We start from the raw sequence: 70,867 nt of genomic DNA on the forward strand, positions 1-70,867 counted from the left end.
CCAGCCATCCTCCCAGTGTTTGGGTGGTGGAGAGCTTAATACGCTCTGCTCTGACAATCAAAACACCGTTATTTCAAATAGACCTTTTTTCTCCTTGTGAAATACTTTTTGTTAATTGAAGGAAGAGGCGTTGTCTGGGGTTGGAAGGTGCAGCCCGGGCTGTGGGATGTGATGAGGCAGTCAGAGGGGAGCTGGCAGGGAGCTGCTTTGCAGGGTGTTGTCATGGGAACGCAGCAAGTAGGGCATCCGCCGCGCCGGGTCCTCTGCACAAACTCTGGCAATGTGGTGGCATAAAATCGATGCCGTTCAGCAGCACCAGGAGAGACAGCTATTAGGTTGTCTCTAGTAGAGATTTAATCTGAATGAAATGCAAAGGCCAGAACCTCCCTTTGTGTGAAAGTGGCATCACTCCCACTGATCTGAATGGAGGAAGACTTTACACCAACGGAGTGAGCATGGCATGCAGGCACAGACATCAGAGGGAAAGGACTGAGATTAAAAATATCTGGTGGAACCACAATTTCTTCTAAGAAACCTCTGAACATGACCCTTATGGTCATGTTAGAAAGCAGTTACTGAAGGCTTTGTTTACTTAGATAGCTTCACTTGATTTTCACTGTTTGTGTGCATTTTAACAGCCTATGAATTTGGCATCCATAATGATTAATGGCAGAAGACAAAGGGTTGAGCCTGATGTGTACACCACCACAGCATACAAGTTAAGAATAAAAAATAATGCCATAGTGTCAATATTTGTGGTCATCTGAGGAATCTGACTCCCTTTGCACAATGCTGTATTTGAACGCAACTTATCTCCTCTGTGCAGGTCTACATATGTGGAATTATTAGAGTTTTCTTTATGTTTATAAGAAATATCTTCTGTGATACTGTGGTTGCTAGGGATAAACAATGGTTAAGAATGGTTTCCTGGATAAAGAAGAATACAGAGATTCCTGCTTTTGTAGTTATAATGGATGATGTATCTAAAAAAAAGAATATTGTTAATCTTATACCCCAGAGACCAGTGAAAGTAGAATCAAATGCAATAGGTAAGCCAAGATCTGAGAAAAGTTGAAAGTGTTAACTGGAAAAAGGTTAAAAGAGCAAATCTCAATTCGTCGCTTCCAAGCTTTCATTTTATCTTGCCCAGGTCTGCTGACAAAGAAAAGATCTCCTAATTAAAGCAGGCATCTGCAGTGTAACCGCATTGCTGCCACTGACCCAGGCCAGCGAGATGCTGAGTGTATGCTCCTCATTTCCTATCGACACTGAAGTGTGAATGAAGGGGGCACATCCATCCAGGGCTCGCTTGATGTGTACTTTGGAAAAGTGACCAAAATAGCAAGCAAGGGAAGAAAATGGAGCCAACGCATGGAGGGGTTCCCAGTCTATTTATTGAGGTTATTGATTAAAGCCCCTCTGCTTAGCAACAAGTTTGAGAAAACTAATGATAAACTTTATCGCAAAAAGGCCTGTAATTGTATCATAATCATAGTCTTGCCTTGCCTTTAATATATCTCTCACTGGCTATGGTGTTTCCATGCAGGTTGCAGCAAAGACTGGAACGAAATGGCTGGCACTGGGTAAAGCATCTTCCAGATTCATGGTGACTTTACCTTTAGAGCTGATCCCTTTGAATACAAAACAGGGACCATGGATTTATTAGAGATTAATCCCAGTGGATAACTCTGTATGGGGAAGAAACTGTGAGTCCTTTTTGGTCATAGTTGCCTCCATGCAAACATGCCTCTGGCAAAAACTCCTCCAGGAAGAAGAGGGAGTACAAGACAAAGCATGTGGAGCAGCACCGACCTTTTCTCTCCCATGGGCAATGAACACAGGATGCCCGAGGTCCTGCCGGGTCAGGCCTGGTGGAAGCTGTTAATAAATTTTGGATTAAACAAACAAATGCAGAAGCTGTTCCTCGTGTTGCAGTGCATGAAGTCAGAGTTTTGGACTTAAAAATCATGGTTAACCAGCTAAAGCCCCCTTCTCATCTACAAGCTGCTTCTCCTTGTGTTTGCAGCACCTCTCCTTTGCTGAAGGCAGGGACATGCACCAGGAATTGCATTGATAAGAGCATGATGTATGTCACTAATTGAAACCATATGCAGAACACTGCATGCTCCCCATGCATGCGATATGGGAAGCCAGCTGGTACTAGCAAAATGCTGCAGCGTGCAAGAGTACTGACTGACCTTGCATTAACAGAGGGGGACCTTGAACTCTTACAGCCCGCAGAAAATTCAAGAGTGGATTCACTGAGACAGAAAGATAAAATAGATGCAGAGCTCTTTCAGCACTTCCCTCCATTTGCTTCATATCATAAATATCAATACAGATATAGAAATACAGAGGTAAACAGTTTGTCTAGCTTGTCCTTTCCATATGAATGTATTTCTGTTGTGAAAGGCTTTACGTAACTTGTAACAGCAGATTGCAAAATAATGCCTCGGTTATGGAAGGAAGCCACCAGCCATTACATTGCATTACTGTAATGTAATGGGTCTCTGAGATGGACTATGTTTGGAAAGCTTGCTTTTATTGTAAACCTCCACTCCCCCGGTGTCAATTTCTCTTTGCGTTCTCCAGAGACCAAAGACCACGAGGCCAGAATACCAGCTAGACCTGAACACAGCCACTGGGGGTTTGGCCCAAACAGAAACTCATGAGACAAAACTGCGCTGTTTATTTTAAGGGATGCAGTACCAGTGACAGAATGTATTCAAATGGATGCTGATGACCGATCTGCTGAAAGGTGAATTTCTTATTAGCCTAGAGCAATTGACATTGTAATTAATTGCTTCCCACACTTCTTCGCTAAATAAAGGCTGCTGCAATAACAACTGCTGCCATAATTTTAATTTTTTAACTGAACATAGGGAATAGACAAAAGAGAATCTGTATTTACTTTGTTTTTCTTTCTGTGCAAATGTCACATTGCTTTCATGTTGGCAATGATTGCAGAAGTGCTGATTCAATTACTTATTTACATAATCCCTTCAGATTTTTCTCTTATGTCATTGTTGATAATGAAAAGATTTTCTCAGCTGAGAAAAGGAAGGGAAGCAAGCAAGTTCAGAATGTGAATAGGCTGAACTGACATAAAAAGATGGTAATTTGCATTAGTAAAAAATAATCATATTGCAGATGATTAAAATTATGGTAAATACTCTCTACCCTACCTGCCCTGAGGAACAGCCACCATGTGACAGTGAATGCCCGTTCAGCTGCAGAGTGCGAAGCAACCCTGCACAAATTGCTTGACACAGCGCAGCGGAGTCCAATGTTATTACCATTTAGTTCATAAAGTTATTTTACAGGGAAAAAGGTTTTAAAATACTCTTATTCGCATGTGCATCAGTGCAGCACAGTAAGGAAGAGCAGAGACACAGCTTAGTGCACCGTTTGGCTCCAGGGATGATGTGACTTTGGGAAGGCTTCTGCGACAGGAAAGGAAACGCAGAAGCCCACTCTGCACGTACAGCACCTGGAAATATAAAGCTCTTTATAAGCTATTTTTATAAGATGACTGAGCAGAAAAGATATGCCCCTGGAGCAGCTTCCCCCCCCCCCCCCCCCATGCCAACACCTAGGGATGTACCACTTGTGCCGTGTCCTTCATTGCACAGTCTTGCCTTTTGTTCCCAAAAGCCCTGCTCAGGCCCTGCCCCAATGGCCACGGGGGTTTGCTGCGCCCCACAGCTCACTCTCTCTGTGGGATGGGACCAGGATTTTGCTCTCCCTAGAGCCTCAGAAGCAGAGCCTTGGAATGATCAAAGAGACTGCCAGCAGCTCTTGGGGGGGGAGATTAGTTGTGTGAGTCTTGATGATGGAGACAACTATGACAGAAGCTACAAAATTATAGAAAGCTCACTTGTAATTCAACACAGTGCACTAATAGCAAAGCACAAGGTTCAGCTTAAAGATGTCAGTGTGTGGTTACAAGTCTCAAAACAAATCTTGCTATTGAAGCACCTTTGATATTATTTTAAAAAAGCATATTAGATATGAGAGCTCAGCTCCATTAACTTGAAGAGGGTTGTTCCGGTAAGGACTGAGCTGCATGCCAATAAAGCTCGGACTCCACAGATAAACCTTCCAGAGCTCTTTTGAAGATGGAACCCATCTTCAGCCCATCTGGAAGATCAAATAACTGAAGAGCAGCTGTAAATAGGGTTGTTATAATCAGGGCAATCATTTAATACTTTTTTTTTCCTTAAAATCATCCTTCTTTTGCATTTTTAAATTTTTTTCCTTGTTTTGATTGGTTTATTTTTTCCTGTGGTTTAACAGTATTGCTTCTAATAGTAGTGTGCTGTCAAATAAATAAAAAAATAACCTCTAAAAAAATCTAAATGTTAGGAAAAAACTTCCAGTACTTTTTTTTTTTAATAATTCATCCAGAAGTTTTGCTTAGTAAATCACTGCTTACTGTTTTCTAGGGGAAGAATGGACACATCTTCTCGATGAAATAATCTTTATCTCCCACAGCACCAGAAGCCTGCGGCTCACAAGCCCCTGTTTCTTTTTTGGAGTCCCTGGATTTGAGGAAGCTCCAAGACTGGGCTTGAAGGTCCCAAAGACCATTCCAGCCACGTAAAAGAAAGTGTATTTATTACCTGTGTATTAGAACTCTTTGAATGTGAAAGAAAATGAGTCTTTCAGACTATCTATTAGAAATATTTTCCTAAACTCAGCTGTTCCAAATGCAGTGATGCCTCTGAAACTGCACGTTATTTACTTCAGCTCAAAACTCAATCCATGTTTTTCTAAAGATTCAGCATGTTTTTCAACTCAGCAGTCGATTTGCCCATCGCAGACTATAAGCGTGGGTGGTGAGGAAGACACAGAGCCACCTTCACGCTTCAAAACACTTTCATTGCAGATACAGTCATTAAACAGACAAATTGTTTGGATAAGGCTGAAACCTGATGTATGCTCATTATACTCTGCTGGCAATTTTCCCTGAATTTTAAATAAAGGTGTTTTCTGTTTCCATAGTAACTCAAGCTCCTTTACTGAGATGCCTGATGCACTGGTGGTATTACACAACTCACCGTATTAAAACAAAAAGTGTAACAGCACAACTGAAAATTATGCTGTATCTGAAGGATTGCTAAAGGGTATCTAAAGGGTTCCTATGATATTACAGGTACTAACTAGGGAAGGACAGAGGAAATAAAGCAGCTTTTGATGATGTACAGTGTCACTACTTAGCGGTTTAGGTCAGAAAATGGATGTGAGAAAGATACAAGGTATAAAACAGAGGAGAGGGAATAAATGGGCTGAGTCACGCAGCCTGCCGTTCCTCTGTGAAGCGTGTCACAGGGGCCGCAAGAAGTCCGAGCGGTTTCCCCGTCTGGGCTCGAGCATTCGCTCGGCACCGGCTCCTGAGCACAGGCCAGGCTGGGTCCGGCCCTCGCACCCTCCGGCGGGTTTGGGGGCTCCTACCCCAGCAGGGAAAACTTGGAAACCGCTTGATCTGCCGGGTCCCAAGGGACAGTGGCTGGAAATGCTGCTTCTCACCAAGGCCGGCTGCCCTCTGAAAGGTGAACGCTGCTCTCGGGTTGCGGCGATTAACAACCACACCACAAACAGGGAACACGGCTGGATTTTAGGGATGCTTTCTCAGAGAAAGATCTGCCTGCCTATAAAACATATTAAGATTTATATAAAACTGGACTACCTGCGACCTGAACGTCTCATCTGGAGCACTCCTTATTACCGCTTTTAACCAATTTCAATACTTTTTGTGTTTTTCTTCTGAAAAACCACCCTGCGGTGAGCAAGCACTATGGCAAAGGCTATTCCATTTGTGGCTCCTTCGTTTACTCTTCTACGTTACATTGAGGGGATCACGCCGGCTCGGGATGCCGCCACCAGCCCTCAAGAGCTGCGGGGACAGGCGGGTGCCGGTCACACCGGGCCCGCCGCCGCTGGCCGCTCGCCCCCCTCGGAGCAGCAGGCCCTGCGCCCCCCACCGCAGGCTTTCGCCCGAAATCCCGGTCCGGCCTCGGCGCAGGCCTGTCGGAGCTCGCCCTGCGCGCACGCCGTGCCCGCGGATCCCGCCTAGGGCCGGCCGGTGCGCACCGACACGTCGCCTGCAAGCCGGAACCACCGGGCGGCGGCGGCGGCGGCGCCGTTCCCGCGGGGGCCGCCATTGCGGCCGGACGCCGGCTCACGTGAGGCGGGCGGAAGGCGGAAGTGATGGCGGCGGGCGCTGGGGGGTCGGCGGCGGCGGCGGCGCGGCGGCGGCGATAAGCTGTCGGGGCCCGACATGGCGGCCTGCTGCGGGGGCTGGGTGCGCCTGTGCTCGCTGCTGGCGCTGGCTGCTCTGGCGGGACTGGGCGCTGAGGCCAAGGTGAGCGAGGGGGGCGGGCGGGCGGAACGGATCACGGTGGTGCTCCCCACCTCCCGGTAGCGAGGCCCTCCCCTCCTCCGTCCCGCCGGTGGTTCAGTGTCCCCCTGCCGCCGCCTCGGCCTGCTTTAGGTGGAGGTCGGAGCGGGTGGTTTGGGCCGGGTGCTGCCCTGTAGCGCTGCCCGCTCGCGGGCTGCAGGAGCGGCCGGCGGTTCCCGGGGGGCAGCCGGGAGGAGCGGGGCCCGTCTGGCTGGCGTCGGTACGGACGTTTGTAGCAATTTATGTCGTTTTGACGTGGTGTCTGGGGACGCCGTTACGCGAAGGTACAAATAACAGTCACGTATTCACTGAAAGGGCCTTGCTGGGATGGAGTTGCTGTTCTTGGGGCAATCCCAAGCACACATCTAGGCTGGGTGGAGAATGGACGGAGAGCGGCCCTGAGGAGAAGAGGTTGGGGGTATTGGTGGGTGAGAAGCTCAACACAAGCCGGCAATTTGTGCTCGCAGCCCAGAAAGCCAACTGTGTCCTGGGCTGCATCCAAAGAAGGGTGGCCAGCAGGGTGAGGGAGGTGATTCTTCCCCTCTGTTCCACTCTCTTGAGACCCCACTTGGAGTACTGCATCCAGGTCTGGAGTCCCCAGCACAAGAAGGATGTGGACCTGTTGAAATACAGAGGAGGGCCACGAAGATGATCCGAGGGCTGTAGCACCTCTCCTATGAAGACAGGCTGAGAGAGTTGGGGTTGTTCAGTCTGGAGAAGAGAAGGGCCCCAGGGAGACCTTATAGCAGCCTTCCAGTACTTATAGGGGAGGGACTTTTCCTAGAGGAAAGACGGGGAGGGACTCTTTATCAGGGAACCTAGTGGTAGGATGAGGGGTGATGGTTTTAAACTGAAAGAGGGTAGATGTAGATTAAATATCAGGAAGAAATTCTTTACTGTGAGGGTGGTGAGACACTGGAATAGGTTGCCCAGAGAAGTTGTGGATGCCCTATCCCTGGAAGCGTTCAAGAGGAGGTTGGATGGGGCTTTGAGCAACCTGGTCTTGTTGGAGTTGTCCCTGCCCATGGCAGGGGCATTGGAACCAGGTAATCTTTAAGGTCCCTTTGAACTCTAGCCATTCTATGATTCTTGTGGCTGCCTGGGCTGGGATCGGGGTCTGCCCTGTGTCTGACCTCATCTTGGGCACTGTGCTCCGCTTGCTGGGTGAGCTCTGCTTGCTGGCCCTGTGGTGGCTCTACCGGCTCCTGCTGCCTTACCTGGGTCGCATGTTTGCAGGCACTCTGCTGTTGGTCCTTCTGGGCTAATAGTTGGGACTATAAGCTTAGTGTCTCTGTGACTGGCTGAGAACATCGTGTCTCCTAATACTAAAAGTCCTTCCTATTGTCAAAGTACCTGTGTGTCTGAATTTTCTCCTTCTTAATGATGATTATGTATTTGACTTTTTTATTGTGAGACCAGAAGTGACTTGGTATATAAGTGCAGTGAAGGTTTTCCAACTGACCTATACCCACTTAGCATTACTGTGACCTGATTGTTCAGTGTAGTTTATCACCAATACTATTTAAAACATTCTTTTGTAATGCCATTAGAAATTGCCTTGAACTTTAGATAAGCCATGTTTATCTCTTATCATTTGCTCAAAAAAGTTACTCTGACTTGGGTTTGAAAATGCTTTCATCTATAACCCCTTGCAGACCATCTCCATTCTCTCTGTTTTCAGTTCCTGTGCAGTTTGTAAAAGGAAGGAATTATCCTTATACTACACAAAGTGATCTTCTGAAATGCCATTTTTCCCAGTAGTGGTCTAAATATTAATTTTAGATGCTACTTCTTTCTCAATATCTATAACAGTTGTTTCTCCTCACTTCTTTCTGCAATGCTTCTTGTTGCTTATGCAAATTTTAATTAATTTCTCTAAAACTTGCTTTTAGAACTTTCCATCATTTTTCACATGTGTTGCCTTTGTTTTGGATTCCAATTTTGTATGTTTTTCTCTACCTCACAATATCTTGCTCCTGTTTAAGACAAGAGGACTGTAGGTTTTACTAGTCCCCCTAATAGTTTTCCTTACAAAGCTTTTTCTGTTATGGCCAGGGAGGACAGGATTATCCACAGAGGTTTCTTTGCCAGCTTCCATTTGGGGTTAATATTCTTCCATTTGTTTTAAGCTCATCACTATGTCTGTTATACAGTTGTTCTCATGAATTGAATAGTTGAATATACCAACATCAGTAACTTCTGAATGTGTGTTATTTCTTAAAAGGAAGAGTGAGCTCAAACTCCAGATTTTTCTCATGAAGAATGTGTTTGCTATCTAAAACAATAGCCTTACTTGACAGATTGCTCTGCCTGCTTAGTAATTTTGAAGGGTTGTTCTTAAACTTGAAGGAAATCCTGAGTAAGGCTATATAAAGATAGTTGCAAGTAGTTTCTGTTAAATATTACATGCATTATGTGAAGACTGCTTTCTGTATCCTGTTATGGTTACTGATGATAATTTGTTCTAAGCATGTTGTTTACTTTACAGAATTCTGAGGATGTCCGATGTAAATGCATCTGCCCTCCTTACAAAGACCATTCGGGCCATATTTACAACAAAAATGTTTCACAGAAAGACTGGTGAGTGTCTGTGACATTAAAAAATTATAATGAGTCTTACTGGTTAAAGATTTGTTCCCTGGTGACTAAATATGAGTCTCCTGTGGTGGTATCAGAAGAAGTCGCATCTCTTGCATAACTTACTGGAACTTTTCTTTTCAAAGTACTCCAGAATTCAGCTCTATCAAGGGACAAAGCTTGAAATCTATAGTTTTTGCCCTTTCTTCTGTTTTGGTTTGCTCGTTCGCGTATTTAGTTATTTATTTGGACTTGGAAGTAGTAGAAGAGAAGAGGGTGTTGTAATTTGAATTCAATGATTTGAAATGGTATTAAGGCAAGGGAGCATGGCTATGGAACTAGGACTCAAGTATTGTCTTGTCTTTCTCTACTCTTCACACCTATCCTATCATTTAGAGACTATTGTTTCTGGAGACTTCTGTTCCCCAGAATTGCAGCCAGAGAGTGCACTTATGAGATGGCCTGAGCTGTCTAACGTGTTTTTCCAGAGGGAGGTTTTGCATCTCTGTGCCCCGGCAGTGTGGTATCGTATTGCTCAGGCCGGCTGTGGCATTTGTCAGACTCCTCTCTAAGCTGAGGACTGATGTGCGTGACCAGAGATTAGGGTTTGGGGAAGAAAGGGAGACAACAGTGATACATTGGCGTATTTCTCTTGTGTAAGTTCACCTTGAGTATCATTGTCTATGTGAATCGTACAAATGAAACACCATGTTTTAGAGTTGTGTTGATGTCGGAAGTGCTCAGAGGTTCTTGGGTCAGCCTATAAAACGTGACATACTTCTTGATTTATTGACTGTTCTTCAGTTACATTAAGAATTTATAAAAGGCTCTTCAGTCTGTTGAGTAGCAGCAGGTTGGTATCTTGGTTATGAAAATTTTATACCCCTGAGTAGGCCCATGAAAATAATTACAGGAATGAAATTAGTGATACAGATATGTGTAGAGCTGTGCCTTGACTTATTAAATTACTTATAGGAGAACTGTGAGAAACAACACTGTAAATTTCAACCTGAACTAATAAACATAAAATGTACTGTCCAATCGAAATTACTATTTTTGTCTCACATGATTAACTTAACATTAGTCCTCCTATGACAAATTAGGTTGCAGTGATGAAACATACTGGGAGAATTCCAGCTGCAGCAGGAATTTCAGAGTAGTAGTGTTACTGGTTTTATTGTTCATTACTGCTCTGCAAATGAAAATGGATTTTTTTTTTTCAGCTGTTGTTGCTTAGTGTGTGTCTTACTAGCAGAAGAGACCCCGTTTCCCTTTAAATCAATATTGGTGCTGATTGAAGGAAAAATTGGCTTTGCAGGCTTGACTGATTTTTATGGTGGCAGATACTGATGCATACAGAATCTCAAAACCCTATTTTGCTATCTTAAATCTCATTTTGTTAAGATCTTTTCTCAAGTGACCACCTGGGAACGTTTTATGGCTTTTTTCTTCTGTTTGAGATGTCATCTTGAGACTTCTAAAAGGCTTGATTGCTAGTTCATGTGCAATAAAATCGACAAATTTAGTGCTATCATTTGGCTTCTGCATCAGTGCAAGTGACTTGCTGAGTAGAACTGGGTGATGTACACCATCCTTTAGGTATTTAGATCAGTCACTTATGAGAGAAGAGCCAGATCAATTTTTAGTGTCTTTATGAATTACGTACAGTCTAATGACCACTAACTGCTGGCTTGTCCAGACATAAAATGAAAATTTAATTTTTAATGTTGAACCTATAATGTGCTTCATGATATTCTCATCTGAATGTTTCAGTTCTTTCACTTGGAGTGGTCTGTTCTTCAGCTTCAGACTGGCAAACAGCGTGTTATGTTAACATCAGCATGGGCTGGGGTGCTTTGACACCAATACAAGCGTTCACCCTTCTGGGCTCAGGCTTGGAACTATTGCAGGCAATCCCATCCTGATGGACAACATGCCAGGCAAGCATGGCCATGCCTAGACACCTACAGGGTTAAATAGCCTTCCTGGAAAGTGTTGGTGCTTGTATTTTGTACTTTGGAAGTATCGGTGTTTCATGTACAGAGGCTGACTGCAGTGGTAGTCATGGACATGGAGGGAGGGAGGGAGGACACTCTGTCTACAAGCTGAATGAACTGGAAATCTGTGCAGAAGGCGGCCCTTCTGACTAGCCCAGCTTGCCTTGAAAGAACTGCTTACTTGGTACTGTTACTGTGAGTACAAGGGAGAAGGTGGTAATGCAGAGGCAGTTGAGTGGGAAAATTGTTTAGAAAAGGATCAGCCTTTTCTACACTTTCCTCTAAATTTGTGGAATTGCAGTCCAAAGAAACGCATCATCAAAATTCTAAGGTTCTGATAGATTTTACACTTCCTAGCAACTTGAAACACTGAACTGGAGAAAAAAAATTGCTGGTATTAATATTTGATACGTTCACAGTAACAGACTTGCTACTGTACTTAAGCTACATACAAGCTTTCTTCTATACTTGTGCAGCATGTTGATGTGAGCTTTCAATTATATGAACAGAAATTGCTTACATTATAACTTGCATGTATTCTTGATTTTGTTGCTTGAATGCTGCACTCCTCCACAGAGGAGAATGTAATTCTACTTTCGAAGAAATGTGAAAAATAGGGCTCCCACTCCCCTCCAGAGGATGGGACTTGACGCTCAATAGTTTTAGTTGTGAAGAAGAAATATGAAGAAAACAGAAGAGAGGAGTTGGTGTCTGGCCATGTGTTTGCAACGTTGTAATCTGGCCCAGCAGAGTGTTGAATCCTAGGCTGCTGCTGTCACATCTGGTGTTTTATTTTATTACCTGCTGCTGACTGACATTGAGTTAACCAGGATAAAAGCAAAACGTGATTTTTGTTCCATCGTTGCTCTGCAGGGACTGTGGATGTGAACCCTGAACAAGCAACCTTAGGCAGCAAAAAGACCAAAATTACCTAAGTTACTAGTTACAGCTAGATTTTAGTGCTGTGGTATGGAGTGCCCGTAAGATTGTCAGCCATGCTTTTTGGCATGGGACTGACCTATATTTTATAATCTTTTAAGTCAAATTATGCTTTTGCATCCTGATCCGGTTCTGAAAACTGAATGCTATTCATTATCCTGTTGCTTAGAGAAACAACCCATCTGACTTTTCTTTTTTTTTTTAATGCTTGTAACTTGTGATGGCAAGAAAAAAAGAACTTCTGTTCATGAACACCAAAGAGAGGTTAATCTCCCTTCAGACAGTGGAAGGATAGAATAAGGCTCTTTTGAGTATGATAAAGAAAAGTATATAGCTGGAATTTACTTTCATCCATGATGTCAGCGTCAAGTGATGCATTCGTGCTGGGATTCAAATCCTTGGAATTGTTATGCTAACAGCTTTAATACTTTCACCGAAAACCGAAAACATTGTATTGAGTTAGAAAGGTTTTGAAACTTGTTTAGAAGCTTGTCAATAGCTAAATTTCTTGTTTAAGTAAAAAAATAAATAAATCACCACTCCACAATTATTTTAAAGTCTTGGATGCCTATAATTTAGAACAGCTGAACTTAAGCAAAGGTGCCTTCTCAGCGCATGCAGCTGTGATCTGCGTGCATAGTGGAATAGGTAAGCTAAGACCAGCTCAAAACTCACGGAGCAGTTTCTGTATTTCCTCAGTGATTGTCTTCATGTGGTTGAGCCTATGCCTGTCCCTGGACCTGATGTAGAAGCATACTGTTTACGTTGTGAATGCAAATATGAAGAGAGAAGCTCTGTGACAATTAAGGTAAACAATATAATTCTGTTGGCATATATTAAATAGTTCAACTGATTTGTAAATATGTCTGTCTTTTAGAGAAACATTCTTTTTAAAGGGAAAATTTTTCTAAAGCAGCCTAAGACTTAACTTTTTTTTTCATTGTAGTTGCTCACCATTTATCTTGAGTAGTAACAATAGCATCAAGCTAAAGCTGAAGGAGCGTGATTGAGATCCTTTTTTGAAGGTCTCCACTTTTGAGATTAAGGTTTACACCTTGATGAAATTCTGAGTGTTTTAGGGCAGTTTGTCAAGCTTTAGACTTCATGGTTTTGTTATTATTTTAGATGGTTTCTCATTATTCGTCTGTCTTACTTGCTTATTGTAAATTTTCTTTGTGTGTTGGCAAGCTAAAAAGAGCAAAATCATCTACGTTTGCTGTAACAGATGATTTCTATATTCTTCACGTTCTTATCCTATTGGAACCCTTGAACTCTAGGCTGAGGTGAATAGACTGTGCAATGCATCTTTTTTTTCTTTTGTAACACACACACCAAGTTGTTTTAAGAGGGGTAGCATAAGATTTTTAGCAAGGCCTCACTAAGAGAAACTGTTTCAAGCTAACATCTGTCTGCTCGAAACCATTTTAATACCAGGTCGTTGTTTGGTGTTTTTTCTCTGTTAGTGAGTTTTAAGTTGTGTTTTGGTCCTTGCTGGCTGTTGAGATATGGTGGGGGTAATGTCACAATTCTGACATAAACTGTGATTGCATTGTGTAGGTTACAATCATCATATACTTGTCTATTTTGGGTCTACTTCTTCTGTACATGGTGTACCTTACACTGGTGGAACCTATACTGAAGAGACGTCTCTTTGGACATTCACAGCTCATACAAAGCGATGAAGACATTGGGGTGAGTTCACCAGAGTGCTTGTATACTTGGGTTAACATAAATATGGGGATGGTTAGCTGTTAAATAACTGTTTGGGAAGAGCAGCTTTTTTTTTTTTTTTTTTGCCAGGCAGTGTAAATGCTTTTCCTGAAGGGCCAGGAAAAGAAAGCTGTGTGATGACTTCTGTGAACCCACACTTTAATTTTTCACTGGTCTAGAAAGTAGTAAGATGAGGATTGCCTCAGTTACCCAGCTCTATACGCAGGTTATTTTCTCAGAGAAGAAACAGGGTAGGAATGGAGGTAAGCATATATAGGAGGTACAACTTCTTGAGTTCTAATGATCCATACAGTCTTGCTAGTGATCCCATTTATGCACATTACTTCCTTTTTGTAGAGAGAAATCTAAGCAGTAAGAGAGGGGTTGCATCTTCTATTGCTCCAGTTTGAATTTGTTGATGCCAAAAATTCAAGAATAAATTATTATAATGAAGTAAAAGACCAATCATGCTTAAATAATTTCTTAGTATTAGAGCTAGAAACCAGAATGTGACAGTATATTCCAACAGATCAGAACAGCCTTTTTTGGGAGGAGAAGGGGAGCAGTCCATTAGTGACTCATTTTCCTGTCACTACTGGTCTTCCCAATCTCCAACACAGTGGTTTTGACTCGGAGCAAAAATGCAAGAAAATTGTCTTCAGAACCATTACAGGAAGGGAACGTAAGACCTTATGAAACTTTGTATTGGAAAGAGTGAGACGCTTCAGTACCTGATCAGAGTGGATAAGGAATACTGGTTGGTCGGAGGGAGTAGGTTGCCTGTGTATTGAAGGAGGACTTAGAATGGTATAAAAATATGGACTATGGCTCTACATCTGATGAATCTGCGTACCTGGGAGAAGTATCGCCATACAGTAATCTGAGGACAGTTTTCTAAAATGGCAGGTGGTTTGGTGGTAAAGTGTCAGTGTTGAACCACACAAACTGATAAAATAATTCTGAAATCTCAGCGTCAATGTACTTTCTACATAGAGACCTCTCAAACAGCTCTGCTTTTACTGATAAAGTACGCTTCAGGTGTGGCATAACCTTAGAAAGAATTTCTGAAACCAAACCCAGAGTATGAAATAGGAAGATCGCCGTCTGCTTAACCTAAGCTTTTCAGCAGACATGAGCACTTTATTACTGTTGAAGTAAATGGGAGCTAGTCAGAAAAACTTACAACATTTATTAGTCTTACAATAGAATCATTAAGAATATTTTCACCATTCCTTCAAGTAAATAGGAAGTTAATAGGAGGAGATAAGTAAGTTTGTTCTTGGTGAAACAAAATTATGATGGCAACACTTAAAGTCTATTTAAAAGCCCTGTAGTTCTGACAGCCTGTTGCCTCAGTGGCTTCATAGATCTGAAGGTATCAAAAGCAGTAAATGCTATGCTTTGTTATGCTCTGTATCTGCAGATTTTAATGTGAGTTGCACTCAGTTTCTCCAGGTTATTTTTTGGCGTGACAACTCATTGCTAGTAAACCGAGGAAAGGCATATTCTTTAGTTCTACTATTTTTTTATCGTAAGTGGTCAGATCAGCCACCTTGACTTAAAAAGGTGTTTCTGTTCTGCAGGGGGTGATATTAAGTTATTAAAATCAAGTATTTTCCTAGATAATAGCTTTTATCAGGTGTGCCTACTTTATTTGCCTTGACTTCACAACAAAAATACGTGATTGTTACCCAAGTTTGAGCTAACACTGTCTGTAATGAAGGTTCTTTGGACAGAGGTATACTATTGCGTCCCACTGTTTCTGCACTTCCTTTTGTATTACACGGAGATATATTCCAACTGTGTTTCTATTGACATCTTAGGATTTTCCCATTTTCTAAGTCACTTCTAGGAGGATATTGGGAGAGGGTTGTTTTTGGTTTTGTGTTGTTTTTGTGTTGGGTTTGGTTTTGGTTGTTTATTTAAAGGAGGGATTTGAATGACACTTTTTCTGTCTGCATTCTTATAGCAAATTGGGCAGTTTCCTACTTGAGTTAAATGAACTCGTCCTGTGTGCTATACCTCAGACAAATTGTATTTATTTTATAGCTTGTATAAATTGTGTTAATATCTCCAAATCTGGGTTAGAATTTTATGGTTGTAGGTGAAAGAAGTGAAATAAGTCCTGTGGCAGAGCCGGTTAACCTCAGAATGAATTTACCTTAAATTTTGAATCCATCTTAACCTGTTTCATGTTTTGGTGTAACCGTTACTGTGACCCTTACCTGTGCTTGTGGAGTCACTAGTACTTAGAGCTGCAGTAGTGCTTGGAACATAAAGCACTTCAGGTCTTTGCATAGTTCGTGTTGCTCCTTTTCTGTTTATCTTTCTTCTGTGACAGTCAACATGAAATAGTTTAAAGGTCCCTCATGACTTATCCCCATCCTTGCCTTCTCTCTGGCAAGTTCTTGAGGTATTGATCCTTGTCAGGCTTTGGAAACACTGTGTGCGTTGATTTTTTGTTGTTGTTGTTGTTGTTGTTGTTGTTGTTGCTGAATTTCAAGCCAGTGTGTTTGCTCTTTCTTGTTGCCCATTGATGGCAGTGGCAACTGATGAATGTAAGCCACTTCCATAGAACTTCTTCCTCTTAAATTCTTTTTTCTCCTTGTTATCTACATAGAAATTGATGGTAGCTAGGCTTTGAGCTGGGATGGTTGTTTATCAGGAAAGCCAGTACAATCTACCTTGTCCTGTGCTGTCACTTGCACCGTCTATTTTATGGTAGAAATGTGTTGCGATTGTGACTTTGTTTCTCTGTGAATGATTTGTCACCTCTTAACTTCCCGTTCTAGGTATGTCCATCTGCGTAACCTTTTATGATGAGATGATAGCTCTTTGGGTCAGGGATTGTCTCTTGTTTTCTACTAGTATATTTCTTAGCCCAGTGATGCTCATGTGTGGCTTTGGGACTTGTAAATATTTTTGAGCTACTCTACACAGAATCATGTCACAAATAAAGTATCCATGATGTAAATGTCTTAAAGTGTTTGGGGGAGGGGAATCTGAAGTGTAGATGTAGAAAAAAAGACAGTTATTTAGTACAGGACATAATTATGTTATTTTTTGTTATGCATTGATGCTTTCTGACATAGCTTTAGCGACATGACTTTGTCCAAAACAGTTTGACAGCCAAATAAGAAGTTTACTTCCAACTCCTAGTGTTTATAACTTGGTTATACTTACTAGAACAAAATAAAGCTTTGCAGGAACTCTTGGAAAACACAGAGTAAATATTAAACAAAAGCTCAGTTATTGTTGAGCTGTCACTTAAACAGCTGTATTGACACTTTGCTTTTAGACAACTCAGTACAATAGGTTCAGTTTGGTAAACATCAAGAGTGTGTTTGTTTTATATAGAAGCTGTGTGTGAACATCCTGAACTGCCTGATGGTAAACGGCCAAGAGCTGGCAGAGAACTGACTCTTTAATTCCGTTTTAAAGTGAAGTGCGTTCATGACAATAACAGGAGGCTCCTAGAACCTGGGTCAGTTCTAGGCTTCTGTCCTACCAGCTGCTAACGGATGCAAGACTGTGGTTCTGATCTTGCAGCTCACCATGATGTCTGGGTAGCAGATAATTGTTTGACAGTACAATGAAGTTTGGTCTGTTTGGGAAACCTATGGAAATTACTTTGAGAAATCGAAGTCCAGTTCTAACTATTCAAAAACTTGCTTGATCATTATTACTCACCAGCTCGTTGAAACCACTTGTTTACTGTTAAAAAAATAAAACAAAAACAAAAACCCCAAAACAAAAACAAAACAAAAACAAAAACCCAACAAACAAAACCCCCAAAATAAAATTAAAAACCACCCCGTGGAATGTAACAGCGAAAAAGAGTTTAATGTAACTGATCGGTGGAATTGTTGACATCTAACTAATGATTTTTGCCATTGCAGGATCACCAGCCTTTTGCAAATGCTCATGATGTGCTGGCTCGTTCTCGGAGCCGTGCCAATGTATTGAACAAAGTGGAGTATGCCCAGCAGCGTTGGAAGTTACAGGTCCAAGAGCAACGCAAATCTGTCTTTGACCGTCACGTTGTGCTGAGTTAATTGTGTCTCAGTAAAATAACTCCAGGGACGTAAAGTGGACTAATTGAAAGAGCTGACTTATGTCTTCCTGATCCTGCCAATTCAGAAGGGTTTTCTTGAATGGTTCATTACTGATTTAAAAAAAAAAAAAAAAACAACACAAAAAAGTATTTGAACTTTGAAGGAATGTACTGGAGTGGAAGCAATTAAAAAAGATTAGTTAACCAAAAGCTAAAATCTTTAGATTTTCAAATGGCTTTTACTAACAAAACTGAGAAGAAAACAAACCCGAAGATATCTTGGGTTGCCACTGTGGTACCTTATTTACAGTTGTGACTTTATGGTGATTTTTAACTATATATTTCTCTCTACTATTTATGTGGTTAAAAAGTACCTGGGAACACAGTAATTACTTACAACTCACTAATCACTTTATGTAAAGACCTTTTGTAAATATACTTGGATTTTCTGCTGACTAATGCTAGGTACTGAAAATCTGAATCTTGCATTGTAGTTTTCATATTGGAGAATGAAATCCTGATTGGCTGTATTCGTCATTTGGTTTCTTGCACTCGTACTTTCAAGATGCTTGTATGTCAAGTGATGTTTGCAGATTTAAGGAAAAACTTAAATGGACACTGACTCTGAGCTGCATACTTAAAGTACTGTGATGTAGATAAACTCAAATGCAATGCATATCAAGACAGTGTTGGCATTTTATTCTATTTTGCTTTAATAGCTTAATATATTGTATGTGTATGATATCTCTTAAAAAAATCTTCTCCCTTTCTTTTCATGGGTAAAGTCTCAGGAGTTAGTATATGATGAAATATTTATTATAAAAAAATCTTTCTGCATTTGTCTGGATTGATGGTGTAAGGCACATACTTTCTCTAGCACCTGTCATCTTGGGAGTTAGGTGTATTTTTTTATCTGTGATTCTGTACCTGTCTCTCTTAAGAGGTATACAGTTGCTAGATTACTAACTTTCATATATCCCCTTTGGAATGTAACAATTAAAACCGATTTTTGAAAAATAGATGTGTTATCTGTATGTCATCATTTTTCTCCCTCATTACACTGCATGTAGATTCCATCTATAAAAGCCCTTCTCTGAAAATGCTCCAGAGTAGAAATATGTACTTGTTCAGTGCTTAGATAAAGGAAAGAAAGGCTCACCAAATTGCTAATTGAAAAGAGCTTTGAATCCCTGACTCTAATTTAGCTATGCATGTGTAGTTACGTTATTGTCTTACACAGTTTTCAGTTCCAGTGTGGAAGGAAATGGTACATGGAACAGAACTATATGTTGCCGGGTGCTTTTTTGTTTTGGCTTGCTTAGCCTACAGCCTGGGGGACAGAGTAGCATGGGAAATAAACCGTACCCGTACACATAACTCTGCCACATCTGGGGTGGAAACATAGTTGCCCTATAACATTTGCACTTGACTGCAGCTCTTTTGTAGATGCAGAGCTTCGTTCTCTTGTGAGTCCTGTGGTCTTCCAAGAACTATGTTAATCCGGAGGGAATTGTAAAGGGTGGCTAACTGGTTGAAGTACAGCATTCTTCCTTAAATTAAAAAAAAACCAAAACAAAACCACAAGGTGGATTGTGAGGACAAAAAGAAGTAATCCAGACTTGGGTTCAGTTGCTTGTTCAACATCCTACCCTGACGAGTCAATAACCAGTTATGGCAGTGATGTATCCGGGGTCCCCTAAAGAAAAATAGTGTAACTTGTTTGTTGAAGACGTGCCTGTCTACCAGTTCTAGTAGATGCTCTACCTCTTGGCTGCCTTTCTGATGAGGCCTGAAGCTGGTGTGGGAAGGAGGATGCAGACTACAGCGTTGTGGCCCCACATGAGGGCACCAGAAGCAGAATGCTTTCTTTGATGGCTGACAGTGCCTAGAAGACAAGACTGGGTTTATGTAGCAGTCTTGGTAGGAGATCAATTGTTTCTAATCTTACAGTGTCTTCTGGAAGTTTTAAGATAAGCTGGTTTGGTTTGGGATTTTTTTATATGGTTTACTTTGGTCAATAGAAGGGCCAAATAGTGAGATAGTCTAGAATGTCAAGGTAATCCTGTAAAATGTAAGAGTTTTGAAGTTAGGTGTCCTATTTCCTTGCACCTGTACAATTGGACAGCTATATACTGATACACGTAGTATCTATATACCTATATATATTTGAATTTGCAGACTGATTGCTCCATACTGTGTTTCTAAGTTTTTAAGCAAAACTTTAAAATGTTTGTCTTGCTACTGTTTTCACATTTTTGTCTTGTTTACCTCTTTAAGTGCTTTATTAGAGACATTTTATATGGTGTTATACTTCTTAACGCTAAGGGAATTTCTCAAAATTACAGGTATAATGAAGAGTAAATTTGAGGGTATTAAGATGGCTAATGTGTGTCCTCACCTCTAATCTGGAGACAAATCCATCACAAGTTTCTTCTAAATAAATGCTGATTTTCTGTGTTTAAAATGGAAGCTACGAAAATTAGTTTGTTTATGCCTTGATGGTAAATATTTAACTAAATTCTGGCTGATTGTTATATCTAGACATTAAAGGACAAAATGCCAATAAATGAAAATACCGCTTCAGAAACTGTAACAGAATATGTACAAGAACTAAACAAAGTAAATTCCTGATTACTTTCAGGCAATCTAGTTGTGTTCAATACAGCTTTAAAATTTCTAGCCCGTAATGCCATGTTTTGTTGCCATCATAGCTGTGGTGTGGGTGGAAAAGCCAAACCAGAAATGAGCAGATCTAACTGTAAGCTACTTTACATGTTGTCAATTGACTATAAATTGCAGCAGTCATTGACTCAGCGGAACAAGCTACATAATTCAGGTAAGAGACTTGCATATTGCTGGATCTAGCAACAGATCTTCACTCAATATCAGTGTTTTTGTAAATCACCTGTACCAGCTATTCAGTCACAGTGCTTCCTTAGTTTTTTTAATGAATTGTGTTTGATATGATCTCTTATTTAATAAGGTGTAAGAAAAATGGAGCATTAACTTCTTTTTTTAATACCATTCTGCTATTTTCAGGTATTATTCATCAGTCTTAAAATAGCACGTCTTCTTTCCTTGGATTTTACTTTCATCTGAAGATTGGTGAGTCTAGTCTACAAGGAAAATGATCTTAACACTTGCATTTTGTGCTTCATGCAGGTAGTAAGGCAGCAAATAGTGTTAAATAAAAGAGTTGCTATGCAGCCAAAGTGTTAGTACTAAGCAACAAATTGTGTTGGTTTTGGTTCTTGCTCTATACTGATGTTTTGCTATAAATTTTTTTTTTTTGTATGTAACAGACTTTTTTTCAGGCAATGTTTTTAAGTTGTTAGCAGTAGAAAGTTTTTAGACAATAACCCAACCTGTGTTAGTAGAAAAGGGAAAGATGACTGTCTACTGTTTTCATTTTATAACTGGTGTTTATATTCATCTCTGATTTTCTACGTGTGTATTAATGTAAAGCGGATGTGCGTTCATGCTTTCAGCCTACCTACAGAAGTTCCTGTTTAAGATGCGTGTGACTTTCTCTTTTGTCTAACAGCATGCTATAAATGAATTCTTAACTCATAGGATTTTTGTTGCGAGACCTGTTTGCATTAGAAAAAGAGAGGGCACTAAATACAGAGGCATTTTGATAGGATGTGTTGTGGGGATAGTTCCATACTGAGTAAAAATTCTCTCTGTGTTAAACGTGGCAGGTATGAAATCATTAGAAAATGTTAAAATATACCCATATCCTTGTGAAGGATTAAGAGAATCCCATTTATGTTATGGAGGCATGCTCCAAACATTTGGAACTTTGCACAAGTTTTTGTGAGCATGGAATGTAGATGTTTCTAGTAACCTAGGTTAACGCTCAGGTATGTTTTCCATTTTAGAGGGTGTAATATAACCAAAGTTTTTTAGACAGCAACGTATAGATGTGGAAGTGGATGGTGGGTAAGAGCAGTTTTGGATAGGTTCTGTGTAGGCAAGTACTGCTTGCCATCAGTGAGGATGGTTCACAGTAATTCTTTAGAAATTAACTAGTTATTTAAAATTTATTTTTAAGTAGCTATTAAGTAACAGTCATTACACTGATGTTGCTGTTTAGCTGGTTGAATAATGATACTGGGAAGGCACTATAATGTAGCTTCCTATAAAATACTGCAATATTATCTTTCTAGTAAATATGTAAGGGTGATGTGAGTAGTTATGCCTGCTGTGATGCTGCTCTGAAGAGAGGGTATGTGGTTTTAGTAGGCCAGTCCAAGTTACAAGTTTCTAGCAGAGCTCCAACCACTATGTGCAGTCCCTTCTTAGTATAATAATTTATAATTGGAACAATATTACCAGTATGTGGGTTTTTTATTCCCCTCAAATACATTGGTTATTTCATAATCCTCTATCAGTAGGATTGTATTTAGTATTTCATATCTGTTTAATATGGAGGTGAGTGCAGAAGAAGCATGAGGATCCACGGAGATGTCAGGTTTAGCAGAAATTAATCCCCTCAACTTTTTGTAAAACTTTTTATGCAGAATGGGTTTAATGCTTGACAGACATAAAATTAAGATTAAGATTGAGATCCATTCCTTGCACAAGTTTCCATCTATTTAAGATAGTATAGTGAATGAGACATCAAATGAATAGAGAGAAAAAGCAATTTGTCTTTGAAGGCTTTTTGGTATGGACAGAGAGTCTGTTATTGGAACCGTAGATTTAATTTTTTTCAGGGAGGAGAAGGGGGTCGAGAGAATGCTCCAGATGTTGACCTGCTTTGTTTATTGTCTGTAGAGGTGTAAACTTTGGAGGATTCAGAGCAAGCTATACTTATGTGGGGTATATAAAGGTAGATCTTAGTTTCTAAAGCTGAGGTGAAAGGAGACTGCCGTTCCCTTTAGGAAGCTTTAGTGGCCTTATTTTCTTAAAATCTATTGTGAATTTTTTTTTAATTAGTGTTGCTGACTTGCACCCTCTTGTATTTTCAAATGGGGCATTTTCCACTCCATGTAACTTGTCTTCCAACGTTGTTCTGAAGTGTCACAAATGCATTGAAAATCTCTCGTGGAAAATGCCAGTACTGCCGAGTGTTGGTAAGGCCAGGTGAGTTTTTTTCTACTGTTTGGTATAAGTTGTTTAAACTATTATGTGATTATGCATTTCCAGGTTAAATGCAAAACCTACCGGATGGCAAAAGCTACCGTAACCTCATGGACAAGTTGTCCATCTGTGCTGAGACTCAGCGCATACAGCTGGCTAGACCTTTCTGTGCTGACCCGGTGGTCACGTTTCACGTGTACCCAGAAACACCAAACCAGGTCACTTGCTCTGAAGATTTGTCGTTTCTTCCTTTCATGTCTGAGCATCTCATTGCGGAGAACTTCTACAGTGAGCCCTGCACCTTTCCCTACCAAATGCCCCATTCCAGTTACCGCAGAAGTGAGTGCTCCTATGGGCCAGCTTTCATCAGGAAGAGGAATGAGAGGGAAAGACAGAGGGTTAAATGTGTCAATGAAGGCTATGCTAAACTGAGGCATCACCTACCTAAGGAATACGTGGAGAAACGGCTCAGCAAAGTAGAGACGCTTCGTGCTGCAATAAAATACATTAGCTACCTACAGTCTGTTCTGTACAGTGATTCTGTGGCGGCAGAAAAAAACATCATGGAGCCAAGCCAAGCACCTAAAGCAATTAACAAACAAAACCAGTTTTTGAAGACTATCTAAAGCGTTCCAAACCAAGCAAAAGGTATCCTGTCTGGAAGCCTTGCAGCCGCTATATTATTAAAGACGAGTGTGTTGCTAGCGCGTCTTAGGAGTAGATCATAGCACGCGTCAGTATCAGCCCACAGAAGAGAGTTCTAATTTTGCAGATAGTAACTACACTTAGATATGGAAAAGACAACTGGGGAAATCGCATCTGAATGATCTAAGTTAGTTAATTTAGGGAAATGGGAAAACATTTCTAAAATTGTCACCAAACCAAAAATGTAATAGCTATATGTGTGAAGTAACTGTATGTATCGTCACAACCTGCATACTTTAAAATAAAATCTTTCCACTGATGGGACTGAGATTCCTCTCATTTTCTGTAATGTTACTGGTTTACTCTCACATATGCTTTCTTAAAAGATTTTTGGTCTCATTGCCAGTGTTTCTGTTAAAAGGTCTTTTTAGAGGTTCGCAGGAACGTCATCAGATGCCGGCAAAAGGATAACTTCGTTTAAAAGGGGGAAAATATAAAGAGGAGAGTAGCAGCTCTCTGAAGCAAAGTTACTGAACATAGGAAAAGCATAATGTCTTGCAAGTGCTGTTTCATCCTTTTCTTATTAATGATATTTTAATCCCATTAAAAACTGTCGATTTAACCTAATTTCTATTGAAAAAGGTATTCTTCTTCAGTTGTCAGTGCCCTTAAAATTATTAGAACAGCTTACACAATGCACAGTTTAAAGAGGGTTGGCAAGGTCTTGGCCTTGGGGAGAGAAAGTAGTTCTGCAACAGAAATTTTCAGGACTTTTACTGATAGTGGTTGAGGTCTGGGGTGGTCTTCCCCGACCTCCTGGTCTGTTCCTCTGTGCTGTTGATGCTTTCAGCTAAGTGGTCTACCATAGATTTATGTGAAGATGGTGAAGAAAGTTTAGCTCTTAACTGGCAAAGTGTTCTTAAAATTTGCTGTATATAAGGGAATCCTATTACTGATGCTAAAGAACAATTCTGCTGACAGCACGAGAGCAGGTAGTCTGTGGGTGCAGCAGAATATACAGAAAATGATTAGACTTCCCAAGTGCTATATCCTTGTCCCTAATTGCAGTCATCCTGTCTGTTATCTTGTTTTTATAGTAGTGGATTGAAAAATGCCTACAAAATGCAATTAAGTCGTCGTCCCCCCCGGAAAAAAAAACCAAAAACAAACAAACGAAAAAGGGTTAACATTTGTTAAGGAGAAAATGAAGATTAGGGATCACACAGGTAGATTTCTGCATTGTATTCTGGCATGTTTTTGATATGCGCTTTGCAGGGAAAAGGTAGAATTCATGAGTCTTTCCCCTTTGTTGTGAAAAGGGAAAGTTTGTATAGCGATTTGACCTCAGCTTGTCTCAGCTTCAGCCTTTCTGTCCACGCTTCAAACCAATGTATTTGTCACAATCTGTGGCGGTGGGCTTTTTTTTTGGTTTTTTTTTTTTTTTTTCTGCATCTGAACTTTATCTTGGTACAATGCTATTTTTTGCCCTGCAGTAGTGGGCAGAAAGCCTAGAGGACACTGCACCATCTTCTAATCCCTTCTCTGCCCCTGCAGTCCTTCAGTGCAGTATCTAGATCAATGGGGAGCTGAAAATTGAGAGGATGCGTGGCAGACGAATGGTCCTGTCTGTACTTGCATTCCACTGGTTTTTAACCGCCAAGGTCGGGCTGTCCCATCCTGGTGGTAACGACCGGCAACCTCCATAGCAACTAGGAAACACTGGCAGCAAACAGCTTCCTGCGTTGCACAGGCCAAAGGGCGAGATTCCTGCGTTGGGACTAAATCCAAATTGACTGGGTATGGTGTTATCAATAGCTGGTAAGTTTGAAGCGCTGCTGCATCCAAGTACTTGGAGTTATCCAGAAAAAAAAAAAATAATCTCAAAATGTTGCAAAATTGCCTTTGTCAGTGCCCTGTTTTGTACAGAAATAGTGGGCCTGGCTCTCAGCAGCGACAGTGCTGAATGGGTTTAAAATGGGCTTTAATTTAGAATTGATAGTTGCATTCCTTTGCAAAGTATTACTGATTCTGGCTTGTTTTGGTTCATAATAAGGGAGTCTTACAGTTGTGAAACAAGTGAATATATTGTATTGATTTTGTGACTTAAAGACATGTTTTGCAGCAGTTAATCTGCTCTTCTTGCTGGGTTTGATGTGCTAGTTTTCTGAAACTGTGTACATCTGGGACTCCTCATAAAAGGAACTGCTAGATCATATCTCTTAGATTAAGAGAGAAAATAACATTTAAACATAATATGAGTGCTTAAACTGTACTTTGTAAAGTAAATTAAGCACTTAAATTCTATATGTTGTTGAATTTCCATGCAAATTTTACCCTAAGCATGCTAAACATTTCTAAGCAATATTTTAAAAAAAGAAAAAAAAAAAAAAGAAAAGAAAAAGGAATGGAAGCTTTTCTACTACATCTTGTTAGATTACCAGAGGTAGCATCACATCATCAGTCTTACCGTGACAGCCTCTGAATAGTTATCACTTGTCAAATCTGAGCGCCTCATTCTTTCTCATGGCAAGGCATAATCCTACTGTTGTAAAACATGACAGGTCAGCTGAAAGATCAAAATATTTCCTCTTAATACATCATTATAAATAAAACAAGTAACAGGCAACTGTAATCTAACATGGTGTTCGAGAGCTGTCACGTTTACTCAGCCTGTCAACTTCCGCTGTAGTTTCTGTCTCAGCTTGTAAAATAGGGAAGGTTTGGCTGGGACTGTGTGCAAGAAAGCTTTAAAGGAGAGTGCCGGGTATAAGAAAAGAGAGCTGGATGTTACAGAGGGAAATAAACGGTGCAGGGAGGTGAAAGCTACTGCTTTCCTGGGGATGTTCACAGCATTTCTGGTTTCCTTGGGTGTTTCTGTCTCTCTCCCACGCTGTGATTTGGATGACTGAAGATCACTGGTGTTGGTGGTACGGGTTCATCTGACCAAATGCCAGTCTGGATATTTTGAATTAATTCTTTTTTAAATAAAAATAAGCAATTAATAAAAGCTACTGAGTTCTTGAGGTACAATGGAAAGCATTAGCTTGTGCTGGAAAATACCAGTACGTTGTCTCTTCTCTTTTCAGCTACCAACGGATCACGACTGAGTCCTGTGGGTAGCTGCGTTTGCAAGAATGGCTGATTCGGAAGGGTTCCTGCCTACGGATCGCAGGTATTGCAGTGCTACTCCAGCTCTGGACAAGTTTTCGTGCCCCAGTGCCGTACCTGCTGTCAGCCCCTGCTGCAGGAGCTCTTTTGTAGTGCATCCTGCCTGGATCCCCGAGCCCCTCACCCCCCAGAGGTAAAATCGAGTTCTTGTTTGAGTCTGTGATTTGTTCTTTTTCATGATATCTAGTAGGACAAAACAGGCTGGTGTGTCAGATTAATAAATTAGCACCTTGAACATCATTTGAGCTTTCCCTCCCCCTGCACTGACAGTTTTTTAGACGGTATTAACTAAAGTGATTTGCTACCCTGGAGATTATGAAAAGCAAAGCCTGAGTAAACCTCCTGTCAACAAAACATTCCTTTAATATTATTTGGATAAATAAAAGCGCTTTGCGTTAGCAGCCATCTTCTGTGAAACGTTCCTAATGCTTTGCGACGGGGTTATTTTTCCTGTGTTGAACTTGAATCTGTCATCAACCAGCAGAGGAGTTGTTTACTTTTCTACTTCACTGTTGTTCCCTGAATGCCGGATATAAACCATCACTACAGCGCCCTCGAGCACACCTACGCTGTGCTCCGTGCTGGGGACGGATCCTTTCTCTCTCCTGGTGTTAAGGGTTGCATTGGCTTGCCGTGTAAGCAGCAAAGGAGCTAGCGCAGGTAATGCTGGCCCAGGATTCTGGCGTACTCCTGGCTCACTTCCTCGAAACCCAAAAATGAAGTGATCTGAGTAAAAACAGGCACTGATGCTTTTTTCCCCAAGAGCAAGGGACTGTCCCAGAACAAGCAAGTTTTCTCTTCCTTTCCACACGCCTTGGCCTGTGGGAGTGCTACAAAATGAGGTGGAATGATTCAGTTCTTAAAGCTTACAAAATCTTTTTTTTTTTTTTTTTATTTTCCCCTATGACCTACAGAAGCTGTTTCTCTCAGCGTTGACCCATTTTCTTTTCTTCAAGGTGCCAATGGATTAGCCGCTGCCTCCCCTCCCCTAGCCCAGCGTGGAAGAAGCTGAGCGCACTGAGGAGATCAGTGGGCTTAGACAGCAACGTCCCCGTGCTGGTGAGAGGGGAACAAGATGGGTTTTACCACCGTGGTACAGTAAAAGAGGAGATAGAGGTGAGTGGCAGTCGCTATGCAGTAGTCATGGGTATGTGTGATAGGGTGTCCGGTCCACCAGCTGTCCTCGTGTACCACCTGAGTTTAGTGTTATGGTTTTGATTTCAGGTTAGATTAGAGAACAGATCACTAAGATAGCTTATGCTCGTGATTATGTCCATTCATAAAGCTCCTGATGTGCCTGATTCCAGTCTGTCCGCACCTCCTGCTGCCTGGCGCGCCGCGTGAGCCTCTCGTGTGCCGCACAGCCTCGGGCACCAATAAACTCGTAATGGTCAGGTCCTTGCTCTGCTCAGCCTCCCGTACTGAGTCCTCACCTCCTGCAGAAGATGAGTGCCCCTCCAACTCCCAGTTCCCAGCGAGAGCGGTGTCGTGGTGCACCTCGGTAGAGCTGTCCCTCTGCTTCTGCTGGCGCTGGGCTCTGGGCCAGGCGCAGACAGCGCGGGCGCTGTTGGGGAGCAGTGTGAGCTGCTGTTGTGGGTGGACACACAACCATCAATAGCACAGGAAAAGCATTAGTGTTTTATGTACACACTTCCAGCTTGAGGCAGCTACAGACCAGTGGCTCGGTGTCTTTTCAGAAGTGTTAGTGAAAGCTTTAATTCATTAGTTTGTTAGCACTTCAAACTCAACAGAAAAAAGAGCCTATTCTTTCTCAAGAACAGGGAAGTACCTCATTTTGTTGTTGAGGGAAAGCCTCTTGACAGGCCTTAATGTAGGTGAAAAAAAAAATTAATTCCCAACACCCCCCTCCCCCCCCAAGAAGCAGAGTTAGTCTTGTATGTAATGAGGAAGGACGTGGGCATGACTGAAGAACAGGTCTGTACGGCTTCGGTGTCCCTTCTTATCTGCTGTACACGGTGTGGTTTGTGAAATCCAGTTGCACTCTATCTATAGCTTTTTCTCTTGGGGAAGAAAATACAGGTCCTAGTGGCATTGAACCTGTACGTATGCTTCACTGAGCCTGCTTTCTGGTGAGTCTCCCAGGGATTTTTCTGGCGGTCTTGATGCCGGACTAATACCATGTACTATTTAGTTACTGTTCAGGCCGGCTTGGTGATTTGACCAAGTCACAGAATGGCCTCCCGATGAAGGTTACATGACCTGACACATCACAGACTGTTTTTCAGAGAAACTCTTCTTTTGTTCCTGGTAACAGAGTGACAGAGGCATGTTCCTGGTAGAGTTTGCCAAACCACTTGTGTCACGTGGAGGGCATCCGGTGTGTGTGCAAAAAACAGCGAAGGATGACATCCTGGAATACGTGAACAGCATGAAGCACTCCTTACTCCCTGGAGACAAAGTGCTGGCACCCTGGGAGCCAGATATGGCCAGGTACGGCCCAGGAACCGTCCTCACAGGAATTGAGACAAGGGACCCCTTACGAGGTAAGAAGGATGTCGTCCTCTCCTTGCTTGCCTTGCTTGGGAACACGAGTGAGACTCTCAGGGGAAGCTCTTGTCGTGGTGGTACTGCCAGAGAAGCGCCAGTGCACAGACTATAGTTTAGCATTGCTTACAGCTTGCAGGAGCTGATGGGGCTCGCTGATGGCTATCTGCATGTAACCTCACCAGCCTGACCCTAAGGAAGTTGTGACCCATAAAAATGTCATCTTCCGTGTCTGCCAACATGCCGTTTCCCATCTGCTCGGACACGGCTGTCTCTGCCATGTGAAGGATAATGGCGTTTTTCTGAGGGATCCAAGCGAGGCAGCTCTCAGGAAGCACCCATCCGTGCTCGAATGCTTACATTTGTATGGAATGGTACATCTGGCGGTGATTTTTATCACCCAAGCTCGTTCATTTTTCCCATGTCTGGCAGTCAGGATCCACTGACCTATCAAAATGCTATTCTCAAAGCAGCACTGCTAACTTTGGCTGCAACAACAAAAGTTACTCAGTCGATTTTCTTGTTCGTCTGATGACAAATTGGGAGGAAAGATGCTGCCAGGCCTGCTGTCACACCGATGATGCCCAGCTGCCCATTCCACCCTCCAGAACATTATGGTAAGGTGTTACAGAGAGGGGCAATAGTTGATGCTACTGCTTGACAGGAGTAGAAAGCGCATAAAGCTGCAAAGCCTGATCCGTATGTGTGTGCTGCCCAGGCAGGCCAGCTGCTTATGGTTGCTTACCTTTTCTCTCAACAGCTTCAGAAGATGAAGAAATTATGGTCCAGTTCTGGAATGACAAGAAAGTGAAACTCCCACGAGATGTAGCTCTGTGGATCCCTCCTGGCCTGTGGGAGAGGATTGTAGAGATGATCCGCATGCCCTTCACCAGCAGATTGAAGCCCAGGGAAAGTCCAGACACCAACTCTTGTATTTTTTCCTGCAGTCCTAAACCAGCCCTGATTCCTGTTTGTGCTGTACATAGCCTTGTTAAGCACTGCCTGCTCTGCTCACCCTGCTGGCCCCATTTCCACTATCACTGTGATGGTATATGCTGTTTGACAGCATGTGTAAGGTGCATCTGCTGCTGCCATCCCCACGTTAATGCCTGGTGGCCTCTTCCATCCAGGCCTCTGGTCTTTCAGAGAGAAACTGAAGAGGCAGAGTCCGGCAGTGAGCCCTCTCCACACCTTCTAGAACTGGAAGGCCCAAACCAAGAAGAACCAGCAGCTGTGGCAGCATCTTCCCGCTCTTCTGATTTGGAGTGGGACCTGGAGCTATTCCCCGCTAAGAGTACTGTGGTGGACAGTGCTGTTAACACAGACTCCAGCTGTCTTGAGAAGCCATGGTTAAAGGTTTCAGCAAGACCAGAGGGGAAATACTGGAAAAAAAGCCACTACAAGTCCCATCCCAGTAATTCAGGTAACTTTTAACTACCTTCATGGGGAAGAAGCAGCCAGAGAACCAAGCAGCTTGGTTATTTCTAACCAAGCGTATTCTGTGCCCCCTTCATCTGGGCAGTGACTACACCTGTAGTTAATTGGTATCAATATTATAAATTTGTATATCAGCCTTGGATACAGTATTTCCCCCCCCCCCCCCCAAAAAAAAATATATTTCTGCTGTCTCATCTTGCATGCTAGCTCTTGTTTTAGCAACTCATCCCATGGAAAACTACCAGAACAATGAATCTCATTTGGAAGAACCAATATCCCTCTCTGAGTTTCTTCCCCATCATTTTCCTACACTTTTAATGATGCTAACATCTTCATTAACCTTCAGAGCTACTCCATGCAATTTATTAATTGCCTGAAAGCATTCCTTTCAGGTTTAAAGGGCATTTTCCTCTCTTCTGAAAGGAATTTTTCTCCATTTCAGTTCTGGTTTCACTCTTGGATACCATTTTACTCCTTCCCAGGACTTGGCAGTTGCAACAGCACATGTACAAAGGGCAACCTGGAATCCAAAGCAGTCTCTGTTGGGGACGTGTCCCATGTTGCGATGTTTGAAACCATCAAGCAGTCTCCCAGAGGGCAATTGACAATGGAAGAAATCTTAAGAGACCAAGATTTCAAGCTGTCATTGGGGGTATGGTAATCTGTATTAATACTGTGTTTATGTAAGCACACAATTTGTTTGCAGGGAAGAAATATTCTTGCTAATGGTCCAGAAGTTGGCTAGAAAAATACATTGTTTCTAACTTAACTGCTTGCTAAGGCCATTCACCAGTTTTGTGATAGGCAGAGAACGTCTCCACTAATTAAAAAAAAAACAACAAACAACACAAACCCCAAAACCTAAAATCCCCAAACCTTAAGGAGGGGCTGAAGCTACTTGGTAAAATGGAAAAGATTATGCCAGTAACTGCGTGAGCATTTAGCAATGCAGATTTCAATTCGGAAACCTGCCAAATGCCCATTGCCATCAGCCCAATGAAGTCCTATGGGAGTAGGACCTACGTGAGTGGCCCTGGACAGGGACAGCTGTGACTGTCAGCAGCAATAAAACACAAGATTCAGTCTAGAAAGGTGCTGCGCTCTGATAGTCACGATCTCTATCTCTAAAAGTGGATATTTTTAGTAAACAGTCTTTACTGAGTATCTTCTCTTACTCCCTCACATGAAGCAAGCAGTTTAAACAGCAGATCCCTACCCTAAAGCCAGGGGATACGGAGCAAGCAAACTGTGTCACAGCTAGGAACGAGCACAACACCCTGATTTTTAGGCTTGGTTTCTGCTGGCTGTGATCCCCTCCTGCTTTAGAAAAACTTGAAAAAATGTCATAAACAAATGCCAAAGAAAGGACAGAGAAAGGGAAGCAAAAAAGCTTGCAGGAAGAAGAGGAAGATGAAAGAGAGTAGCAGAATGAACAGAAATGCTGTTCTACACAAGAGAGCCAGGAGTACAGTTAATAAATTATGTATCAGAAATCAAATATTACATCTTCTGTACCTTCATGCTCTTGCTGCTGTGAGCTGACTGCGGAGTAAGACTTCGAACGTGCTAACTTGCATGATTTTCTTTAGAAGATTAATCCGTTAATGACATGTCTTAGTGAACAGAGAATATACTGGAATATATCTTGTACTCTCAAAATTATATGCATTAGTTTAAAGCAGATGCCTACCAACTCATTAACTGTATGGTTCCTGCTTTATTATTTAAATAAATCATAGTTACACACCTTGGTAATTGATTTCCTAGGAATTTTTAGTCCAGTATGGAGCTCCAGGCAGACATCTCTATGTTAGCACGTGTCACAGCTGCGCACTGAAGTGACAGGCTTTGCCTTTTGGTAAAACTAAAAAGAAAACAGAGTGGCTTCATTCTAGCCCCAAACCGGCAGCATGAATCACAGCAGTGGGCGCAATAGAGAGTATAATGACATACTTTTATTCCTGTAAAATAGCCCTTGGTGGTTTTAAGCCCAGAAGATACATTGCTACTCCCTGAGATAGCTGATGAAGTTTTATCACGTAATACAGATTGCGTCAGAAGTCACTTGCAACAAACAAGTGAGGCTAGAGAGTGGGCTTCCCAGAGGTGCGCTCTGTGGGGCTGATGTCCTCCTGCTGCAGCCACCAAAAATCCTCCTGACTTCTGAAGGAGCAAAGTTTGGTCAGAGCCTAACAGCTTCTGAAAATCCTATGGTCACTTATTGTAAGCTTCTGTGTTTCAGCAGTAAAGTTTGTACTAGGTCAGAAATTATACTGTTATTAAAGCTGCGTGAGGCAGAGGTACCTATCTTGCAGCCAGGAAAGCAGCAGTTACAAAAACACTGGTGCTTTTTTTAGACTAGACTTCCAAGCGATTTGTTGTCTGTCCCCCAGGAAGAAGGTTTTGCAGCATCAGAAAAACAAAGATATAAAAAAGCAAGAAAGAAAACAGAGTCAGATGACAAACGTCAAGCAAATTGCATAGGAGACAACAAATTTGACGATACAGACTATGCCAGAAGAGCACTGACAGAAAAAACGGCAAAGAGCTCACTTGCAACAAAGCAGAGCAAGACCTGATCAACCAGAATTCAATAAATGTATAACTGATGAAGTCAGGAGCTGCAATTTCAGGTAAACTGCTTATACTATATCAGTGTTACATTTATTAAGCGAATCAAGTTCTGATTTAGGTCTGTGTAGAATATCTTTATGGATAACAGTATGATTTTAGTAATTGAGAAACTCTATTTCCACCCACAAAAAAATTCAGCATCCTCATTCTTTACTCCAAGGTGTTATATTAAATTCCTAATTATTTGGACTTGACTTTATAATTCTGGAGAGATCAGCTAAACCAGCACGAGCACTAAAAGCCTGAACAGATGCACAGCAAGGGTCTAATAAACCTCCAATTTGTCTAGTTCTCTGGAGTCAGCCGGAGAAACTCAGCATAGCCATTTCCTTCTGCAGAAAGCCAGAAGGAATGCAGAAACAATACAAGCTGACAGCTGAAAATATTTTTTCAGAATTAAAGCAGAAGAGAAAGTAGCTAGAGGGTAAAGGACCTGCTATTGTAGATACAAACAACAAAAATGCTTAGAGATCCAATGTTCAAGTCACTGAATTTTATATTCCCACGAAAATTAACTGAAATCTTAATACCATCAGCTGCAAAAAGATTATAGATATATATAGGTCATATCACTAATCCTAACCATGGAATCTGATCCTTCGGAAGAGTTAAGCATCCAGGGAGTCTCGTTAGTGGGACTGCTTGTGTTTACAGCGTACGAACTTGACCATAAGCTGCAGCGTGCTGTTGCTCAGCAGTACTTTTCCCCTCAGGAAACAGGAGACAATTCAGGGTACTCTACCGCCTACTGAAAAAGGCAGCTAACTGTTGTTTAGCCTAGGTAAGAGCCTGCAAAGAGACGGGACTTGAAGTGTCAATAGTTTATGTGCCCATACCGAATACCTGACAAATATTCAAGCACCTTCCTGAGTTGGGGGATCCTAGAGAGTGAATTTCATTTGCATTTTATTTCTTTATCGGAATAACAGAAGTACAGGTAGGAGAGACACATTGTGAGCCAGCTGCTCTAAAATCAGTGCCAGCCCACAAAGGCTAATGTACATCCATATTCATAACAAATGGATCATGCTCTCTGTGGTCAAGAATGTGACATGGATGTTCTGTCTGTGGATAATATAAAAGAAGCTGTCATCACAAAGACTAAACTATGTATTTTATTCCACTGATTGTACCTTTAATTCTTTAAAGCATATGAACCTGGAATTACACAGTCACATAATTGGATTTAAGGCACACAATGTACAAGTATTTATAAAATCAGTGTACAAAGTGGGCTGCATATAATTGCATTAAGTAGAAAGTATTATACAGGCCATAAAAATGGAGTCCCAAAGAGGAGGATTCTGTTAAAGTGCTAACAAGAAAAAGATATACATAGTTCATTACATGCATTAAAACAGCCTCTATTTTATTCCTGCGATTGCCAAGGAGCAACAAACATCATAGAACAAAAGTTAAATCAACACTTTGTCCTGCGTTGACATCCACCACGTGGGTTTGTTGCACCATGTCCTCTGAGGTTGCTGTGACAGAATAGGTACCAGGAGAAACTTCAATGTAGATGTCTTTGGAAGCTCGTCTGGTCTGTAGTGGGGGGAAAAAATATGTGTCATTACTATTTAGTCATTTTAAGTTTTCCACAAAAATATAAACATTTTGAATTTGGGTAAAAATATTACTTTTCAGCTGCTGTATATACGTACTAAGATTTTTCAAAATATACAGGCAGCACGGACAAAACTGTACAATGTTTTCGTCAACACAAAAATTAGCAAGTGCTATACTCAAAGTATTTAATCTAATGTTTCAATGAATGGAAATAATCAACATGCCCTAACCTGTGCCTCACAAAACTGAAACTTACCGACCTAAACCCTTTTGAACATAAACCTGGAAAACCTCCATACAACAAGGGTGCTCCCACTAATTTGTACTGCGGCAGAGATCCCATGTTCCTCATCTTTTGTGGCTTAGAGGTTCCTGAAATTGATTTGGTGAGGTGTTAGGCTTTGAAAAATAAAAAAAGGTTTTCTTCTGCTCGAGGAACAGGAGTCTTCAGAAAGACTGTATGAGGGCTGAGCATAACTGGCTGAGCAAGTGCCGCGTGCCTCACGGCATGCCTTTCCGCAGCACAGGGAATGTGTCAGGAGCACAAACAAGGTGAGACCGGAGGACTGCCGCGTTATTGTCACTGAGGCAAATCACAAAAGCCCAAAGATTAATCACAGCGTTTGATGTTCTGCAGCAGTCCAAAACATAAAGCAGACTCTTAACCGGTTATGTGCCAGTAAATGCCACAATCTGGTTTATAATTAATTGTGTATGCCCGTTCTGCTGTCCACCTATACACACATTAGGATTGTGAATACACCGCTGGTTAATATTCTGTGCCATCACGAAGTCTCCGCACCTGATCACAAATTTTAACCATCTTGATGCAAAGTGATAAAGAAGTGCTATACTTATATATATATATACACATACTTATATATATATAAGTAATATATATATAAGTAATATATATATAAGTAATATATATCAATTTTAAAACAAAGTATCCTATGAACTTACACGTTGCTGGCAAGTTTGAGCTTGACTGGGTGCTACAGAGGCTTCAGTCCTCTGGAAAGAAAAAGGTACAGTTTTCTAATGGTACAACACAAAAGGCAAATTCAGCCCCTGAGCTGAATTTCAGCTTTATGCCCACGGAATTTTCACCTCCACCAAAGGACTGATGACACTGATTGGTGCCACCCCAGGTTACTCTGCCCCCTTCTCAACAGAAGGCTCAGATCAGTCCAAGTGTTCATATGCTCGTGATGTCAAACCACATACATTAGTGTAAGCAAGTGTCACCGACACACTAGCTAGATAACAGCTGTCCCATGGCAGGGAAGGAATAACCTTTAATCAAAACAAACAACACCCTACTTACCCCTCCTTCCGAGGACTCCACCTCTCTTTCCCCTGCTTGTCTGCCATGGTATCTGCAGATGTGTTTGACTTCATGCTCTTTGCATCTACAGGCTGCCACGAAGCCATAGTACTTCTGGGCAACAATAGAAACAGGGAATATTATGCGGAGGAGCATCAAAGCCATGCTCACAACCTCTGCAGATTTCCAATTAAAAGCAGAACTGCACAGCTACTGATCTTTTGTAGTAATTGGCTGGTTTGTTCTCCTGTTAGGATGAAAACGATGCCTGGAAGTCCACAGGACATCTGCCTTCTGGTGCAAAACTGTCGGCCCTGATTTTAGATGCCGGTCTCCTGACACAATACATCGGGACACTCTGACACCTCAGAATTGAATTCATGAAAATCAGAAGGAACGCTCTGGAACTATCTACCTGATCAGGCTCTCCAAGAAAAGCTGGTGGAAGAAGAGATAGTTTATGGATCCTTAATAGCACTTATACGCAAGCTAGGTGCTTTGCAACCTAGCCAGTGAAGACTGGTTCTGCAGGGCACGTGCAGGAACAGTGCTCTAAAAGCAGAACACGGTAATACTGAAAAATGATTTGGCGAAGAAGCAAATGTGTCTTCAAGGCTAATGCCAGTAGCACGGCGGTTTTGAGAACTGTATTTAAGTCCACAGCAGCCCTTTCCCAGCTCCGCAGTAAAGGTACTTGAATCCTCTCCGCTGCAAATTAAATATTTGAGTACAGCTCTGCTGCCATCTGCTGTCACCACAAAACTTCTCCCAGAGTTATCTTTTTGATCACAAAGTTCTAAAATAGCTATTTTATGCCACTTATATTTTCCTTGTCTCTGAATGTCAAGACAACACAGAAAAAATAAGGCCAGTAGCAATTCTTATTTCCAAATCCACTGCTGTGCTTTATTCCTTGAGGTTATGCAGGCATCAACAGATTTGGTTGCTTGTACTGTTGTTTACTGCAGAGCTACATCCCAAAATACATGCAATGCTCTGACCTATTGCATAACGCTTCACAGAGCATCTCTGTCTCACAGGAGGGGAGCTGGATTCTTTTACGTGATGTCACAAAGCAAAGAAATGAAATCAAACTTTTGGTAAGAAAGGTGGGTAAACTTTGGTCTCTAGCTAATTGTGAACAATTAATTTTAAATCATGTAATTTTAATCATTTGCACTTGGTGGCATTCAAATGCCTAAATGCTTATGTTTGGCTGTAGATTTTTATTTATGCTTTGTAAACTTTATCCAAGAACTTGTGGGTCTGAGAATTCCTCCCCTCCCACCCCCCCATTTTATGACTCCTCTACAGAAGACAAGAGAAGCAGTACAGTCTTGGCTGAGGCACAAATGTGGAAGTCATCCACTGCTTGTTCCCACTCTGTTACAGACTCCTAATAGGATAAGTCTCTATATATTGTTATATTTTTGTTTCATCTCGTGTAAAACTCTATTCTGCCCGAGCTGTTTTAGGATTAACTGGTTACTGTGTATGTAGTGCTTTGAAACGATAAAGGAGTTGCTTAAGAGCTAATAATCTGCTGCGTGTTAAACTACTGTTTTCTCTAATTTAATTGAAGACTTAGCCGCTGTTATTAACTTGGCAGACAACGTGCTCCCTGCTGCATGGTGATAACAGGCCCCCGAAGGGCACAGACGATGTAAACTGTGATGGAGTTTTCAGAGACTTTACTGCAGTAGTGGGGCTGCAGGGTGGCATTCACGAGGACGAGCTGGCAGAGGTGGGCTCCCAGTCCGCTGACCCAGAAGAGTAATGACATCGGCAGCCAGAGCGCAAGCACGGCTGTTGCCCTGCCGTTTCTATGAGCGTGTGCCAACGTGAAAGCCGTGGAGCTGTGCATCTCTGTGCCATATCTCAATTTCTACCCATCACAAATAAAGATACGGTGCTGCTCAGTAATAATAAGAAGTGATAATCCAGTAGCAACCTCTCAAATTAGGTTTGCTTAAACGATGCAAGACGTGAGGTTCAGAGCTTAGGGATGCGAAATGGGGAGGTTAACTCCAAATTTGGAGTGAAGGCGTGGCAGAAAGCAATGTCTTTGCTTGAGATTCAAACTCTCCCTTATTCTGCCAACCATAACACACTGACTTTTACCAGCCAGCACGAGCAGCTCGTGTTAGCATGATGAAAACAGGGTTATTCTGTCCTAATGCCTCTTAACAGCAGAGGTACCTCACAGCACTACAAACAACTCCATACATCGTGACAAGAAACAACTTTATACATTGTGTGTGACACATGACAGTGGCTGCCACAATGTCATTTGTGACATCATCTGATGTTTCTGTTTCCTCTGACCATATTGCCTTTCCACCAGAAAGTGGAGAAACCCTCTGCTAAAATCCGTACAGGTCTATTGGTACTCCCCTACAGACAATGCCAATATTGCTGTTTATCAGCCAAGGTGGCACCTGTGGGTCAGGATAACACTGGTGAAACCTACCCTGTAACCCACCACTTGGACGGCGAACACCCCAAATGTCTTAATTGGGGGCCAGCATCACAGGCCCCCTGGCTAAACTCTTGGCCTGCAGCGAGCAAAAGTGCAGTCTAATTTTGGCAGTTTTAGCAAAAGCAGTGCAAACAGGCCTCCACCGGGCACATCATCAACGTTCCCCTTTGCACAGGTCTGGGGGTAAAACCTCACCTCGCACTCCTTTGTGGCTTGATTCATCAAGTTCACAATTGAAGTGAATGCGGCACTGAGACGCTCTGAATCTTCTTCCTGCAATTAAAGATATATATATATATATTTTTTTTTGTAACTCATAACATGGCACCTGTTGCTTAGAGGTAGAAATCAGGTGATTCAACAGCAAAATACTCGCTGGCGCTGGAGGCTGCCTCTGGGATGAGACTGCCACGCGTGGCCCACCGCTATGGTCCTTAAGTTCGGATGCAGCGCACGCACTGGCCGCCTTCCAACGCCCCCGGCGTACACCGGGCAGCACCGAGGTGCCCGCTGCGCCCGAGAGGGCACCGGACCGACCCTCGCTTCACCGTCCTGCGGAGCGCCGGGAATTTATGAGTCAGTGCCCGTCACCGTTTCACGCGGGCTTTGACTAGGTAAGACGCGGCGAAAAGCACCCAAGTGTGAAACCAGTCTATGTATTTTAAAATGCCTCTAGCTCATTACAGCACATCTATGGCTCAGTCTCACGCACATATATATATATATACACACAAGTATAGGCCTCTATAGGACACGCGCTATCCTGCCACCATTTGAGGACGCAGCTCCTCGGGCGCATCTTATTCGTTTCGTTGCATTTCTGCCAGCAGCGCTAACCGGGGCCGAGGGGGAAGGCCGTCCCACCGGCCGCCCCCGTCCCGCCCCCGCCGCCCTAGCGCTGACCGGGCCCGAGGGCGGGAGCCGTCCCGCCGCCCGCAGCACTGACCGGGCCTGAGGGCGGGAACCGTCCCGCCGTCCGCCGCCGCCGCCGCCGCGCCCGCTCCAGCACGGCGCGCGCCAGCCCCGCCGTCCGCCCCGCGCGCGCCCCCTCCATCCCGCCGCCGAGGGCCGTCACAGTGCGCACGCGCCGCCCCGCCCTGCCCCGCCCCGCCCCGCCCCGCCCCACCCCACATCCCCTCACCGCTGCCGTTAGAGGGCGCTGCTGCCTCGCCGGTGCTGCGCTGCCCCGCCCCGCCCCGCCCCGCCGAGGGTGAGTACCGCCCCTGCCCCGCCCTACCCCGCCCTGTGGCAGCGGGGCAGATCTCGCCGGGCGCCCGGTTCCGCGGAGGGGTCGCGGGTCTCTGTTTTCCCCTCGCGCCACCACTCCTGGGGCGGGCCCGCGCGCCGCCCTGAGGTAAAGCCGCCGCCCCGGGCGGGGAAGGAGCGTCCGGACAGGCTGTCCCTGAGCTGCCCTCAGCGGCGCCGCTCCTGGTGGCGGCGGGCCGGTGAGGGGCCCGGGTGCTCCCCCCCTCCCGCCCCCCCCCGACAACGGGGAAGAGCTGGGAGAAGCTGGAGGGTGTCGAGCCCCGGCCGGGCGTGGGGCAGGCGCGGCGGCTCGGTGGGCCGGTGCCGGGCGGCCTTGCCCCATGTACCACTGTAGCAGAAAGCGGTACTCCCTGGGGTTTTTTCTTTTTTTTTTTTTTTTTTTTTTAATTTATGAGGTACAAAGTAATAATTACAGTAGGTAGTGATGGCTGGCCAAGTGAAACGAGTAAAAGGGCAGAACGCCAGGTGAGTGGCCAGGTCAGAGCGCCTGCAGGCTATCACTGTGCCTGCTCTCCGAAAGAAAGACCCTTCCACGTTGGTTAGTAAATAGCAAGCACAAAGTGTTTTGGGCTGTTGCAAGCAAAGTGAACCACACAAGCAGATTCTCTCCTTGCTTCGGGCCCAGGGGGGGTTTCCAGCAGGGCAGCACGTATGCCCGAGGTCCCTACCAGCCCCGCAGTGTGGGAGGCTGTGGTCACCCCTCGGAGCTACTGAACAGGCTCAGAAAGCAGCTGTGGCTATGTGTAAATTAGAGCCGCTCTGTGGCCTTGCTCACCTGGCTTGCACTGAGGTGACAGCGGGAAGGGCAAAATAAGCACAGAAACTTTCTTTAAGGGCAGTATGGCCAAGGTTAACAAATAGGCCCTCATGTTTCAAGTCCTGCTTGTGGAGCTTTGCTAGCTGTAATCTGTTTGGCAAGCAAGGAAAATAATCCTCTCCTAGTTTACATTTTATTATCATCTTCCAGTTGCTTAACTAGAGCAGCAACCAGCTCCTGTAATAAACAAACCCTTCACAGGCTGCTTCTTCATTAAAACACATTGAAGGCCCCAATTCAGTGTTCAAATCCAATTTAACTTTAGGTTGGGTCTCTTGTACTCAAAGGACAATTTAGGCGGTTGCCAAGTTGCTTGAGGTCCGGGGGACTGCATACAACACAAGTGGGGGAGAAAAATAATATTTGATAAAAGCAATGTTAGCATGTTTGAGACGTTTGTTTGATATGCTGGAGAAGCAGCTAGAATAGACTGCTTAATTGGAAATTGAGCATCTTTCTTTGAGCATCATTCCTCATTATCATTGGTCTCCTGGAGAGGCAAATGGGTTTGCTATCTTGCTGCGCTTGTGAAATATACTTGAAAAGGACTTCCTATGTTGTTTTTGTAACAGGGAAAGAAAATTGTATTCATTTTATATTCCTGCCAGGTACTTGTAGCAGTAGCTTGTTGTTCAGGAGGTAAACTATTCCTTGTGTGTTGAAATTTAAACTCCCACCATTTTTTGATGTTTGGTGACACAGTACGCCTTTTGCAGCTGAGTAAATACATCTGTCCCAAGCAGGCTGACAGCTGAAACAGCTTTTGCTTTAAAACACACATTCACATCAGAATCCAGATGCGAGTTACCCTTATTTCCTGTACATTCACTCTTTTGAAATATAATGGAGGCTTGTGAAATGCTTGTGATTTCCTTGTCGTGTGGAATGACGGATCAGAATATCTCAAGACAATATATCTTATTTTGTTCATGAGGTGGTGAAAGCCAAGAATAGTTTATCCTGACTAGTTGTCTCTGGGTTCAGAGAAGTATCCTTGTGTAGGAAAGCTCATAAACATTTGACTATGACTGAGCACCATTTCGGTTCGGTTTCAGTCAATGGAAGAAAAGTAAACATATGCTTGAAGATCAAGAAATGTGCAAGGCTGAAATTTGTATTTCCAGTTGCAGAATACATGCGTCACTCCTCTTTTTTTTTTTTTTTTTTTCCCTGTTCATATTATCATTTGGTTAATACATTGTGAAGTGACTTGTTCTATAAATGCTTGCGTAATATCACAGAATGGTTAGAGTTGGAAGGGACCTTCACGATCATCCAGTTCCAACCCCTGCTGCCATGGGCACGGGACACCTTCCACTAGACCAGGTTGCTCAAAGCCCCATCCCACCCGAATACTTAAAGATTTAGGTGCAGTCTTTGTATTTTGCAATATTGGTGGTTCTGCTAACAGCTAGGATCTTGCTGCTTTTGTATGGTTTTTATATCGAACATCTTGTGCGGGTTTCTCATCAGTTAAGCCGGCAGAAGCATGTGGACAGGCACGCCGGGGAGGTGGACCGTAGGTTTGTGGCCTGCGTGGAGTATGTGTGTTTTATCGCTTGTGCCATGCAAAGACCTCCTTCACCCTCAGGTACCTGCGTTGCCCTCTGTCTCGGCGTGTGGAGGGACCCTGGCTGGGGCTGCCTCCGAGAGGGGCACCTCGGGGAGCAGAGCTTTACAAAAACGCTGTCAGCAGCTGGTCCGAGTAGGTTGGATTTGAACCCAGCTACACGGAATGAAGTTCGGAGACATGCTGCTGCTTCCCTCACCCCCCGCTGCCTCCCTCTCCTTTTCTCCACCTCCACAGGTACTGTTCCTCCGAAGCTATCTCGGTGAGCTCGGAAAACGCGGGGGTTCTGCCGCCCCGGGGGCTTGCCCGTGCCCGGCGCCCTGATTGAAACCATCTGCTCGGCGCCCGAGCGCAGGAAGCGCGCCGCTCTCTGCCTCCTTCCTTCCTTTCTTCCCGGCAAGCGGCTCCGCGCGGAGACGAGCCCACCACTCCTACTTTTGTCTTTTCTTTTCTTTCCCCCCCCCCTTTTTTTTTTTTTTTTTAAATAAAAAATAAGCGGTATCTCTCCCCTGGGGTAGAGGGAGGAGGAAGATTGTCAGACGGGAGACTCAGTTCTCCCCTCCTCCTCCTCCTCTGCCCATCGCATCTCCCCGCGGATCCGCGAGTTCTGCCTGGCCCGGCGGGCTGGTCCCCTCCTTCCCTCCCTCCTGCCTGGCCAGGACCCGCATTTGGGGCCGGTGCGGGGGGGAGCGCCCACCCCTCCGCGGGGCCCGGGGCCGGGGCTGAGCGCTGCCGGCGGGAGCGGTCGCTCGGCCGCCCGGGGCTGCCCGGCCGCGGCGGGGCTACAGCCCGGGCCGGGCTGCGCTGGGGGAGCAGGTTTCTTTGTTGGCTGCCGGGTGACTGGTTCCCATTAATCTCCCGCACTGGCCGTGGCCGTCTCCACTTCCTGCCTTTGCATACTTCTCTCTCCCTCGATCTCAGTCGCTTCCCTCCCCCTTCCCTCCCCCCTTTCTTTCTCTCCCTCTTCCCAGCTTCTCCAAAAATACTACAACCGCCCGGGCTGCGGGACGGGGGCCGCCAGCATCCGGCGGAGGGAGCGCACCCCTGCGCGCCTCGGTAAGCGCCGGGGAGCCGCGCCGCCGGGTCAGTGGTCCCTTTTTGGGGACCCGGGCAGGGGAGCGGGGCTGGGGGCAGAAACGATTGATCGTGCTCCGGCTCGCCGTCCCCGCGTCCTGAGAGCCGCCCGCCTCCCGGGAGCGGGGCGGGCCGGGGATGCGCGGCGGCGGGGGGGGGGTCCCCGGGCCCTGCGGCTCCCCGGACCGCGGAGCCTCCGCGGCAACGGAGCCGCCGGTGGCCGAGCCGGCGTGGGCCGGCCCCGAGACCCCGGCAGGGGTCCCTGCTCTGGCCGGGGGAGCTCAGATGGGCGCGGGGTCCTTGCACACGGGCGGAGGGGGGGTCGGTGCTCCCGCGCTGGTGCGTCCTGTGCTACCGCCGTGGCTCGCGGGACGTTTCTTTTCGCCTGGGTGGCGAGGCCAGAGGCACCCCGGAGGGACGGAGCCAAGGTGACCACCTCGGCGGGACCGGGTTAACTATAACCGGTCTGGGGAGCCGGCCCGCCGAGTGTGGGGCTCTGATCTGGAGAGAGACGGGGAGCTGTGGCACGGATTTTCCCTTCCAGTGCCCACTTGCGTCGTCTATCCAGCCAGCTGTAATGTTTGCATGCGTGTTGGAAAGAGTAGAACAGCCACCTGGACTGCGGCGGAAGACTTTAGGATCCCAAGACAGATTTAGCCAAAGAGCTGAGGGAACTGCTTCAGCAGTTCACTTGGTGGGAAAATCAGATGTACTGCTCTTGGCTTGGTACCAAGAGTTCGCTTTACAGAGAAGCAGCAGGTCACCGCAATCAAAGAGGAGCGGCTACATATGAGAGAGCCTTCTTATGTTTGTTTCAGTTTTATCACTCAAATGTACTTCGAATTTTAGTAGTCAAGCTAAATGAAGGTGGATGCATAGTATAATTGCATGGAGTATGTCAATAGTATTGTTTTCTACACCCTTGTTTTACTGTTGCGTTGACTTTGAGGAATAGGTTTTCTTTCATTTTTATTCGGAGTCTTTTAACTTCAGCCAGATACTGAGTAATCCAGTAAAAACCATCTAGAGTGATAAAATCTTGTACAAGATAAAGGATGAAATGGTTAGCTGCAGTCTGATTTCGGATGATGCAGAGTAGGATGAATTGAAGTGAGGATGATTTGACTTTGAGGCTTGATAGTGCTTTGATTATTCATGATTAATATATAGTTGGTAGATGGAAATATTCCATATAGTGGAAGGGAAAGTTAACAGAGCAAAAGCAGAAGTATTTCACGTTTAAGGTGAGATTTAAGAAAATCGTGTATGTTTAGGAATGTCAAAATTTAGCTTTCACTGTGACGATCAGGTTAATGCAGGTGGCATAGTGGAAATCTGTTACCAGGTTGAAGGGTGACAGCAAGATTCATGGCTTTGACCATTCATTTCTCTCTTGCTTTAAGATAACTTATTTAAAGGAAAACTGTAACACATTTAAGCAATTATGATTACTTTATCAAGTTACCTAAAAATATAGTTGAGCTACAGTCTACACACTGCTAAGAGTGACTAGACCGGCAGTAAACTGCCATCTTGCTTCTGGGATGGAACCACTTCCCTCTGAGAGTATGGAGGAATGGGGAGCAGGGCTCTTTGGGAAAGGGTGATAGGGTGGGTGGTGCTGGGCCTCACTGGGGCATGGGGTCTGTCCTGGTCCTAAAAGTACATAGCATGTGTTCTCCTCTTGTGTGCAGAAATAAGGGAGTCCTGCCTGGCCTGGCTTTCCTCTGCTCCCTTCAGGGTGCTAAACTCCCCCAGCCAGCTTGCTCAGCGTAGTCACAGCTGTTCCTGGCATTTGGGGAGGAGAGGCGCCTTCTGTCCTCTCTTACCCAAACAGCGTGTTTGTGCTGTGGTTGCCAGAATTTGCTCCAAGGAGCTCAGGACCAAGCATTGCTGTTTCCCTTTAAGCAAGTGACTTTTAACATATACTGTAGCTCTTTAAGGAGCGTGTGACCCCTTATTATTGGTGACCCTGTAAACCATTGTGTAATCTGTTGACTGTAACGTACCATGCTAATTTATTCTTGGTTGGGAAGTCTTGCCAAGGACTTGATGGAATAGCATGATTTTATCCACTTTATTGTTTTCATTGTGTTTCATAAACATCTAAGACCCTCTGGGAAGAATCACTGGGGCGGCTGGGCCTCCTTTTTTTAATTGCTGGTTAAATAAATGTTGCCAGTTTTTAAAAAAATAAAGTGGTATGCAGGATCTCAGAATGCCTGGAACTGCTAAGGACTCATGTTTAGGAAGCAGGACTATTTTTAGTGTAGGGGCGTTTAAAGAAATGATACTAGCCCCTTGTGAAGAGGTCACTGTGAAGTGCACTGAAGAGCCTGCTTTCAACTGGAGAGCAAAACCAAGTTTCCCACAGTTGAGTAAAGCTAAAGAACCAGATTTGTACTTTTCCCACTTAACTGAAGAGGGAGAGGATGGACATTTTGTTAGTTCACAGTAGTGGGAGTAAGGAGGCCCAAATTCTTATCATACAAAAAAATATAAAATCCTGGTAGTGGTGAGACTCTTAGCTTTCTGATTCTCTCCAGTGAGTGTCTGCAATGGAGTTGTAGGACTGAAAGGCATTTAACACTTTCTGAGAAGGGCTGGGAACTGGCAGCTGAGAATCCCTTGGGATCTGTGTTTGTGGGAGGTCACAACTCTCTTGAATGGACCCCTGGCTGCCATCCTTATCTGTAGCTAAAAGAACTGGGGTAAAACTTTTAAAAAAAAAAAACAACACAAAAATGTGTGGATGTTGAGAACGCAGGGTGATTTGGGATCCTAAATCAATTCTGAATGAGGGACTGAGGTTGTTAAATACATTACTTTGGGTCCAGAGAAGACTTTCCTCAACTCATCTGAGAAAGATGGGGACAGACTTTTTAGTAGGATCTGTTGTGATAGGGCAGGGGGTAATGGTTTTAAACTAAAAGAGGGTAGATTCAGACTAGATGTAAGGAATAAATGTTTTACGATGAGGGTGGTGAAACACTGGGCCATGTTGCCCAGAGAGCTGGTAGATGCCTCATCCCAGGAAACATTCAAGGTCAGGTTGGATGGGGCTCTGAGCAACCTGATCTAGCTGAAGATGTCCCTGCGTGTTGCAGGACTAGATGACCTTTTAAGGTCCCTTCCAACCCAAACTATTCTATGATCTGCTTGGAAAATAGAAGTTCTTGCTTTTGATGGCTTAATGTGGTTTAGGTCAAAGTTACCACTGTGTGCTAGAGCCATCATGTCATCTATGGGGTCTTGAGTAATCTAGATATGGTTAATGTAACCCAGTCTCTTGCAGGGCAGAGGACCAAAATCTGGACTGATCAGATTTTCAAAATGTACCAAACGATAGCTGAGTCAAGTCGAGTTTTGGTCCAAACTTCATTGATGTCTTGTTTAACATAAATTCAGTTTAGATTATAAATTACTTCTTCCCCTCCCCTCCCCCCAGTGCTGAATGCCATGTGTGTTAGTTTTGTCTCTATGCTGTAAAGCGTGTGCAACTGTTGCTTTTCAGATTTTTTGGTCTGCAGTTGGGATTTAGTTGGCAGTGCAGATAGGCAAGTTTGGGGAACTGAATGCAAATATTTACATTCTCAATTTGGCCTAGTCCTTGTGCTTGTAAACACTCATAGTCATATTGAACTTTGGTGAGGTTATAAGTGGCTTTGCCAAGCCTTGGAAAGTCACACCCTACAAGACCTGAAATCCCCCTTTTGGGAAGAGTTTTGGATATGTTTTTTGGGTGTTTGTACATCAGATGACCTCGACACTTTTACCTCTAATCTGACTGCAAAATCTTTTCCTGTATCTTGCTTCTTTTTTCATGTAGAAATGCTTTATGCTGGTGAGATGTGTCAAGTTAAATGTCAAGGAAGAGAAGTCCTGCCCACCTTAGGAGGTGTCACACAGGCTCCAGAAATTCTGGTCTCCTGTGCTGCTCTAGACCTCTGCCCTGGTAGAGAGGGGCCATAGTAAAGATCCTCCTCCCTCCGTAGCTACCATTTTCCTGGTCCTTGCTGTTTGGGTGTGCAGAAATAAAGTTTTAAGACTGATTTGAACAATGGGTATGTTTGCTCATGGAGAATTTAAGCCCTCTTTTAATTCATATAGGCTTTGAAGAACGGTCAGATTTTGTTAGAAATTTTTTATTCACTAGGGACTGAGCCTGAAAGTTTGTTTTTTTTTTTTCCGGAATTAGCAATTGAACTTTCTGAAGTCCACCTTACCACAAACTGTAGAGATAGGGATCAGCTGGTATGTTAATACTTCATGGTCAAACCACGCTCTTGTTTGGGTATGCCTTTCTATTTGGGTCTGTTACTGTTAACCATAGTTTGAAATTAGACATAACAGTTTAGTTGCAGAGAGCTTGAAACTATAGATAGAGGTGATTGAGTTGCAATGAGTTACCGTAAGAGTTCCTACTCGTCAGCTGGGGTCTGTAAGTTTGTATTCTTAGCCAACCTAGTTTGGGAAAAAGACTGCATTAGCTTAATCCTCAGTGAATGGATTTAGAGTAACATAATTTTGTTCTCTATCTGCAGTGTATACCCAGACAGTTAGAATTGTTCAGGTAGATGAATGCTATCAGTCATACAGCCAGTGCTTTTGATATGTTCTGCTGTAAGCTTCTGACTTTGGAGATGTGTTTATTAGGTTGATGAACATAGGAAAAGAGTAGGTGTTCATTTTTAATGCCACCTTTCACCATTCTTTGAAGATGTGTTTGTTTCAGCTGTATCTGCTGAAAACCTGACAGCCACTGAAGTGTAGCTGAGACTTCAGTGAATTTGTGCAAATGGAAAAGCCCCTAAGGACACACTGAAAGCACAGTGAATTTTTCTCGGAAATGCACCCCGTGTGTGTTCACACACACAGGAACGGGATGTTATTTCAGTTTAATTATATCTGTCTTCTAATTTCTCTTTAAAATGAAGATGTAGAACTGCTTGATGTATGAACTTTTAGTGTTAGCACTGGTGCCAACACAGGAAACCAGGTCTTTGAGTTGAAACATTTAACATTATTCCCTAACTCCCATGTTGTTAAAAACACTCATTGTGTAGAGTTTTAATACTATTACTCATTTCATCATTTTGACAAGGTCGCCACACTGAATTAATGGTTTGCATTTTTTCCCCTTAAGAAAAGGATTAGTTGTCTTCGTGGGACATCCAGTCATAATCACTGGGGACAGATGCTAACTGGCTAGCATTGTGCAAAGCACTCTGCTCAGCCTGCTAATCAAAGTATTAGGACACAGACCAAAGTACTTTAGGAGAGATGCCCCAAAAGATCTCACAACCCTTCTTCAGCGAGGAGCAGGTATTCCAGACATGGACTCTGTTCATTGTTCTGAGAAGTCCTTCAAGTCAGGAGGTGGATCTGTCTCCTGCCATTTTTGCTTTCAACATTGTTACTTCTTTGAGGGAGTGCAAATAGGTTTTTGCAAGACGGGGTGGAATGAATGAGGAGGTCTAATGATTTTGATCCTTTGTCCTGGTGGAAACTCTTAACACTCAAGGTCACTGGAAAGGGAAATATATTTGGTCTGAAGTCATGTTGCATTCTGTGTGGGCACAGTGTGCTAAATTAAAATGGGGCATATTGACTCACTGCGTGTGAAAGTGCTTCTCATTTGTGCTACAGGATTGTAATGATTGGAGTTTCCAGTTTGCCTCATTTCTTAATCCCAGCTCTAGGCTCACAAGATCTTGTTAGCCAATGTTGTTCAAATAAGCTTCGTTAACTGAGAATATTGTTTTGAAGATGTGGCAGATCAGCAAAGTGCAGAAGCTTACCAAATCTCCTGTGTGATGGCAGGCTCTGATTATTTCCACTGTTAAGTTGCAAATTGGGCAGCAGTTCCACACCGCAGCTTGTGTTTTACTGCCTGCTATATCCCTGCTATATTGTTTATGTTAGTCTTCGGGCAGAACATCCCCCATGCCGCTCAAACTGTGTAAGAAATGGCTGACTTGAAAGAGAGGCAAGATCAGAGTAGGAAAGGACAGAAAGGGATCAGAAAGAAGCAGCCTAAAATAATCTGAACCTCCCTATAGGTCTTATATAAATATTACTTAATTTAATCTCCAAAATTGTTAATACAGCATTCGGTACTTGTTGGCACAATTCACGCACCTTTAGGTTTGTATGCATATATCTGTTACTGGTTTATGGATGTATCATATCCATCACCATTTCTCCTGTGGAAACAAGTAAATAACCTGAATTACTTAGTTGTAAAGCAAGGAAAGGCAGGGACAAGCACTAGGAGCTCATGCTGTTTCCTCAACATCTGTCTTGTCTGAAAGTCCATGTGACACTCATGGGTACTCCTGAGCTTTAATGGCACAACCTTCATTGTCTGTTTTTGATATTAACAGACCTCAAGATATCTTCTAAGCCTCCCTTCCTGCTTTCACAGGTGGTGTACTTCAGCTCTGCCCTCCCCAGTGCCAGGGATTGGTGCTAAGGGGTTCCCTGCTGATTGGATCAGTGCTTTATTAGCCTCTGAACCAACACCTTGAGTAGGGCCTTCTGAGGCTTTTGTTGCTATAGTTGTAGAGTGGCCAGCAGAGGAATTGGTTGTTCTCTCCAGGGATGTTCTCAGGCCTGGGAAGTGAAGAGGGATATTGCCAGGTGGCACAGCTACCTTCTAATCCAGTGCGAAGGTGAGTTGGGGATAATCTTCATTGGCCTGCTATGCTTTTCCTGTGGCTACATAACTTGGACAATGCAGGTAACTCCCTAGGAAAAAAAAAAAAAATCAAGAGAGGTGAAGACCTTTAGGGTTTTGCCATTTTACACGCAAATAAAGCTTCATCTAAACTCCTGTGCTTCAGGGAAACTTGCCTGCTAGCTCCCAGGAAAACATTTGTTGTTCTTTTCTCTTTGGGTTTTCTTAGTGTGTTTCTTTTCTTCTTTCTCCTTTTAGCCCCTTGAGCCTGCCCCTCAAAGCACTTCAAACCAAGCAGCTCGGCTTTATTGAACTGTATGTGCAATACCCTTTAGTTGTCCTGCCATTGTGTCCGGGCTGTATGTGGATGTGAGACCTAGATTTTGTGGTATCACTTTAACTGTGGCTTGGGGTTCATTAGGCCCTACAAAGGGGATAAACATTCTTCATTTGCCTGCAAGTACTGAGGCTTCTTGTCTGTCATAGACGTTCCCTGATAGCAGCTATTTGAGCTGCAAGAAGTCAGCTGGTGACACATTATTCTGCTTGGCTATTTTTTTCTGGTGTTCAGATTTGTATTAATTGGATCAGCAAGAAAGGTGCCTGATTGTGCTTTGCACCCTAAACCCAGTATCACATAAGATTTGATAGAGATTCAGCTTTAATTCTGGTTTTGTTTGCCATTGAGTTCTCTCCCTGCAAGACAGTTATCTCTGAGTTAGAGAAACTAACAGACAAGTTGATGAATGTGCAGCTAAGATGATGTCTCCCAAAAGAAACAGTAAGAACACCATGAAATCTTCAGTGGCAAGCACGTGCTTCAGAGAGAGAGTAACAGTGGAGGGTAAAAAGTTATGAGAAAAATAAGTTGTTTGTTTATCCATCCACTTCCATGAGATTGCACCTGGCAGGGGGATGCTCCAGGATATATGGTTGAAGGGAAGCAATTGTCTTATCTCTTCAGTCGGGTGGATTGTTGCATACTGCGATATTTCTGGCAACAGAAAAACTGAAGATGTTAATATCTAGCATAAAAGCACAGCCTATAAGAAAGATGAGAGAACTTACTGGGTGAAACCAACTTCTCTTTTGAAGATTAACAGTTCAATCAATTATCATTGTTCTTAACGGAGAGAACAATTATGCATGGAGAGTACAAGATGAACCAGACTGTAGTTTTTGGCATACTACTGTTGACTCAGAACTACTGTGGATAGACTGATGGGATATAAGAAAGAATCTGGCCTATTCTTAAGTTTGGATAGATAGTAGAGCTTTTGGCCCTGTAGAAGTGTATCTGAGCTACTGAGCTGGAGGTGTGCTCTGGAAGCAGAATAATTAAGTTCAGTGGCATTCATGTGAGAAATTAAAATATTTAATGAATTTTGAGGGACATGCATATTCACAAGCCCATGGATAACGGATAGAACAGCAGGGATTGAGCCCTGGATAGTTTAGTGCTTTGTCTTTGACCAAAACTTCCTTTTTCCCTTTCTCATATGCTTTGCAACAGAATAGGTTGGCAGCCCTGTCTGCTTGTCCAGCCTAGACAAATATGTAGTCACAGGGTTAGCTGGAGCAGAGACCATGCAAAGCAGCATGATTGAACCAGGTGAATTATCCCAGCAGATAGGCATTGTCTACTGAACTCTTCTTCATCCAGCACTTTATTTCTGGTTGTTACTTTTCAAATTGTTTCTGAATCCAGGTTTCCTCCCCTTCCTCCCCCCTGCCTCAGTTAGGCAAAGAGTAAAAGGCAAGTACATGTCAGCTGTTTGGAAAGAGAGGTGTGGGTTTTTTGGGTTTTTTGTGTGTGTGGGTTTGTTTGTTTTTTTTTTTTTTTTTTTTTTCTATGAAGGCTTAGCATAACTCTAAATGTTGAATAGTCAGTGAGAGACTTTTTGATCTGAAACTCATTGATATAAATAAGTGTTGTGGGTTTGTTTCGTGTGTGTGTTTTTTTTTTGTTTTTTTTTTTTTTTCTCCATACACAACAAAAGGACTTATCTCCATAACTTCTAAAAAATGTATGCAGGAATCCTACATCTGTGGCTAATGGAGATATGTCTAGGCTTTATCATGTGAATTTAAAAAATCTTAAGGATGAGGGCTTCTGAAGCAAATTAGGATCTGTGGTTTCTGGAGTAGGGCAAATGACAATAAAAAAACAGGACCTGAGTTTGGACAATGGCAGAAAGATGATGATATATTGCAGCAGTGTAGCATCTCTCATTTGTAAATCTAAAAGCACTTAGCAAAATCTGAGTGAATGAAAGACTGCATATAACTTTGGTAGATGAGGGAAGCCTCAATACAGATGAGAAGGTTCAGGAGGGTAATCCTAGGAACAGATAAAACCTTTTCTCTCCATTTGCAGTTTAAATCTTAGGAAAATCAGAAATATATTAAAAGGCAAAATATTTTCTTTCATCCTGAACTGTAAATAAATACCCACATTAGTGCTTTTTGAGATGACAATACTGCTGCTGCTCTTCAGTGTTTCAAAAGGTCTTTTTTTCAGATAGAAGGTGACTTCAAGAGAAGTTGCTCAATTTCAAATTTTTTATGATTAGGTGGTGAGACTAGTAGTATAGTTTAGGCTTTTAATACCATGTTTCTTAACTACTTATTCTCAAATATTTAATAATGGACTAATGTATATATAGACATAGGATGGTAATATTTTATTTTTTTTTTTTTAAAGCATGAGTTCTTCTGTGTCTACTTATGTTGGATTTTTGAGACTTAGTCATAACCATTATTTCTGGTTACAAGGTGGCAGTTATTTTGTATCTACTATTTCCACCCATCTTCCCCCACATTATAAACCTGTGCCAAGAGACAAAGATACACTCTTGTACATCAATGTGCAGCTCAGGTTTACAACTTATGTAGAGTATATTTATCGTAACTTTTCAAAAGATGGTAATTTATCCATATAATTTCACAAATATTCCAAGCACATTTTCTATATGATGATTAAATTAGCTGTAAAACACTTTTTATTGATTTAAGCAAAGGTTAGCTTTGATACATAAGTTAGCACAGCAGATGTTTCAGTTATCCCTAAACTTCATTTTGACCAGGGAGTGGAGGAGACAAAGACCCTTTCTGACTTCGCAATCTCCTAGCTTTATTTATGGCTTCTGAGGTCTCTACAAAGCCCTAACCAAGCTAGACTCAAATAGAATAAAAAATGCTCTGGCTTTTTGTACAACCCTGCTGAGATTTTTTTTAAGTCACTTATGAGAGTTAGATGCTCATTTTCCATTGAATTCAGTTTGAACCAGATACAAAAATCCTCAGTGTAGCTTTGGCCTAATTGTTTAACAATAAAACATCCACATGCTCTTAGAGAGAGCGCAGGATCTTCACATTAGGAATGTGATTGAGTATTGCAAACAAAAGTCAGCAACTTATTTTTTCAATGTTTTCCTTGTATTAAACATGCTTATACATGTCTGTATATATCTCTACTGAAACAGAAAAGTACCTTTTAAAACAACTTTACCCCAAAATATCTGCTTTACTTTTGTTCTCAAACTCAGAAGAAAACAGCTTTGCTCTGTAACGTCAGTGGTTTTGTACTTTTATCCCTTTGATTTTTATCCACTCTGGGAATAATCATCCATAAAGAAGAGCATCTTTATCTTTCTCCAAAAGAGAATAATTTATTTTTCAGAAGCAACTACTATTAAGTAAATGTCTATAGAAAGATGTAAATCCAGGTAGAGAGACAGTAGCTTGCAAGTCTCTTGTCCTGTTCCCTGCTTTGTTGTTCACTTGCTCAAAGATCCTGTAAGTCATTCCATACCTGCAACCTCAGTTTTTCTGTGCATCTGTAAAGGGATAACTGATATGTCTCCATGTATTCCTGAGGTCTACACATTAAAGAAGCAAAAGTTACCAGATGTTTGTATTAAGCTATTTGTTATGACATGTACCTTTGCAGTTTTTTACATTTCTTTCCTAACCTGGAAAAGATGTGATGGGCTGAATTTGCACTCTGAAGGCTGATGGCATTTTTACTGTAAAGCTTCAGTGAGCCTGAGAAGTGCAGGTGACTCGGGGAGCTCCAAACTTAGGAAGGCAATACCTCACATTTGTTCTGCACTGACACCTCTAGCCAAGCAAAGAAAAGGTGTTGACGTTGGAAGGAGCTGCAGCTATGCTGCTTCGCCAAATATGAGGTGAAGCCCTGAAGGGAAGGAATAGCAATCATGTAGCAAAGGGTATTCAAGACTACTCCCTCAAAGTAGCTGGACCTTCCAAGGCACCTGAAAATTCACCAACTGCCAGCTGGGCACTCTTGTTAGAGGCTCAAAGCATACAGGTTTTATAGGCCTATTAAAGCAGGACTGTGCAAGGGTACTGTTATGGTTGTTTTTTTGTGATGCAGCAGAAGTTCTGACTTTCTTTTTCTCATCACATTTCCCATTGTCCAGTACTTGTAGCATCTACCAGGTTACACTTTCATTTAAAGAAAATAGTAAATTAAAGAAAATAGTACAAATATGTTTACGGTTAAACATACTACATAAATACCTTATTTTACTGCTTTATTAAATATGTAGCAAATCTGCTTGGCAGCCACCTAATAGGAAATGGTGTATAGGTCTCTCTTGCACATTTACTGGGCTCTAAAGTTCTCGGGTTCAGGTTAAATTGGGTTTTAGATAACACTTTCTCCGGAAAACCTTTCAAATAACCTTATTTATTTCCCAATCCCTTGGATTCTGTAGGAACTCTGTTAGTTTTTTTTTTTTACATACGCTGCCTGCTCAAATTTCTAGAGTGACTTCAGTTCCCTGAAGCAAACCTTGCTCCAACTTTTCCAAAATACATTTTTGTACAGTGTAAAAGGATTGCACTTGGGTAACTTTTTTTTTCTTTTGAGCTATGTGGATAAAATATAGGAGGAGAAGAATAAGCAGGTAACAGGGGCCTTATTTAGGTCCTCAACTGTGCTTTGATTTCAGCTGTGTCTTTTTACTCATGCTTGGCACCACAGCTGTAAGTTTTTCTTCTGTCCCCTCTGTTGTGGAAGGGATGCAGGCTGGCTAAGCGAGCTGCTCTATTTTCCTTCCCCAGTAATTTTTCTGGTGCTTTTCTACATTCATGTAGACATTTCCACAGAGCTTTGATCACAAGCTGAGTTCGCTGATCTTTCATCACAGCACTTTATTGTATTTACCAAAAGTTTCTTTCAGTACCATACTAGATTTGTTGCTACTCTGGAAACTCTCTTTTCCTTGTAAGCTGATGATGGGAGATCGTTTAAATAAGAGGCCAGGCTGGGTGGCAATTTCTGACTCGGATAGGGAAAGAAGGAACACTAAAGGGACAGAAAGTGGTTTCAGCTCCTGTATCATGAGACTTAATGGAGGTGATTTTAGTATACTTGCTGCTTGTTTTCCTCAGAGCTGTTCTCTGGCCTGAGGGAATCACTTCTGCAAAGTCTCCTTGGTTTAGGCAGTTTATGACCTGCCCTCTGGCCCCACAGCTGCTCCATCCTCAGGCAGTTTGGGCATGTCTTTACACCGGGCCAAATGCCAATTGCATATTTGGGACTGAAGCCCCATCTGGATTTTTTTTTTTTTTGAGCCAGAAAAAAAATCCTGAAAATGTCTGTCTTTTATATTTTGTAAAGTATGATGTTCAAAATAGGGGAAATAAAAGTTTAAACCTTGAACTGTATAAATACTCGAGTTATCTCGGCAAAATGCAAGTGCATTAAAGTGCATGCAAATAGCATGATACTGTGTTTCTTAGAAGAGGATAGTGAAGTAATGGAAAAACTTCCCAACAAGGCAAAAATGAACTTAGAACTTCCCAGTGGTTTTGTTTCCAATTTGGAAACCTGATCCATTGATTGCTTTCTGTACTATGCTTAGTAGCAACAGCAAGTGAATTGAAAAGCAGGGACAGACATACATTTTTCCGTGGCTAATACTTATCAAGATCAGGGTTATATATTCTTCGCTAAAGCTGAGTGATTCGCAGTTGTTGTCCACCTGGGACAGCAGTTGTAAGAAAACGAACACCTTTAATACACTGGTTTCCTGCTCCATTTGTCTAGAAAGCAGCTCCTGGGGGATCACTGCACTGTGAGGAGCATGCTCCTGGTTGGAATTTGCAATGACCACCTACAATGCTCTTCCTTACTGTCAGGCTGAATCTCAGTCTTTTCTGCAACGATGTTTGAAGGACCGAGTAAGAAAAGTAGCCTGCATCCCACTCCCCTGCTTCTCAGAGTATTTCTTACTCCACTGAATGTAAAAGGGTGAAGAAAAAAAAAAAAAAATCCCAGTATGATACTGTTTTACCCTTGCTTAAAGAAGAATTAAATTTTTCAGCAGGACTGGAAGCAGTATGAAATCTGCCTTTGAATTAGGACTACTGAGTTTGGCAAAGCAAGGTCTGTGATGCAAAACTAGTTTTTGCAAAGTCATCTAAGACTTTCTGACTGAACAGTTTCTCATGAGCTAAATGGTACTGGGAAAGGCTTGCTATGTGGGTAGGAGACCTTCCAAGAGCATGTTTGGTTCTGTGATTCAGTGTATGGCATCTGTCCCATGAACAGAGAAGACATATCAGTGGTCCAGCAAGGAGCTGAGGGCACAGTCCTGCTGGAGACCATGGTTTTCAAATGAGATGCAGATCAGGTGCTAGACTTAAAGTGACTTCACACTTGTGCCTCTCTGCCTGAGGAGTTTTTACATCTCAGATTTGAACAATCATTCTAGGCACTCTGAGCTCACAAGAATGTAATAATGATTGCCCTGCAACATTAAAGTGTCATATAAAGATAACACAAGCTCAGCCCACCAACACTATTAAACAATCATAAACAGTACAGATTAAGTTAGCCAGTAAATCAGACCAGGAAAAAAACCTCCCTTCTGCCCTTACCAACCCCTACAGAGACTTGTTGCTTTTGACTCTTCCTTGGAAGATTACCAGATTTGGAAACATGGGATATTTCTGACCAATTTGGCATCAAGCACAATGCTATTTAAATTCTGGTTTGGTTAACTGCACTTTTGCCTCCACAAACTTCCCCTCTTGCTCTAAATTGATACAATAATATTTTTTTCCTTCATGCCCTTTATACTTTTGTGGCTTCATACTGTTAAATGAGTATTATGCTTAGCTCCAGAGACAGCTATATTTCAGCAGTAGATGAAGCAGTTTGTGTGAGTGCCCATTTGTCACTATTTTTCAAAGGTGTTGCAAGGTTATTAATTGTTAAATGTTTCGAAATTCTTCCTTGAAGAATATCATATGACTTGAAGCAGGGTTTGAGTCAACGAAGGCAAAAAGCTGTTTCTTGTATGTGTTTTGAAGTCTTCAGGTCATGTCTGTGCAAGCGGTAATACCTATCTCCTATGTAATACCTATCTGTGCTTTTCAGCTTCGCAAAGCACTTTGGAGAATTGCAATGATCAGAGCCATTACTGGAGCTAATTGAAAGTTCTTGATTAAATGAAGCATGATTAAAATATGCTATTTTGATGGTGCTGAACACTGTGGAATTAAGTGGATGCTAGGAGAGCTTCCTAAGGAGCCAGAGTGGGTTAGAGGCCTAACTGAAACACAAACAAACCCAGCAACTGTTTTTTATGGGAAAACGGATGTATTAGCACAACTGCCTTATTGTGCAACACAAGGTTTTTTGGTTTCATTCAAACACTACAATATTCACAGTTTCATTCTTTGTTTTTATTTAGTGTCCTTGAATGACTTTAGCCAGCATCTCCATTTTGTAGATTAAGAAATCAAAGTGGAGGGAAATAAAATTACTTGCAGGACTGGAATCACCTAATATGCCAAAGATGGAGCTGGGCTTTTGAGTCCTCCAGCCATAGAGCTACCTCTCTGATACTTCACTGTAGTTTAACGAGGTACTTGCTTTGCCACTTTTGCCTAAGCACTATTATTTTCTTCCAGAAGGTAAGCTTACAGTTCCAAGCAAAGTGAAGTGTGTAGATAAATAATGACAATGAATTTCTCCTGTTCAAAGGCAAGGGAAGATAAGCCTACCTGTAGCTTTAAATGGTTACACTGTAAATAAGAACAAAACGTTAAGTGTTTCACTGCTGATATATTGCAACAGTTACAGCTTTCTTGGATTATAAAGGAGTGTGGGAGCAGAGGTGGAACTGGAATTAACTTCCTCAGATTATAAAAACTAAAATGGATTCTTGCTATTTCTCAGTATTGCTAACAATGTACCTGTTATGACAAAATACAATAAATGTCAAGAAAATACTAAGATATACCTGTGGCAGCATGGATTTCATGTTGAAGTTTTTGAAAGTAACTGATCCAGCCAAGTAATGCTGTGCTGCCCCAGTCTATCTTCTTTTACGTCATTCTAAAAGACAATGCTTACTCTGCATTGTTTTGCTGTTTATGAAGTGAAAATAAGGTACTGCCTTCAAGTCAGAAAAGGCCTTCCTCTAACAAATGGCAGAGATTCAATGTCCCATTTATTGTCTTGACATTTTGTTTTAACGTTCCAGTTTGCAGAGGAGTCTCCTGAGGTTTCTAAAGTATGCATGAATAAAAGAGAGAAACACACTCCTATTTTCTTTTGGGAATGTTGGAGATTTTAGCTTGGAAATAGTCCTGGCTCTCTGTTTAAACCCATCTCTCTCATTCTTGCTGGCATTGGCAGGAATCCAGGTGGCATAGCACCCTCCTACTTCATCTTATACTTTTCCTTGCATTTTGTCTCTATACCTACTTTCATCCTCTGTGCCATGGTGTTTGCTAACAAGTCTGTGGTCTCCTCATATGTCTCTTTCATTGGCTGGCTTCTATTACCTTTATTCATATTCTAGTGTTGTCTACAAGCACTGCTTAGTGACTGAAGCCAGATTTCTTGGTCTTTCTATATGCATAAACTGTGTGTATGTAAGCAATAACAAAGGTCCCTTTTTGATTGGAAAAAGGAAGATATAAGAAGTGGACAGGAGGAGCAGAAATACATGTTAACCTTCATCTGTTTATTGGTGGTATACTAAAAATTGGTCAAATACGTCACACACACGAGCAATTCTCAAAGGTTGTGGGGTGACTGGGCTCTAAGCAGGTTTACACAGTGTTGGTCTTGAAAAATTATGTATGGGAATCGTCATCACATATGGGAGAGAAGTTATGTTTATATCCCAGAATATAAATGAGATGCTAACTTGAATAGCTTTGTAGCGTGGAATGTCTCTCATTGCTTCATAGCTTTACATAGTTCAGTGCTTCCCCTTCTTCATGTCCTCATGCCAGAAGAATGCAGACGAATAGCTGAAAAAGGTTTGTCTCTAGTGCTGTTAGGTCATTAGGGTTCTTGGCCAAAATAATATCCCTGACCTCCCTGGTCAGACGAAACCGCAGCAACAGCAATAGTTTTAACGAGATTATAGCTAGTATGTCTCAGCTATTGTGTATGAGGCTTAAGGATGCCTAAGGGGATAGAGCAAAACTTGCGGTAACTCTTGTTCTCATTCATAAACATGTGTCCAGTGAAAACCTTTATGCTTTGTTTCATGCAAAGATAATGTCTGCAGAAGATGCAGAAAGGCATTCTTCTTGTGTCTGTGTTCTTGTTAAACTTCAGGACACTGCGCGTCATTATCCTGAGAATGGACGGTCTCTCCAGCTGAAAAAACTCAGCTCTTCGAAGGAGCTGGGCATCAGTTATGAAAGTGTGTAATTGGCATTTAACTGATTGTACCACAAATTTTAACCTTTCAAATTTCAGGGCAAGCTACTTCCAACAAATCCATGCATGTGGACATGAAGCATTTTCATTTTTCTATTTGAGAGCAATCAGCACAGCTTTCTACTATACGGCTAACACCTCCAGCAAACTTTCTCTGAACTGGAGCTGCCCTGTGGCCTTACAGAACAAATCAACCTTTGGCAGGTGTGATCTGAGAGATACTGTTTACAACAGGCACTGGAAATGTTGTCAAGTTGGCATCAGGGGAGCACCTGAAAAGCTAATACTTGATCAAGGAGAAGCATCAGGAGCCAAATCCCAGGATCTTGAGTTCCAGCTAGCAAATCGGAATTCTGCAGGAAGCAATAGAGAAAAATCTTGTGGAATATTCTGTATTCTGCCTGCATTACAGCAGGCTGTTTCTATATTTCTGAATAGAATCAAATACCCTAAATCACTTAAGTTGTTTGCGAAGAGATTGATAAGAACACAGTGGTGGCATATGCCTTATATCAGTCTTCCTTGTAGGGGTTTCTTCTGGTCCTTCACTGTTCTCACTGATCTTTTGGAGTTGTCTCTGCATTTATAACTCACTGGAGTCTGTGCCCAAATTATGATTTAATCTTTAGAACCCAAAGCTTCTAATATTGAATTTGATGGAAAGAGGGCACTAGGGGAACAACTTTTTGGTTCTTAAAAATTCTTTTGTTTCTGTTTTCTTGTTTGTGGCATTCCCCTTTGTCTACAGACCTCTTCCAGACTGTTCCAGTTAGATTATCATTTTATAAAACTTTTTTCCCATGTGTTTTCTGCCATCTTTCTGTTTGCCTTTGGCTTCACAGTCTTCTGAAGAATATTTTTATTCTGTCTCCACATCCTCCCATTGCATTTGCCTCATGCACCTGCCCTAGTTTTTCTTGTGTTATTTGTACTGTGAGTTGTTGGATTTATTTACTTTTTTAAATGTTTTGAAGAAACTGCTCAAATCTAATTGCTTCATTAGAAAAGCTCACAGTAAAGCACTTGATCCTGTTTCCATATGAAAGGTGGAATACACTGCCTATAAACTGAACCCTCAGTAGAGATTCCTCTGACTCTGGGAATTCTTTTCCATCGTCTCTCTGAGGAACCAGAGAAGACTAATTGAAGAACATGTATCTTAAATCCAAATCAATGTGCAACTTACATCTGTTATTTGAGAGAATAGTACTTTACCCTTTCTGATAAAGAATCCATATATGGGGAGTTGACATAATCTTCCTCAAATAGTTAATACCCGATTAGTTTTGGATAAAGCTTATTTTCTTGCAGTTACTGTTGTTCCTAGTCCTGACCTTTCCTGTGTTATGAACCTTGTGGGAAGGTTTGCTAGCGTGATAGGGCTGGGCTAATTTCACCACATCCAGAAACCTAATGATTTAAACTTCTGGATTCAGTTCCAAATGGCCAACATTCCCATAAGGCTTGTGTTTGTTGCAGAGCATTGTTTTATGTATTTTCTTTATTATGTTAAAGACCTTTTGAATGTGGTTATCATTATGTATAAGTATCTACAGAACTGAGTATCCTTTGCAGAAAGTGAGTTTCAGTTCTTTGAGCAAGCACATAGTGTTGAAACGGAGCAATGCAGACAGATATTAGAGCCCCAAAGGAGTCCTTGTGGAGACAACATACCGGATCTCTCTTCTTCTTCCAGGTTTCCCTCCTGGAAACCAGGACTACCTGTGGGACTCCCATGCCTGCCTATTTTTGCCCTTTATTATTATCTCTCATTGTCTTCACACAGAACATGAGTGTGTCTTTTGTAGGTGTGTGGATCAGAATGACCACCAAAGGCTCAAGAGGCCAGTCTTGGCAAGCAAAGCCCCCTCTTCATCTCCTGGTGGGGACACCCCCAACAACCTACCCCCTGAAAAACCAATCCACCCAAACCAGAATATGTAAGCAGTGACACTGCAAGAGCTTTTGCATGGCTAGTTAGAGAGACAACACTTTTGTGGGGGGAAAAACTTATAAAAATCAATGGTATACTTTACTGTGTACACTTTGGCAAGAAAATATGAATTGTCCAGATTTACCGTGGAACAGTAAAACTCCCTGGTGTCTCATGAAACCATTGTGTGTAATGACATGTAATACCTGAACACAGTGTTTGAGCTGACTGAAGACTGTTGAACTAGGGGGCTGTCTTTCTAAATGGTTTGAATTAGTAGACTTTGGGTAAAGCTCTTGGGAAACAGCAATGTTGCCTAAGACTCGCAGTATAGTGTAGTATTGTTTTCTTTTAATGAACAAGGCTTTCTCCATGGCTTTTCTTTATGAAAAGCTGTGTTTGGTATGCAGGATATGAATCACTGCAGATGGACCGGTTCATTGACTTTAAAGGTGTTACCTCTATACTTGACTAAGCAAGTAAAACTTTGCTACTGGCCAGGTGGTGGCTGAGATTGTTACAGGCCTAACATATTTAATGAGATATATTCTTTTTTTTTCTTTCTTTTTTTTTTTTTTTTTAGCAGAGGGATATTCTAATTAAAAGGTAGGGTTTGGATTCTGTATGTGCGCACTACTGCCAAGCACAGGAAAAGTGATGAGGCTCGCACTCGTACCTTGCTAAGAGGCATGGACTTCACTGGCTTTGGGGAATATCCCTATCTAAATTAGAAAAGAGGAAGGAAGATTCACTTTGGGGTAACATTTTTTTTTTTTTTGTCTTCTTGAATTATAACTGGAATCGCTGTGTCAAATGAAATGTATTTTTTTTAATTTCAAAGTTAAAGTCCAACTATACTTAAAAGTACAATTTCTGTTTTGAAATGAAATCGCAATACACTTCATTTTAGAAAACATTGCAGGAAAAACATGTCCTTAATTATTTACAGGCAAACTATTTCAGTGTGGATTTCGTGCCACCAAATCTTACTTTTTGATGAACAAAATGTTTAAAACAATTCAACTTGCTTGAATACTCTTGTCTATTTTAACAGTCATGGAAACACCCTGATCGTTTAGTCCCAATCTCCTCTGGATCCTTGAGGCACAGTGATTTTTAAGGCAATATCTGCTTTCCGAAAGTTGAAACAAACAAAGAAAGCAGGTAGGTTATTTAGAAAGTAGAGAGCTGTATGTAAAATAGTACCTCTACCAAAACAAAATTATCTGTATCCAGAAACAGTATCTTGGTTTCCTGGTGGCATATAGCATAGGAAGCCACTATGAAGGTGCCTATGCAGTTTATACCATTTTGAAAAAAACAGAGTTGAAACTCGCATGTGTAATTTCTTTGTTGACCATTTCTGGCTTGTATTAGTTTTGCACATCACTGTGTTACTCTGCAGAACCTGCAATAACTTCTGGAAGTTCATACAGTGTGCCTCATTAATGGTGTCTTTCTTTAGCAGAAATCAGCTTTCTGGATTTCTTTGCCTTTACCTACCAACAGAAAAGAAAGAAAAAGAATTTTTTTCCTTTGTTCGAAAGGATGTTGTGTAAAGAGGACGAGTGAAGCTTCAAAGCCAAAAATAAAGCAGCTCCAAAACCAGACTCCAGTGCCTCCAGCCTGTGCTACCAACAGTCAGAGTAACACGAGGTCAGAGTGCTCACAAGGATTGCTGTGTATCCTCTGTCGTAGTTCTAGTTTTGCTGTGGGGCTGCAAAGCAGCTCCCTGCCACGTTGCATTTAGTGCAAATGGCAAAAGTTTTTGGTGATTTGTTTCCCAAGACATAGCAAACTTAAAATAAGGTCTTGTTTTTACCCTCAGTTCAGCTAGGAAAATCTGCATAGTGGAGAGGCTTCCTTTCTGGACCCCAAATTGTGAGCTATGAGTGTACCCCAAGCCAAAGCAAAGGAGAGTCTAACATTTCATTTCTTGAGGGACAGACTGAGAAATGGGGTCTGAGTCTTGATAGGCTGGAGTTGCTGTCGTCTGCCTGCTAGTGTCCCTTGCAGTCCCATGGTAAAGGTCTCTGCAGCTGGCATGGGTGATCGACTCCCTTCTTCCCTCATATTGGTTATCCGTGACTGCCAGTGCTCTCCACTGCCTCTGCCCACTTGAATGGGAAAGGATATGCTGAGTTAGCAGAAGCCTAGGAGAAGTGTCTCCTCTGTGCTTCTTGTAAAGGCACAGCGGGGCAGGGAAAGGCATTGTGCATCTTTACCCGAGCTGCTGTTCCAGCTAGTCCTTGTAATAACATTTCACATTTGCCTAAGGTTAAACTATAAACTCCTCTGCTGGCATATAGTTGCCTGCTGAGTAATGGGGACCGCTCCTCTCTGGAGACGCTTACTAGTGCAGGATAGGCATATTCTGCCCTACAGCATCTCTCATTTAAAGCTTTCCAGGCATTGCTTCTGCCTGGCAAAATAAAATAAAGCTTTCCATTAGGGCAGCTTCCCTCTGTTCTGCCTTCTGTCCTGCGCTGTTTTGGGATATGGCTGGGATGATTACCAAAGGGCCCACAAAACTGTACTTGGGTGGTGGCACTGGTGACCTTTATTTATTGAACCAAATACAACAAAGTGAAAAGCACAGTGTATCTGTATTTTCATGGCATCCTGCTTTTTTTACCCTTTGTGGGCTAATTACATTTATGTGTGTGAAAGAGAGGGACATTTCTGTATTAATGAAGTGTTTGGGTGAATATAAGTTTTGGAAAGCAGGAGAAAAACTGTTTTTCCTGAATCTGTTTCTTTAGGACCAGTTGACATTCTGCCTGCACACTAAAAGAGCATAAATATAAATCTGGTTCAGTGTATGGCTTTGAATACTAAATGGAGCTGCTGAAAAGCCCAGGTGCAGAATTGATGTGGATGAGAGAGCTGGGGAGGGAGAAGTGTAGTCTGCTGACCCAAGCACTGCTCCTTAGGCAGCCTTTCCAGTCTCTGATACCATCTCCAACACTGGCTCCTTTGATACGTGGCAAATTCCAGGGACAGGTACTTCCAAGCAACACAAGCTCAGGAAACAGTATCTTTCTCCTCCAATTTTCTCTTGTTGAGCATTGGATATGCAGTGCTCATGAGCTGTCCTGGCAAGAAGGGCTCAGGGTGTGGTGAAATCAGGTTCCTGCTATGGAGAGGTTACCTGCCTGCCGTGCAGTGGTGCCATGGGTATCAACAGCCCTAGCCCTAGAGGGGTTCTATTGGGCAGTCAGAGCCAATGCCTTGCTATTGGGAGGTGGATGTATCCATTTTAAATTATGCAGCAAGTACAATTTTGACCTGTGGTTCTGCTTGTTGGAAAGCTGTTCCAGTACTCTGCTAGTCCAGTGGTTACAAACGTTTTTCTAATTTCCAGCCTAGGATTGTTTGTGGCCAGTTCCTGTCTAATTTCTTCTTGAGTCAACGAGAAGAAGAAAGCCCGGTGTAATGAATGTGGTCTGCCTTGGGAGCTTGTGGGAAAAAGCTTGCTGAGCAGGTCGCTCCTGGTCTTGCAGCATTAGCCTGGTGACTCTACACTTGCCTGAAATATTCAGTGTGGTTCTGATGTCCTTTAAAATGAAGGAAGGTGGGCCTGCTCCCAAGCTTGCAGAAGCCCATGGAAAGGCCCATGTTGAATTCAGTGGTCTTGAGAATTAAGCCTTACAAGTTTTGCATAGAGCTGGCACCAGATACATCTTCCACCCACAGTTCAGGCAATGAACATGTGTGCACAAGGCTGGTGCAATTATGAGAGAGTTCAAAGGGAGCTACACAACCAAGGAGAAATATTCATAGGCTGATCCATGCCTCAACAGTATATTTTCACACAGCTGCCATCTGTAGTGAAGGGCCTCTTCAGAGAAGGGAACATCAGATGTGCCCTGGTCCCCCAGGATTATGACTTGTATACACACACTCCCTGGGGATGGGGATGAAATTACTGCTTGTGGGGTTCCTGTGTGTGTATTTTGCGAAAGTCCTGATCAGGTTGTTGAGGTCAGGAGCACACAGCCTGATGTGAAGATGAATATGCTGATATTTGCTGCAAGAAGATACCAGAAAGTTTTAATGGTGTGAAACTTCGTGCTTTGGGTTGGTTGGTCCCTTTTCAGTTCTTGTTTTTCATTTCCAGAAGTGCCATTTTTGGGGTATGAATTCCTCTGATATCTCAAACACAGGAGGAGTGGGGAAGGGAAGAGTTGACCTTAAGTAGGTAAGATGTGGTGTCAGAACATTGGGTTTGTCACATCTTAAATACCTGTCTCCCTGGGGAGACTACAGCTGCGTCACACCCCCAACACGGTGGTGGCATTCTGCAAGCAGCAGTTGTCAGCTTTCACATAGGGAGAGAAAGCTATCATTGAAACTACAAATGGTCATCAAATGTCTCTCGCTTGTGTCATTAAATGTTGCATTGCAGACCTTTGGGTCAGGGTGTGCTGTCTTGCCTTCTAGTATTCATGTTCCAGTCTGGTTGATTTCCCTCTTCTTCATCTTTATGGATTCTGTAGGGGCTGCCATGTTGTGATCCTTATGCTCCTGTGTTTTGCTGGCAAGTGAAGCTGTTGCTGTTTGCTCTGTATTCAATTACAGTGGTTAAGGGCATTTAAAGTGAGAGCTACGAGTGTTTTGTCATAGTGTGCTCTTACACAGTATGATTGTATAGGAGATCGTGGGTGATAAATACAAAAGGAAAAAAAATGTTTTCTTTCTTACTCTTGTCAACTCCACCAATTTTAATGTGGGATGTTTTTTATATATTAGTTCTTGTGGGTTTTTTTTCTTCCTTCTTTTAAGACCCAGGTTCCTAGAGTTTGGTGATTATTAGAAATCTTGACTGTCTCTGGCTTTTATAGCTCTATGGGAAAGCTTGGAAACATGAGTCCCAAAGGCTTGAAATCTGTAAAGGTAATAGAAGGAGTTAAACCTTCATTTATACCTAAAATTTTGTGATTTGCTTAGGTCACCTCACAGCATCTCAGGGACCTGTCTCAAGGCACTGAAGTACTTAAACCCAGTAGTATGAATTTCTTTTTATTCTCACTGTCCACTTGCTGGTGTGGTGTCAGAGGAAGAACAGGAGATGGGATTGTGACTCAGCCTCTCTCCCAGCGAGCTAATAGGCATGACAGGAGAAAATTGCATCTACCCGGCGTGGTGAAGCAATTGCATTCACTCAATGGAAAGGAAACAGCACCTTGTCTTGGGGCAGGGGTGAAGTGATATGTTTCATTATCCTTAATGCGGATGAGTATCTACGAGGGGTGGTCAAACCCACACATTTGTGTAACTGTTATTATTTACAGCACAGTTACCTTCCTATTGATGTCACTGGAAATATATTTAATATTGCTACCACCTCTTAGCATGGCCAAAGATCTTGCCAGAAGAGAACCTGGTAGTCCAGAATTCAAGCTCTGTGTAAATAAACAAATATTTCAGTAAATCCCTGAGAATGGAAGCTGGGGGCCTTGGCACAGCAAGCAAACTCATCAAAAATGGATTTTTTTTTTTGTTTGTTTGCATTTGATTTTAATAACAGACAAAATTTTCCAAGCAGGAGGATTGCACATACTGTATGCAATTTGCCTAGAGAATACTTTCTTGGGGGGGGCGGGGGGGGGGAAGACAGAGAAAAGGAGTAACTTCTCAGAGAGAATCGCCTGCTGCTTTTGTCTTCCATCTAAAATGAGGTGCTAACTCAAAGCTGGAAGCTTTCTCCTGCATCAGGATAATACAACCTTATGACCATGCTATCCACTTTGCTCCTGCTCCAGTAACTGCACTGAAGTCTGCAGTGAAGGTGAGCAGGGGTGTTTGACCCAGGCTGTTTGCTAGCCAGGCACTTCCCTCCTTTAACACCTGCTTTTCAGAGCAGAACTTCGCAGAAATTCAGATGTGATTGTTCATTGAGTCTTTTTTTACTGCCAGCCAACCAGGTGAGGCTAGTTCAATTTGCTTGCACGATTTTTAATTGGGAACAAAGTGTTCTGAGGTTTCATTTTCAGGCCCTTGAAGGTTGGATTGGTCCTTGGCACCTTTCAATGCCTATCCAGTTTTGTTTGGTAGAATGCAAACAGGCTGAAAGCATTGCACTGCTTATATAAATAAATAAATCCATCCAATCTTCCCCCAACCCTCCTGCCCCAAAAACCTCTTCCAGGATTTGAAGTTTCATAGAAACTTGCCTGATTCAGACAGTAAGGCATGCAGGAAGAAGGTCTTTGCATCAATAATAACCAAATGAGTGGGGTGTAGATAGTTGCTTTACTGTGTGGTTTTTGGACAGCCTGTTATTTGACTGGATCGTTACAGCTTTAAAACTGGGCAGGTTACCAGGGTGCTGTCTATATTTAAATGGCTGTATGCTCTGGGTCAGCTTTGGAGCACAGCGGCTGGTATGGTGTTTGTGTTTTTGTGGACATACTAATGACAGGAACAATCTTTTGCCTTTGTCTGTGGTTAGAGTTTCTTATCAGTCATTTCAGCACCCGATTAACAGGTGCAAACAGGTACTTGGGCATCTAAAACCTTGGCTAATGGTAGGCATGAACTGTGACTTCAAAACTAGATACTACTCACTTAACGAAGTAGCTTCTATTCAGTCAGTGCTGTACCTTTGTAGAGAGCTAGCACAGTTTACCTAGCATTACCTTAAGGTCACAAGGTTAACCTTGTATTGCCTAATATGTGTTTGTTTTGTTTTAAAAAACTTTTACAGGGCATTAGTTGTTTCATCAAGATCTCAGTCTGCAGGAAGTAGTTACAGCTTTACAGGCATCAGAAGAGCATTGGTCATCTACGAATAGTAACAATCTGGTTTATTAATAACTATATCTTTATGATAACCCATGAATTAGGCAAACAAGTGTTATAATCCTGACTGAGATTTTGTGTGGGTCAGTGGTACCGTGTTTAAGACCTTCCAAACCCGAAGTTTCAATTTTTTCTGCCCACACTCTCACCAGCAGGCAACAGGCTGCACCTGCATGGATGTGATGTGCATTTCCAGGGGGCGGGGGGCAACGCAAGCTGGGTGAGAATGGGGGTAGGCAGCTAGGCAGCTCCTGGGTCCAAGCTTGCCTCTAGGTGACCTTTCTTTCTAACTGAGGATTGCAGAATCTTTTTGTTCTGACGTCTGACACTCAATGATTTTGAGGAAAAGGGGCAGCAGATCAAGACCGTTAAAATAAGCTAAATATAAACATTGTCGGGAATCAGAATGGCTTTACTTTGCTGGAGACAAGTTGTGCTTCACATGTGAATGATCTTCCTTTGACCTAGACTTAAACCATGAGTTGAGGGAACAACCATTTATAGAATTAGTTAGGTCTGTAATTCACTGTGTGAATGACAGGATGGTCTCAAAGAGAAAACAAAGATCCTTACTTCTCAGCAAAGATGCAGAATAAAACTATCAAATTTCTCTTGACTTTTCTTGTTGTTACTGGTGTGTTTTGGGTTTGGTTTTTTTTTTTTTTTTTTTGAGTAGAATTGGTGGGGCTTCAGAAATACTTTCAGTCAGTGTAAACCATTTCCTATTGTGGCTGGCAGCTGTTCTCTCAGTGTTTGCAGATGAGGAGCACAGCAGCACTCCTTAAGAAACAATTTCTTGTGAAGAACAGATGAGTCTGAGGTTCTGGTTAAGGGAGAATGCACCCTCATAAATTACTGCATTATTGTATATGAAGAACACTTTTGTAGTCTGCCATTGGAGCGACCATTGAGTGGGATTCTGCATCCCACACTTGAAAATGGTCTCAGCTCAGCCAAATACTTGAGCATGTGCTTGAAAGCTAAGCACTGACTTCAGCAGCTTGCTTAAGGGCTGACTCAGGTTTCATGCTGGTCTGGAAGGCTGCTGTAGTTCTCCCAACTGTTCTCATATGGTGTTTCCTCCTGTGAGAGTGGACAGCAATATTTGTGTGCTTCCTGTGCTTGTGAAATACAATGATCACTCCTCCACAGCAGTGCTAAACTCTCTCTTTTGCAATGCGAAGACAAAACTTATTACATAGTTGGATCACTGGCGAGTGTGTGTGGGTGACATCCACTGATACAGTGGTGTTGATCTGGAGTGAGTTGGCCCAGATTCACATTTGCTTTAAGTTCACTGATCACGAGTTACGGTTTTTTTGTGTGCATGGCACAGGGGATAAAGTTGATGTGAAGCAAGAAAGTTAAATAGCATAGCTGCCTCCTGTTAAGGAAGGAGAGCCAAATCAAAAGATATGAAGATGATTATTCAGGATCGAACAGTGCTCTTAATTTTCCATGCCATCATCTGAGTGTTGTAACATGTGACTAGTTGAAAGCCTGCTAGGCAGTCTGCCGCAGGGATGATATGCCTTAGTCATGATGTCTCACCCTGCAGGCACTGAGATGTGGTATTACTGTGCTGGGTATGGATATTGTCATAATTATTTTTTTCCCCCACAATGTTGTGTTATAGTCCTTTTTTTAAAAGGAAAGGCACCAAATCAGCCTCAACATGTCGATGACCAATTGACATCCCAGAAAACTAGTTACTTTGAAGGGCAGGAAGCTGGTGATGGTTGGTGTCTGTGCAGCTGTAGGGTAAGAGACTGACTGCAACTATTGAGCATAGCTATGCTGACTGGGGTTTTCATACAGATTGCTGGGAGATCAGATTCACCACGTGTGTTTGTTCCTTCTGTATTGATTCAATGTGCTGAAGTGAAGGCAGTTCAATACAGTTACAAGAAAGGGAAAAAACAAGGGCTGACAGGCATTTTGTCATTTTTGGCAAAAATAAATGTACAGTATAAACCAGTTTGCAGAGCTGTACAGCCCTGCCTTTGTGTTTTCAGAGTGCACATGATTTACTGCAGAAATCAGTTTGGCATAGCATAGCTGTGCAGATTCAGCAGGACCTACCATTATCTTGTCATGTTTTTTAGCAAATTGACTTTTACAAGGCAGCAATTCAAGAACATGAAAGAGAAATGTGCTGAACAACCCATCCCTTCTTGTCCCCCCCATCCAGTGTGTGCTGGCAAATCTGCCACAGCTGCACCCACAGGCATGGTGGTGTTCGGCTCCCTCACTTGCAGGTGTTGTGCATTCTGCATGTATAAGCTGTTGTGGGTCTTGATTTTATTATTGTGCTCTCAAAGTCCCAAATGGCTGACTTTTCAGCTAAGTATGGCAGTTCAGACATGGCGTTCTGTCATGTTTCACTTTACAGGTTTAATAGGATTTCATTGGTACAGCAAGAGTAACAAACGCAGTATTAGCAAAATTTTGCAAATCTTTCTGCTTTTCAGCTCTGC

At 42.6% G+C, this 70,867-nt stretch overlaps 4 protein-coding genes across 5 annotated transcripts; 3 read left to right on the plus strand and 1 right to left on the minus strand.

Moving 5' to 3' along the window:
* The first annotated feature begins 6,213 nt into the window (after positions 1-6,213).
* On the plus strand, positions 6,214-18,678 carry TMEM9B (TMEM9 domain family member B). Its single transcript, XM_082485411.1, has 5 exons — positions 6,214-6,364; positions 8,889-8,980; positions 12,613-12,721; positions 13,471-13,605; positions 17,523-18,678. Exons 1-5 carry the CDS (start codon positions 6,281-6,283, stop codon positions 17,676-17,678), a joined length of 576 nt encoding a protein of 191 aa, XP_082341537.1. The 5' UTR covers positions 6,214-6,280; the 3' UTR covers positions 17,679-18,678.
* A 4,052-nt stretch (positions 18,679-22,730) lies between these two features.
* On the plus strand, positions 22,731-23,717 carry ASCL3 (achaete-scute family bHLH transcription factor 3). Its single transcript, XM_082485162.1, has one exon. It carries the CDS (start codon positions 22,834-22,836, stop codon positions 23,386-23,388), a length of 555 nt encoding a protein of 184 aa, XP_082341288.1. The 5' UTR covers positions 22,731-22,833; the 3' UTR covers positions 23,389-23,717.
* Positions 23,718-26,541: 2,824 nt separating this feature from the next.
* Positions 26,542-33,096, plus strand: LOC309673315 (uncharacterized protein C11orf16 homolog; the record flags this gene model as incomplete). The annotated part of the gene is made up of 6 exons (XM_082485058.1): positions 26,542-26,708; positions 27,532-27,691; positions 28,851-29,079; positions 29,841-30,503; positions 31,000-31,169; positions 32,911-33,096. The coding sequence occupies 6 exons, from the start codon at positions 26,542-26,544 to the stop codon at positions 33,094-33,096; spliced, it is 1,575 nt and encodes a 524-aa protein (XP_082341184.1).
* A 1,219-nt stretch (positions 33,097-34,315) lies between these two features.
* AKIP1 (A-kinase interacting protein 1) lies at positions 34,316-39,580 on the minus strand (the record flags this gene model as incomplete). Of its 2 annotated transcripts, XM_082485115.1 has the most annotated exons (5): positions 34,316-34,696; positions 35,684-35,734; positions 36,048-36,161; positions 38,722-38,799; positions 39,473-39,580. In XM_082485115.1, 5 exons carry the CDS (start codon positions 39,578-39,580, stop codon positions 34,553-34,555), a joined length of 495 nt encoding a protein of 164 aa, XP_082341241.1. In that variant the 3' UTR covers positions 34,316-34,552. The 2 variants fall into 2 exon arrangements, 1 of the variants encoding a protein (XP_082341241.1); XR_014269305.1 differs by lacking the exons at positions 35,684-35,734; positions 38,722-38,799; positions 39,473-39,580 and having other exon boundaries at positions 34,586-34,696; positions 36,048-36,069.
* Between the last annotated feature and the right edge of the window lie 31,287 nt (positions 39,581-70,867).

The sequence above is a fragment of the Vanellus vanellus genome, assembly GCF_965231255.1.
Source record: "Vanellus vanellus genome assembly, chromosome: 6".
Taxonomy (NCBI): domain Eukaryota; kingdom Metazoa; phylum Chordata; class Aves; order Charadriiformes; family Charadriidae; genus Vanellus; species Vanellus vanellus.

What these genes read in the sequence shown, in the direction of transcription:
- TMEM9B (XM_082485411.1), top strand. Translation starts at nt 6,281, where the DNA reads ATGGCGGCCTGCTGCGGGGGCTGGGTGCGCCTGTGCTCGCTGCTGGCG. An exon ending in AATGTTTCACAGAAAGACTG is followed by an intron (nt 8,981 to 12,612) that starts GTGAGTGTCTGT and finishes GTATTTCCTCAG; the next exon opens with TGATTGTCTTCATGTGGTTG. An exon ending in AAAGCGATGAAGACATTGGG is followed by an intron (nt 13,606 to 17,522) that starts GTGAGTTCACCA and finishes TTGCCATTGCAG; the next exon opens with GATCACCAGCCTTTTGCAAA.
- ASCL3 (XM_082485162.1), top strand. Translation starts at nt 22,834, where the DNA reads ATGCAAAACCTACCGGATGGCAAAAGCTACCGTAACCTCATGGACAAG.